General features: G+C 47.1%; 1 long non-coding RNA gene across 1 annotated transcript; it reads right to left on the bottom strand.

The window, feature by feature from the left end:
* Positions 1–48,172: 48,172 nt before the first annotated feature.
* On the bottom strand, positions 48,173–49,633 carry LOC109570994 (uncharacterized). The gene is made up of 2 exons (XR_002182568.2): positions 48,780–49,633; positions 48,173–48,519 (listed from the first exon to the last, which is right to left on the bottom strand). It is a non-coding gene; the product is annotated as an uncharacterized lncRNA (long non-coding RNA).
* Between the last annotated feature and the right edge of the window lie 22,456 nt (positions 49,634–72,089).

Raw genomic sequence — 72,089 nt, 5'->3', positions numbered from 1 at the left:
CGCAGCCACTGGAAGTCACCTCACTGAGAGAGGAGGCTGCAGGTAAGCGAGCACAGGTAAGTGACCTGCCACGGCCACACAGCCAGACAGAGCGGCTGTGTTCAGGGTGCCTGGGGTTTGTTTTCAGCAGCTTTGATAAGACGCTTGGACACAGAAATGACTGTCATGAAAAAAAGAAGTCTATCATACTCGCAGATCCCGAGAAACAGGAGGCATGGCTCGACATGCCGTGTCCCACAGGGAAGCACCAGGGACTGTCAGGAGGTGGAGGCAGCAAGGGAAAGAAGGTGAGAACTTTACTATGGTTTCTCCTGGGAGGAATGGGTGAGGCAGGGGAGTAGGCTCCAGATGGGCTAGTTGGAATAACCTCAGTGAGATCTGGGGCATGAGGGTTGTGCCCACGTTGTGTGTCCTGAGCGAGTAGGGCAGGTGGACAGTGGCTCAGAGGGTGAGAGTCCTGTCATGAAGAGGGTCGGAGACGTGACCTCTGGATTGGTTGGTCTGCATCTGAAAGGCATGCTTCCTGCCGACTTGTTCCCTATCTCCAGGAATTGGCTAAACCCAGGAGGAGCAGGTCCCAAGATGTTCAAAGCATCAGAATATGGGAAATAAGACACAGCTAATATGCAGACTCAGCCTGGGGGCTCAAACTATCCCCCCAGCTGCCCACAGTCACCGCAGGGACCAAGACCCTGGCTAAGTGGGACTCTCCACCTGTGGGAAGGATACAACAGGTCTGGTTCATCTACATAAGGAAAGAGAGGAGTTGCTCTGGTGTCACTTAGGACACTGTCTTGGCATGGGCCCGTTCATCCTCATAAGCCTGCAGACAGAAGGGTACAATGAGATACACAAAGGCCCTTAAACTGTGAAGCTGATGAGAAGGAAAATGAGTTTGTGCTGCGATGCCCAAGAATTGTTTTATTTTCTTATAAATTCTGCCCCATTTCAATTCAGAGCTTGTTGTCAAGAGCAAAGGACAGAGGAGGTGGTGTCCTTGATTAAAACAACACAAATAGTGTTTTCAAAAATGTAGCTGGCTGGTGCCCATGTTGTTTTAATTTGCTAGGACCAGATTGTCCAGCCCTCGTGGATTGGATCCCAGACAGGCTCGTTGGACTTATTCAGAGAAAAACTCTGTTTTCAGCCACAAACTGTACCCCTCACCCTGGCCAAATATGTTGCAATCCTTGCTAAAGGCCCCAACAGTTGTTGCCCGGGAGTCCCAAGCCCACCTTCTGGACGCCAACTCCAGATACTACTCACATGTCCTCCACGTGCCACTGACCCCAGAAGGAGACCACAGAGCTGGTCCCGGCTTACCCTTAGAGTAAAGCAGGTTGAGCTACCAGCATATGGTAGGTACTCCGTAATTGTTTGCTGAGTGAATGAGTGAGCAATTGGATGGGTGGGTGGATGGATGGGTGGATAAGTGATGGATGGATGGATCCATGGATGATCTGATAGATGGTTGGATGGATGGATGGCTGCATTTTCTTTAGCCATTCATCAACCGACGGCTTTGGGCTTTAGGCTCGGTTCAATTTCTACCAGGCAGGTAAAAAGAATTTTCTCTCTCTTTTCCAGTGAAATGTTTTCATACCCATATTGACTAGAACAGCTCTCTCTTTTTTAAAAAGCTACCTCCTTTATAAAAAAAAGACAGGGTTTCCCTGGTGGCTCAGTGGTAAAGAACCCACCTGCCAATGCAGGAGAGACAGGTTCGATCTCTGGTCCAGGAAGATCTCACATGCCACGGAGCAACCAAGTCCATGCACCACAAGTATCGAGCCTGTGCTCTAGAAACCGTGCTCCACTACAAGAGGAGCCGCTGCAATGAGAGAAGCCGGCGCACCACCGCAGGAGTAGCCCCCGCTCTCCACAGCTAGAGAAGAGTCCACACAGCAGTGAAGACCCAGCTCAGCCAAAAATACAAATCAATAACTATTTAAAAAAGCAAAAACAGGACTACTACTACGTGATCCCGCAGTCCCACTGCTGGGTGTAACTCCAAAGGAAATGAAATCGGAATCTTGAAGGGATATCTGAACTTCCAGGTCAATGACACATTATTCTCAATAGCCATGACGTGGAAGCAACCTAAGTGTCCACTGACAGGTGAATGTCTAAAGAAAATGTGGCATATTTACACAATGGAATATTATTAGGCCATTAAAAAAAAAAAAGAAGAAGGAGATCCTGCCATATGCAACAACGAGGACCTGGAAGACATTAGGCTCAGTGAAATTAGCCAGACCCAGAAACACGATACTGCACGGTATCGCTTATGTGTGGAATCTAAAAGAGTTGACCTTGCAGAAGCAGACAGTGGAACAGTGCTTGCCAGGGGCTGGGAGAGTACAGGAGATGGGGAGATGGTGCGGTCAAGGGCACAAAACTTTCACTGTGAAGATGGGTAAGTTCTGGGGATCTACTTAATACTGCTGACTAGTAGTACTGAACTCCATTCTTGAAATTTGGTAAGAGTGTAGATTTTAAGTGTTCTCCCCCCCCCACACACACACAAAATTGTAAGTATGGAAAATAAAGATAAAAGAATCCATCTCTGTCTCTTTCATTTTATTCTGCTCTCTTACTTCGTGCCTTAAACAAGTCTGGCAGCAGGAGAACACAGGGAGCTCATGAAGACAGTCTCTCCTTTAAAAATGACCATGATCTCACTCCTCCTCCCACCCCCGTGGAAACTGGAGCACGGCTCAAGGAGACCTGCTGTCACAGGATCCGGCTTACGGGCACAAAGGCCGGGAAATTTCAGAGCCAATCTGGGCCAGGGGAGGCCAGAGCTCGTGAGCTGGGCTGAAATGATTCTTCCAGACTGCAGAGAAGAGAGTGGCCTGCCCGCCCGCCAGCCTGCCCAGCGGCAAACAGGAAATCCCAGAATTTATATATGACCCCGTTACAAGGCAAATGTTTTGGAACAAATTGTTCTTCTTTTTAAATCCTTGTTTTCCACTAGTTCTTCTTTCTGGATTCCCCCCTCCTTTCCACCTTCCCGCTGTCCTTGTTAAACCGGGGCCACAGCGCCACCTGCTGCCCGTCGCGGGCAGAGGGCCTCCACTCGGACAGGCCCTGGGTCCTGCCCCCAGCAGCCCTGCCCTACCATGGGTGGGTGAGTGGCTCTCTGGCTCCTGTCCCAAGGGTTTGTGCTTAAGGTCACGTACCAAGCCGCAGGAGAACTGCTCCTGTGGTTCTTATGTGACCTGAAGACTCGTGGTAAGCTGTTTCCCCACCGCCCGTCCTCTGGGAGGGCTGGTGGAAAAAGCAAGTCATGTGGTATGACCGGCCAAGGCCAGGTCTCCACTCCGAGCACACCAGCTGGGCCAGCTTTGGTCAATCACGTCAACCCAAGGAGCCTAGACTTCTTCCGGGCCCAACTGCAGCTACTTCGCCAGGTGGTCTGGAAAACGTGATGTGCACGTGCCACAGAAGATTTCCCCATGGACGCTGGTCTCCTTTCTCTCTGTTTGGAGTGCTGCTCATTGGGAGGAAGAGCCGGGAGAGTCTTAGGGGCAAAGCCTGCACCTCGTGTTTCCCGACAGGAGTGAGGGCTCCACACGGGCACACTGCACCCAGGCACTCGATGAGCCTCAGCACAGGCCCCGCGTGTGAGCTGAGGACCCCGGGTGGGCTGCTTCCCCTTCTTGAGTCTCGGGTTCCTCCCCTGTATCTGGGGTGGCAGTCATGCCCACAGCACAAAGCTTGCTGAACACTGAAGTGAAGGCACATCCAGAATTTAGCAGGGAGGACTTGGAGAGTAGTAAAGTCGCCCACGACCCTAGCTGTCATCATTATTGTGAGACGAACATGGTGCCTCACACATGGTAAGAAGCATTTGGTAAATGAATGAATGAAAATCATCAGAGGACATGAGGCAGAAGTTACTTACAGTTCAGGCACCGATGTGCCATGAGATACTAAATGTCTGTGCCTGACCCTTCCCATCCAGAAACCTTCCTTTATTGAGTATAGGATCCTCCACCCAGGACCTCACTTTTTCCACCTGTTGGATGGGCATGACATCCACCCTCCCTATTTCTGAGAGGCGATCTGTCCAGGGCTATGTGTGAAACAGCTTTGAAAAGTTTTAATAGAGTGTAGGAAGGAAGGAAGGCTTTATTTTCATTTAGGGTGGTTCCATGTGCCTGGTGGCTTCACCCTCACCCTCCAAGGGTTCCTGGGGCCCCCTTGGGGTATGTGGGGTTTCTCTTGATGCAAAGTGGTAGCCATGTCCCCGAGCCCCAAATCACTGGGTGGGGTGGGGGGAGGGGGTCAGATCAATTTTATACTACAGAGCCTGGGCTAATCAGCTCTTTTGCTACTGACCCAAGTTGAATACACTCCATGAAGTGAGTTCTCCTCTAGGAAAGCCCCTCCTCTAACCCAGAGAGAGAATCATGCCCTATAATGCGTCTCCAATATGGCGACTAGTTGGGGAAGAGATTCGAGGCAGGAGATGGGTGGGTTGGGTGACATCAGGAAGCAAGGCTGGGGGCTACCGTAAGCACCATGACAGAGTCCCAGCCTAGTCTGGAGGGTCCCGGGGAGCCACAGAGTATTCGTAGCAAGGGAGGGACATGTCCAGAAAGAGAATTTAGGCAGCTGCATGAGGGATAAATTACAGCAAGGACTACACAGCTCCTTCCATGCTACGCGGCCTAGAGGAAGGATAATCGACCATCCTGGATCACCCAGGACAGAGGGAGCTCCCAGGGCATGGGGTCTTCCGGAAAACCCGAGGAGAGTCCTGGGACGAGCTGGACACGCTAATTCAGTGTAAACAGTGCCTCCTGGAGTTGTACAGTCCCAATTCTGACTCCTGCCCTCTAAGGCAGGCTTTCCCCTCACCTCCTCACCCGCTCTCAGATAACCTGTCTCTGGTCCCACTCCCTCTCAGTTCTATTCTGCTGAGCAACAGCTAGCTTATTGGATTAATACACAGGGATGGATTGCACGTTTATCCCTTCTAGGTAAGCTTTACGCATTTAAACAAAGGCTTCCTGGAGACAATGTTTAATCCAATGGAGTGACTCTAACCATAAACATTTTTAACCCAGGAGAGGTGCGGGAGACAGAGAGGTGCTAAGCGGGGAGTTGCCCACGTCGCATCCCCCACCTGGCAACCTGTCGGCGGCAATCTATTTCACCTTGCATGGAGCCAGCTGTGTCTTCCTGGCTTTCCACTCACCCTCCTGCCCTGGCAAGGGAGCCAGCAGGAGCCCAGGCTGCTTAAATATTCTGTAAATAATGCTGACTGCGGAACTTTATAGATAGACTCACAGAATCACAGCCATAGAATCACAGAATGTCAGAGGAGAAACAGATGCTAGACATCATAGAGTCCAGGGTCAGAAAATACACCGCATTCAGGCTGCCACGTCCCCCTGCCAGGCCCATGGCAGACATCACTAATCCATCATGACACCGTCTAGCTGAGCTTGTTTGTCGCCTTAGACTCCTCCGAGGCATTCCAGGAAGCAACTACCAATTATCTCGGACCTACTAATAACAGCTAAGGTTTATTGAATACACTTACTGCATTCCTTTTTCCACACCCTTCCTTACTGTTACCACTTGAGTCACTAATTGTCTGCCAAGCCCTTTATATCAGTGTTTCTCAATCACAGCACCATTGACGAGTGGGCTGGACAATTCTGTGTTGGGTGTAGCGGGGGGTGAGGGGATGGGCTGCCCCATGCATCCCTGGTCTCTACCCACCAGATATCTGTAGCGCTGCCCTCCCACCCCCCAACTCCCACCCAAGTCATAACAACCTAAACTATCTCCAGGCATTGTCAAATGTCCCCTGGGTGTGGAGGTGTGTGTGGGGGGACATGTCCCTCCTGGTTGATAACTGTTTATAGATAGGTTTTCTCTAATCTTCATAATACTCCCCTGAATTTGTATTATATGGATGAAGAAACCAAGGCCAAGAAAGGGCGCAAGACAAGTTGGTGACAAAAGCAGGATGCAGGGCCCAAATTCCCCTCCGAGGACTCTTCCTCCTCCAGCCATTCGGGAAATTCCGTTCGGGTTCATTGTCTTCGGCTGCAGATTCCCAAGGGAAGGAGTGGAACCTGCAAGGCTGAGAAAAACCAGATGCCTAATCGATGCTTCCCCACGTTTGACGAGGGCTCTGGAGGAGGACAGGGCCTGGCTTGGCGACCGTCTTGGGCTTACCTCCCCTGAAAATGGCCCTGGATTGTGGAGGCAGCTCCCCCCGGGAGGAGAGGGTGTCTGGGAGCCTGCAAAGCTTGCCAGCGGCTTGGAGGCTGTTAGAGAAGAGGGAGCAGCGATAGCGATAATACCCTCCTTCCCGCCAATGTTGACAAGGCTCTCCCCACTTCATGGGGAGCATGTGAAACCTGGCTTTGCCCCCAGAGATTTGGGATTGAAATCCTGACAGTTTGGACATATAGCCCGTGGGCAATGTTTCCCTTCTCCGGGGCTTGTGTCTGTGCCAAGAATTCCTAACAAAGGCGGAGGGGGGTGGAGATTAATTAATTGTAACCCATTTTTTAAAAAAAAGGGGGGATGCTCACGAAACTGACTGTAAGATGGTAAGAAACTGTCCATTTTTCTCCTTGGTAGTGATCAAAATGTCGTGAGTTTCTACACACATATTTTACAGACGTTCCATAAATCCTCTCGCTGTGCTTCTTCCCTATAAGTAAGGTCCCCTGGGAGGTCATTGAGTTTCCTCACTACGTGTATTCAAGAGAAAATTGGATGTAACACTTAGAGTAGGCAGCGGTCGGGGGAGGAAGGGGGAGGGCGTCTGAGGAGAGAAGGTGAACCCAAAGTTCAGTGCCAAGGACAGCGACACCCCTTGTCTTGGAAATTCCTGACGTTTCCAAACCGTCTTTGGCTACTAGTGTACAAATAATCTCTTTGTACTATCTTTTTATTTCTTTTACATATTTATTTCCAACCACAAAAGTAATACTTTTTTTTTGCACAAAATCTGAAAGAGGAGAGGAAAGTAGAAACAAAACAGGACTCCCCACCCCCACCTCCCGCAAAAAACAGACAAACAAACACAAAAACCCCCACCTGGGATCCCAAGATTTTTTGCTTTGTTCTGTTTTGTTTTGAGGATTTTCCTGGGCAGTTTGATAGCATCATTTCAGCCACAGTAGTCCCACCTTCAGTGTGTGTGACAGGCACCCAGGGAGCTTGTTAAAACTGCAGAATCCCCAAGCCTGTACTCCCAAGAGTCAGGGAGGTTGTAGGTCGGGGGTGGGTGCCACAGATCTGCGTTTTTAATAAAACCCTTGGGTGACTCTGATGCGGGCAGACATTGGACCACACTTTGAGAAATAATGAGTTTCAGGTTTTTCAGACCCTCCGCAAATCAAGAGATGTGAAAATCCAGATTTAAAACAAAAATTGGGGTGGTGGAGGGTGGGGGGAGTGAGGATTTGTTTTCTGGAAGGGCTCAGCTTAAACAGGCATTTCCCTTAGTGCTGCTAACATATGATTCCGTTCACACTCAGTGATTCAGCGACGCAGCCCGGACTTCATCCGCGCACTCTGGGCCAATACGGCAAAACGCCACCTTTTTACAGAGCAGCGGTGACACCCATCTGCTCGGATAAATTAACGTTTCCATCTCAGATAACTCATTTGGCTGGATCATCAAGGTTACATGCCAACTCAGAGAGAGAGGAGGAGATGATGTGGGGGGTGGGTGGGGGGCAGGAGAGGCGTTTTGCAATGTATAAATTGCAACACTGCCGCATTTTTATAGCCAAAGGGTGGGGGGGTGGTGAACACAGTTATAGTGTAAGCCAAACGCACCCCGTTACTGTCTCCTTTCATAATTCCTGCTGATGCCTTGGGGTAGGTCACAGCCAAAGCTGCATCAGCTGAAGATGGGTGCAGTGAGTTGGGGCTGATGTTCCCGCGCAAGACACTGTGTGGAGCACGTGTGAGTGTGAGCGTGTGCACCTGTGTATGTGTGTGTGTGTGTGTGTGAGTGTTGGGGAGACTGCATCGAGATGTGAAAACTGTTCTAGACAATGAGATCAAGAATTTTGGTGAAGGGCATGGAGTCCATAGTAAAAAGGTATTTCCTTTTTTTTAACTTTTTACTTTGAAATAAATTTAGAGTTGAAGAAAAGGCTCGAAGATAGAACAGAGATTTCCTGTACATGCTTCATCCAGCTTTCTCTAATGTTAGCATCTTACACAACTGTTGCCCAACGAGCCAAACCAGGAAACTAGCGTTGGCACATCACTTAACTAGCCTACAGGTCCTGCTCTCCATTTCACTGCTCGTTCTCTCCTCACGTCCTTTTATTCCTGCCAAACAGGTACTTTCAAGTCAGAGAGGGCTGGGTATGAACCCCAGCTTTGTCACTGGGAAACTGCCCCAAACTCTGCCGATGCTCAGAGTCCTGGCTTCTTCACCATCAAATGGGAGAGAGCCATCGCCACCTGATAGGATCCTGGTGAGGACTGCATGCAAAACTGTGTCCTGAACTTGGCACAAAAGTAGGCACTGATGTTCATTTTTCTTTTTTCCACCCTCTTTCAAAGGAGCACATTTCATCCTCAAGGACAAATGGACATTTGCATAAATTCCTGTTGGACCAGCTTGACAATCTCAGCTGCTGGTTCCGTTTTTTTTTTTTGGACTAAAAGAAAAAAAAAGACAAGAAGAGGAAATAAATTAGGAAACCATTGCAATAGCCCCAAGCCTGCACAGTGGCAATAGAGAGGTAAGGAGAGAAGAGGTTTAATAAACATTTCAAATGCAGAATAAAGAGGAGCTGATGACCATTTGGATGTGGAGAAGGGAAATGGGAGGAGCCAACGATTAGCAGATTATACTTCTGAATGACTGCTAATCCCTTTCACTGAGATGAGCAAAAGGAAGCAGCTCAAGGGAGGAGAGAGGCCAGACGCGGTAATAACCCTCACCAGCACTTGTTGAGTGCCTGATGTATGCCTGCCAGGTGCCACGCCTAGTGCTTTCCCAGACAGCACGACTGAATTTTCTAACACAACCAAAGAAAATTGTGACACAGAGAAATTAAGTCACTTGCCCACATAATTTTGGGGGAAGTATTAAAACAAAGTAACCCGCAGGCAGGACCGGCTACATAGCTTGCAGGGATCGCTGCAAAACATAGATGAGAACACCTTGTTAAAAATGCATTAAGTATTTCAGGATGGCGACAGCAGAACATTAAACCAAACGCAGGGTCAAGGCCTGGTGTGACCGCACAGGTCTCAGGCCCTGCTGCAGGAAATCTATATGAGGGCAGGCACAAGGAAAGACTTTGAGACAAGACGAGAGCTAAGAAAGGGCACGGAGGGCCACACTCACAGCAGCCAGCAAGAGAAACGCACAAGGAGTAGCCAGCAAGTAGAAGCAGAAAGAGGAAGATGCACTCAGAGCCACCGAGGATGGAGGCGCCCCTCTGTTTGCCAACTGGGACATTGCTGTGGCCTTGGAAGCCCAGTTTTCAGGAGTGGAGGAGGCAGAAGCTGACTGCATTAGTCAGTGGGCTGAATGGAAGTGTGGGAGCCACAGGGCAGCCCTGGCATTCGTATCTTAAGAAATCCTTCCCTTGCCAAGATCCGAGGGCAAGTTTGTGGCACCACAAAAGTGATTAAAAAAAAAAAATCAAACCACTGAAAGACTGCTTCTCATTTGGGTCCCCTGGGCACTGAGAAATGCCTTTCTCCTTCGGCTCCTTCTCCTCCCACTTAGCCTCACAAATGTTTGGCTGACTCCATCCTCAAGTTGTGGCCGGGAACTGGAGCTGAAATGCCTTTGAGGATTCTTGTACAGCGACCACGAGACTCTCTTTCTGGGGACTTCAGTGCTGCCAAGGCTTCAGCGTGGCCGGGCGGGGCTCGGATCCGGGAACGGGCTACTTTCCTTTGTTTGGACAGTTGCAACCAGGAGGGACAGAGTGTCATGGACTGTTTATTTATAGACATTGGCTGGACTGTGGGTCTCATTCCGAATAAAGATACTAAAAGGAAAAGAGGCAGCTCGTAGCTCCTAGATTCGGCCTCACAGAGAGAAACTTGTCTTCTGTGTCACAGCTTCCTGGTTTCAGTGTCCTCCTCCTGAATGGCCTCACTCCCCTTTTTCCTTCCTAAGCCAGAGAGTCCCCAAATGATTGGAAGCCCTGGCAAACAAGTGGCCTTCCAGGCAAGTGTGTAGATCACCGACATTGGCACTGAACACTTGGACTTGCCATGACTGGTTAATTCCTGCTTGCGTGCATGCTAAGTTGCTTCAGTCATGTCCGACTCTTTATGACCCTATGGACTCTAGCCGGCCAGGCTCCTCTGTCCATGGGATTCTCCAGGCAAGAATACTGGAGTGTGTTGCCATGCCCCACCCGGGGGATCTTCCCCACCCAGGGATCGAACCTGCATCTCTTAGGTCTCCTGCCCTGGCAGGCAGGTTCTTTACCACTAGCACCACCTGGAAGCCCCGGTTAATTCCTGAGTATAACAATAATCAGAGTTTTCAGCAAGTTGTATGTTTCTAAAGGTCACAGGAATGGTCCATACCACAGTGAAAGTTTAACTGTTTAAAAAATAGACTTCGTTTTTAGAGCAGTTTTAGGTTCACAGCAAAACTGAAAGTGAAAGTTGCTCAGTCGTGTCTGACTCTTTGCGACCCCATGGCCTATATACAGTCCAGGGATCGAACCCAGGCCTCCCACATGGCAGGCGAGTTCTTTACCAGCTGAGCCACAAGGGAAGCCCCAGCAAAATAGAGTGGAAAGTAAAGAGAGTTTCCATTTACCCCTGCCCATCAATGCATACTGCCTTCCCCCACTATCCTTATCCCCCAACAAAAGTGGGGCGTTTGTTACAACCAATGAACTGACTCACCATCATCACCCAAGCCCACAACCGACACTCTGGGTTTGGACAAATGTATAACGACATGTAGCCACCATTATAAGATCGCACAGAGTGGTTTCATTGCCCTGAAGAGTCCTCTGTGCTCCACCTCCCTCAACCATCATCCCCCAACCTTCCCCCTTCCCCAACCCAGCTGCTGGCAACTTCTCATCTGTTTCCTTTCTCCCCACTCTCCTACACATTCACCTGTAATGCCTAAAACTTCTTCTTTTACATAAATGGGACTGTGCTTTGCCTGAGTTCTTGCAATGTACTTTTTTCCCACTGGACAGTGTATCTTGGATGTCCATTCCAGTAGCAATGAGCTTAAATGTGATTTCACAATAAAACAGTAAATTTAAACTGTTCTCCTGGTGCTCTCTGCTCCAGCTGTGAGCTCTGGGCCACAGGGATAGCATCTTATCACCGGTGCCATAAATTGGGGCTTTCCTGTGTACAAGGCATGGTGCTAAGCGACCTACCCACTCCCAACACCACCAGAGAGATGATGCCATTGTCGTCTCCTCCCAGTGTTCAGGTGATGTCCCTGTAGCTCAGAGATGTGAAGGAGTGTTCTGTCCAAGGTCACGTGGCTGGCGAGTGGTGGCAGGCCACCTACTGGACTCCCTAACTTGGGTTTTCTCCTCCTTCTTGCCTGTGGTGCATTTTCAAAGCCTCAGTGGCTACCCTGGTCTTGGTACTAGATAGGTGTTCAATAGTATTTATTGAATAAATGGCTAGGAGGTGCCCAAAGACTGAAAGGAATCCCCCAAACTATACGGAAATGGCTACAGGCATCTGAGGGGCTTCCCAGGTGGTGCTAGCGGTGAATAATCTGCCTGCTAACACTGGAGATGTAAGAGACGTGGGTTTGATCCCTGGGTCGGGAAGATCCCCTGGAGGAGGGCATGGCAACCCACACCAATGTTCTTGCCTGGAGAATCCCAGGGACAGAGGAGCCCGCAAGCCTTTGGTCCATAGGGTCGCAGAGAGTCAGACGTGACTGAAACAGCTTAGCACACACACAGGCCCCTGGAGTATTTACTGCCAATACCAGTCTCCACGCTTAAATACAGTGTGTCCTTGGATTTGTATTCTGATGATACTACAAATTCCTAAGGACCTAAGCCATGTGTTTCCTACTAAGTAGCTCCAGCTCCCATCAACACAGGGTAAGCGAGCGCATCTCACCATCCTGCTGGGAAGCCCCCGGCTCCCTGGCGCTCACACTGAAACACCCAGTCCCACCAGGCGGTGTGCTGCGTTTGCGCCTCCCCCCTGCCCACAGACATCCTTTCCTCCCCGGACGTCAGCTCGAATGCCCCTCTCCAGAGGACTTCCCTCAACCCTACCCTGAAGACCATTCTCTGTCTTCTCTGAGCCAGGGTCCTCAGCCTCAACACTAGTCACATTTCAGTTCAGTTCAGTTGCTCAGTTGTGTCTGACTCTTTGCGACCCCCATGGACTGCAGCATACCAAGCTTCCCTGTCCATCACCAAGTCCTGAAGCTTGCTCAAACTCATGTCCGTCTGGACCCAGACAATGCTCTGTGGTGGGGCTATCCTGTGCGTTGCAGGATGCTCAGCAGCACCCCCGCCCCCTGCCCCACCACCACACACACAATTGTGACAACCAAAAATGTCCAGACATTGCTGACTGTCCCCTTGCAGCAAAGCCACCCTCATGGAGAACTCCTGCACCAAGTGATTAGCATGTGCACAACCATCTCTTTAAAAAGGTCAAAAGGATGAACCTATTCTAAGAGGCTGGCGTAGCTCCTCTAAAGAGGCATTTCTCTGTGTCCTTCTGGAAATGACTTACAGCAGTAACCACGGCAGCGCTCAAAGCAACCTAGGGCTGGTCTTCTGTTAAACAGAATTAGACCTTCTAAGCAAACGTCTTCTGTGAAACAGACTTTCTGGGATGTACAGGGGGAAACCGCTCAGGGATTCTCTTTGCTTCCACGGAAGGGGAAAGGAAGGAAAGGATGCTCATTCTTTATGACAGCATCTTAGAATTCCTGCCAGGACTTCTCACTCAGAAACCAGGTAGATGTGTATACCCGTGGCGGATTCAGGTTGACGTATGGCAAAACCAATACAATATTGTAAAGTAATTAACCTCCAATTAAAATAAATAATTTTTTTTAAAAAAAGAACACATAGCTTAAAAATGGCAGAGCAAAAAAAAAAAAAAAAGAAACGAGGTAGAGGCTGCTGATAGGTGCGGCTGGGCTGAAAGGCAGGGAGTGAAGGGCTGGCTTAAAACCCTTCTCAGGTCTACTCCAGAAGAAAGTTGTCTGTATATATAACTCACCTAATACCGAGGTTAGGAATACAAGCTCTGAACAAGCCTGAGAAATGCATGCTGTAAACGGTGATAGTGGAGGCAAAAGCAATACACTACATTCCTTAGGAACACCCTCCGCCTGGGGTTTCTGGCTTCGAAGGGACAATCCAAACGGTGCTCCAGACCTTGTCTTTTCCCACGGCTGTGACCTCCAAGGCAGGGCATGCCGTAAACCAACCAGGAAGCTCCCACTTGTGCCCCCTGGAAGCTCAGCTAGGGGACGGCTGCTCTAAGAAGTGCCTTCAGCGCCCAGCAGGGAAATATGATAACTGTTTTGCTTCTTGGAATGAGTTTCAGGTTCATTCATTCAAATGTTCTTCAAGTGCTGACTGGGCCCTAACCACGTTCCTGGTGGTCTATGAACTAGTGGTTAAGAGTGCCACTGTCTATGTAATCAGATAGCTCACTTAAATGCCATCTCTGCCACTTACTGTGTGATGCTGGGAAAGTTACTTAACTTCTCTGAGCCTAATTTTGCTCGTATGTAAAACAGGGATAAAAATACCTACCCCTGGGGCAGTGATGATTAAATGAGATAGTGTCTATAAAGTGCTTAGCAGAGTAGCATCAAAGAGGAAGCAGATGGTATTATTATTACTATTATCATCCAGAAAAATGTAAATAGCTTTGTAATCCCAGCGGTGGACAACAAGGCTGGTTGGTAGATGCTGCTGCTGCTACTGCTAAGTCACTTCAGTCATGTCTGACTCTGGGTGACCCCATAGACGGCAGCCCCCCAGGCTCCTCCGTCCATGGGATTTTCCAGGCAAGAGTACTGGAGGGGGTTGCCATTGTCTTCTCCGGTTGGTAGATAGAACTGCATTATTTCTGACCAGGAGAGGATACAAAATCATACAATCTTAGAGCAGAAAGGAGTATTCAAGATCATTCAGTTCAACACACTTTGCAAGCAAGGAAATAGAGCTGAAGTACACGGATGTTGGGTGAAGTGACTTGTCCAAGGTCACAGAGAAAGTTAAGGGCAGGTCTGGGCCAGACAGAGCTCAGGCTTCCTGACGCCCAGAGGCTTTTCCATGGCTTTATCTATCACCAATGCAAGGACGAAAGGGAAGTACCTCCTCCCTCAATGTAAACCAAGACCATAGTCACAGACAGATGTTCCAAAGACTTTGCTGGTGGAAAATTCAAGTTGACGTATAGTAGTTTTAAAGAATGTTTCCATAGAGATGCACAAATAATTGGAACAATAATCCCTTATATGGACAGAAAAGAACCATTCATTCAAACAGGACATGGAGAGGAGGTGGGGGTGATGTGCTTGTTCTGGAACGGTGGACAGAAAGGCCAGGCTGAGAGCTCCAGTGACCCGGGTTTAAAAACCAACATACTGGACAGTCGATCCTGCTCACAGATAATACCCAGCCTGCACGTCTTCACTGAACAAGTGTGTTTTTCTGTAAGCCAGGCCTGGCTGAGGTACTGACCACAGACTGTCAACTCCTCTCCCGAAAAACATTTCTGCCTGTATGAGTCTGCTCTTGCTGCAGTAACATATGGCCACAGACCTAGCAGCTTACAGCAACACTGGTTCATGCTCTGCATGTCTGAAGTCTAAAATCAAGGCGTCAGCAGGGCTGGCTCCTTCTGGAGGCTTCAGGGGAGTATGGGTTTCCTGGCCTGTTTCCACCTGTGGAGGCCACTGCCCGCATTCCTCAGCTTGTGGCACCTTCCTTGTGTCCTTCCCATCTCCAGGATCCATCACCACGTCTCCTACTGCTGACGCCAGCACAGGTGCAGGCGTGTGATAGCCGAGGGGCCATTGGAAAGGTACTTGACTTCTCTGGGTCCCAGTCTCCTCTTCAGAAAGGCATCAGTGGTGGGAACGCATGAAATGAGGTATATGTGAATGCTGAGCAACAGGCCTGGCCCCCAGTAAGGACTCGAGAAAGGCTGCAGTTTTTATGATAGCGGTGATTATTGTTACAGCCACCATCATCATCTGATGCTCTCATTTCCATCACACAGCTCAGGGGACACAGATGAAGAGGTGTGACATTTGCCAGGGATCTCAGGAGAGACTTCAGAACAGGACAGCCCTGAGCTGGCCCTGATCGGATGGCTGTGAAGAAATCTGGCCAACAGACAGAGGGGAGAAGAAGGGATTTTCTGGACAAAGGAAACCTCACAGTGTAAGGCACGGTTGTCTGTAAGTACACAGGGCGTTTATAGAACCAGGAACACTCAGGTGGCCAGAGTAGAGGGTCAGGAGTTGGGGTCAAGAGGCAGGCTGGATGGCAAAGGGCTCGAGAGCTAGGTCTTTGGAATCAGAGGGGCCTGGGCTCAAGCCCCACGGCTCCTCTTAAGACCTCTGTAACCTGGGGCGTCTTCTTTCTCTCTCCTCATCCTTCTTTGTAAAACGTGGGAGGCGATAGTACCCACCTTCCACGGTTGTTGCAAAGAAATGATTCAGGAGAGCTGAGAGGTCTCCTGGGAAGGGCTTTGCAGACCTGACTGAGGAGCCACTTTCTCTCCTCTTGTTTTCCCTTCGCTCTGTGCCCTCTGTCCCTTCTCCTCTGCCGACAGGAAGTCTGAGCACTGACCTTCCTAATCTCATGTTTCTGTCGCTGTCCTCCTGAACTTAAAATAATAGACTTTTCACAGGTGGAAAAGATGTTACGAGACCTTTGCTCATCTATAAAACGTGGGTAATGCTATAAAACGATGCTATCGTCGGCCTTCTATGGTTGCCCTGAGGATTCGCAGAGACTGTGCAGAAGGCGTTTGATAGCGCATCGCAGGAGGTTAATGGCGTGGGCTCCGGAGTCGGACGCACGGAGCCCAGGTTCTGGCTGTGCCAGTTACCAGCTCTGTGACTGTGGGCAAACCTCTCTCAGTCACAGCCCCCGGTCTGCAAAACGAGGATGTTCATGCCGGTGGCAGAGGTTCTTTGCAGGGGGTAACTGAGAGAATGCCTGGGATATACTCATTACCTGTTATTATGATGATGCTCTTTTCATTTACATATGAGGAAAATCGGTCTCAGAGAGGGGAAGTGCCTTGCCCAAGGTCACACAGCAACTTGGTGGCAATCCATCATACAGGAGGCAGCTTCCTGTCGGATCAGAGGTCCAGGCGAGTTCTTGGCACGAGTTCCAGTGCCTGGGACCTGAGACTATGCGGCGCACTCCCCCTTCGTGGGCTGTTGTCCTGTGTGAAGGGCAAGGTGGTCTCCCCCGCCCCCAGCCCGCTCCCCCACAGCCTACAGATCCGCCTTGGTGGCCCCTGCCTCTCAGGGCGGTGCTGCTCTGCCTGCTGAGGAATCAGATGGCACCAGCAGACGGTCTCTCCATGTTACGGGAGCCTGCATCGCTCCCATCATTTATTTTGGACAGGACACAAGATGGGATATCAAAGGAATCAGCTGCTGGTCAGAGGAAACGGCTAAGGGGCCAGACCTCCTCCCGGGGCTTCCGGGAACAGAGTAAACACCCTGTGCAAGTGGGAAGCTGGCTCTCCCATTTTAATCCGACTTTATGAATTGAAACTTAATCCATTCACAGACATTGGAGGCCAACTGGTTTCCCGGTAAAAAGCTTTTTACTAAAAAAAAAAAAAAGAAGTTATATATACTTTTAAAATAAAATAAAAAAAAACTGGATGTATTTTTATTTATAGAATTCAAGTTAAGATTGAAGAGTCTCAAGCAACAGTTGCGGGAGAATGAAAGGAAAGGGTCAAGACTGCTGGCTCCCCGAATTCCAAGGAGCCAGAGGATGACCTTCAGCTCGGGGCTATATTTTCCATTGTGCTCTACGGAATAAGTGAGCTTTTCAGACTTCTTGGGAGCAGATGCTGGTGTGAGTAATGCCTTCCTTTGCTCAAGGACAACATAAACATGTCCTGATGCCCAGTTAGTGGGCACACAACCACGATCCAGGCCAACAGGCACCACTGTCGTTAAGAGGCAATTGCCGTCGTCCGGCTTCAACAGCAAGAATGCCTGAGGAAGAAGTTCTGGGGAGGATGCCTCGTAGGGGCCAAAGACGTCAGTGTTCGCGTCTTCCGTTCTGGGTGTGGGTGACTGGGTCACGGATGGGCTGGTGCTGACATTTTCCTTGGCAGGTAGGGTGCAGTGGAAAGGACAACGACCTCAAGGTCGGCAGATCTGAAGTCATATGCCTGCCGGGGCCAAGTCTATCCTTAGTTTTCCCGTCTATAAATTGGGCATCTCCTGGAGACATACTCTAGGTTTTGTGTGTGGGTGTGTTTTAAGTAAATTTTAATTTTTAGAGTGGTTTCAGGTTCATAGCAATGTTGATCAGAAACACATGTGCAGCTCCCTCATTCTCAAAGTCCCCCAGCAGAACGGGACATTTGTTTTGTTACACTCGATGAACCTACAGGGACACATCATCATTGCTTAAAATCATAGCTTACATTCGGGTTCAGTCTTCGCATTGTGCGTTCTATAGGTTCTGACAAGAGTACAATGGCATGCATCTGCCATCGTGCGTCATACAGTGTCACTGCCCTAAAAATCCTCTTGTTGTTGTTTAGTTGCTCAATCGTGCCCAACTCTTATGCGACCCCATGGACTGTAGCCCGCCAGGCTCCTCTGTCCATGGGATTTCCCGGGCAAGAGTACTGGAGTGGGTTGCCATTTCCTACTCCAGGGGATCTTCCCCACCCAGGTATCAAACCTGCATCTCCTGTGTCTCCTGCTTGACAGGCAGATTCTTTACCACTATGCCACCTGAATCACCAAAAAACGCTCTGCACTCTGCCTATTCTTCCCTCCTCCCACCCAACTGCTGGCAACTACTTTTTTTTACTGTCTCCACAGGTCTGCCTTTCCAGAATGTCATATAGCTGGAATCATATAGTATCTAGCCTTTTCAAGATTGGTTTCTTTCACTTACTAATACGCATTTAATTTTCCTCCATGCCTTTTCACGGCTTAATAGCTCATTTCTTTTTAGTGCTAATAATAGTCTGCTGTCTGGATGGACCGCAGTTTATTTATCCATTCACCTACTGAAGGGCATCTTGGTTGCTTCCAAGTTTTGGCAATTATGAATGAAGCTGTTATGAACATCTGCATGCAGGGTTTCATGTGGATGTAAGTTTTTAACTCCCCAAGTCTGAAAACCAAACCAGCTGTGTCTCAGATGTTCAGCATCCTTTTGATAGTTTGCAGTCTAGAAGTAAGCCCAGAGGAATTTACTCTGCTGTGTCAGTCACACTGGCCACTAGAATCTGAAAAAAATGTAGCTGAGAATACCAGGGAAATGGCTGAAGTGGGGATCAGAATGTAAGAATTATCTTTATGCCCACAGGAATAACAACTCTTTGTTCAATCAGGTTTTCATAGCAAAATCAAAGGGATAGCAAGGAACCTCATCCCCCTCAACCTCAACAATCGATTACAGGCGTACCTCGTTTTATTACGCTTCGCAGATACTGCTTTTTCTTTCTTTCTTTCTTTCTTTCTTTTTTAACAAATGGAGAGTTTGTGGCAACCCTGTGTCAAGCAAGTCTAGCGGCATTTTTCCAATAGCATTTGCTCACTTCCTGTGTCTGTGTCATATTTTGGTTAATTCTCGAAATATTTCAAACTTTTTCACTATTAGTCTGTTTGTTACAGTGATCTGTGATCAATGATCCTTGATGAAGGCTCAGATGAGGGTTAGCATATTTGAGCAAAGAAGGATTTTTAACTTAAGGTCTGTACTTTGTTTTAAGACATAATGCTAGTATAGACTTAACAGACTGCAGTATAGTGTAAGGAGAAGGCGATGGCACCCCACTCCAGTACTCCTGCCTGGAAAATCCCATGGACGGAGGGGCCTGGTGGGCTGCAGTCCATGGGGTCGCTAGGAGTCGGACACGACTGAGCGACTTCACTTTCACTTTTCACTTTCGTGCATTGGAGAAGGAAATGGCAACCCACTCCAGTGTTCTTGCCTGGAGAATCCCAGGGACGGGGGAGCCTGGTGGGCTGCTGTCTATGGGGTCGCACAGACTTGGACACGACTGAAGCGACTTAGCAGCAGCAGCAGCAGCAGTATAGTGTAAACATAACTTTTATATGCGCTGGGAAACCAAAAAAGATACATGTGATTGATTCATTTTTTTTCGGTGGTCTAGAACCGACCCTGTGATATCCCCCAGGTCTTCCTGTACTATTATTTAGGATGAACAATAATAGAAGTGTCCTCCACTTCAGCCCCGTCTAGAATCCAAAACTGCTTTTGGCATACTGCTCCATTCATTTTCACAGTAACCCTGGGAGTGTTCTGTTAGGTAAAATCTGTATTATTTTTACCACTACAAAATACACAGTGCTGTTCTCTTGATGGAGACTTACTCGGGCTATGGTCTTTAAAGGAATAACTGGGAGAAAATGCTCTGGGTGGTCTGAGCTCTCGTGGACAGTCCGAGTAACTCCTAAATGTAAGCACTGCATGCACCCCCCACCCGACCCCGACCTCTGCAGCAGTGAGGAAATGTTGCTTCTGAAGGGTCAGGGCTGGGAAACAGCTTCTGATGACCTGAGTACCATGGGGCCCTGGGAAGCTCTTAGGTTCACCGTGTTTGAGTCTCCTGAAATAATATTATGTATTATTCTTGGCTCTGTAGCTCTCTTACTGGGTGAATTTAGAGGTTCGTGTAAACTCTCCACTTTCCTCACTTGTAAATGGGTTCATTGTTTTTGTCCACCTTGTGAAGGTGTTGCGCTGATAAAACAAATTGAAGGCAGACCAGTAAGGCCCCTGAATCGTTTGATGGGCTGTGTCAGAAATCCTAACTGCGCGTAGTGAAAGAGCTTACAGAGATGTTCACATTCCTGACCAGCAATCACCAACTGGGGGTGGACTCTGCAATCAGACAACTAGTGCCCAGGCTGGGGAGGACCTGGAAGAATGCAGGCCTGGGGCTAATGGATGGTCTTCTGAACTGGAAAGACCTGGGCTCAAATCCCAGCTCTGCCACTTGCTGGCTGTGTGACGTTGGGTAAGTCAACTAACCTCTCTGAGCCTCCATTTCCATGAACTGTTCCATGAACTGAGAAAATCCGGTCTCTTAGGATTGCTGTAGGGATTAAACAAAGCATCTGGCATTTAGTAGATGCTTAATAAAGGACAATGGTTATAAGAGCCTGTCATTTTTCATGAGGTCTTACGAATGTAATGCAGTGTTTCCAAAACGTGCAGCATTTTTGCCACTTACAGGAAACAAAGAGAGCGTGTCAGGTGGGCCACGGAAATTCTTAGATATGTGGAATTAAGAACAAATAAGGCACATCAGACTTGTTATTTCATGACTGTTACCACTTAGAATGGGGCTAAGGTTTTAGAAAATCAGTCATTTTTAAAATGATAATAGATAAGTGATTGTTCAGTTGGATTTGGGGTAACAAAATCTGAAGGTGGTGTATGAAAGCCTTAAGCCACAAATGGCCGCTGGAACAGCACAAAGGCCCCGTGCCAGGAGCAGGTTCTGACCTGAGGTTCACACTCCTCAGTCACATGGCCAAGGCCAGCACCTGAATCTCACTGAGCCTCAGTTCCCTCATATGTAAAATGGGAGGATAATATCTAAGAAGGTAAAAATGAGGCTAAAAAAAGAAAACTCTTGGAAAACTGCACAAGCACCATCCAGCATAAGAGGTTTATTACTTGTTATCCCTAATGTGTGCTTTGGCAGAGAAATAATCTGTGCTTAGCTGCCCGTTGATAAGACTGAAACATAGAATAAGTTCAAAGTCAAGGATGGTTTCAATCCCACCCTGCCATTAACCATCCTGCAGCTTTGAGAAAGCAGTTTAAGGCTTCTATACGTCAACCTTCTCGCCAGTAAAAAAAAAAGGGGTTAAGAAAAACAATACCATTTGCAATTCAGCTCAAAGGTTGTAAAGGCCAACAACCCAAAGGAAGGTGGGTAAAATGCCACAGGACAGGACCAGAGGTGAAATATACGATGGCTCTTCAACATGCAAACATATTCTTTAACTCACTAAGAAGATACACACTAATTAAACCCACAGTGGTATGACTTATTCCCCATTTTTAGGGGTACAGCTTTTTATCACCAAATAATCAGTTTGGTAAAGCTGTGTTAATGGTATAGGAAATAGTTTTGCCTTCATAACGATGGTGAGGAGTTAAACTGTTACCACCTCTGAAAAAAAAGTGAAAGAAAATGAAAGTTAGGTGCTCAGTTGTGTCGGACTCTGCAACCCCATGGACTGTAGCCCGCCGGGCTCCTCTGTCCATGGAGAGTCTCCAGGCAAGAACACTGTAGTGTGTTGCCTTTCCTTCTCCAGGGGATCTTCTCAACGCAGGGACTGAACACAGGTCTCCTGCATTGTAGGCAGATCCTTTACTGTTTGAGCTAACAGGGAAGCCCACCTGTATGGAGGGCAATTTATAATTTGTCAAGAGCATATAAAAGTACAGATACTTTGAGGCTGAATGCTAGGGTCCACATCCTAATCCCTGGAATATGTGTTACCTTATGTGGCAAAAAAGATTTAAGATTAAGTTAGGAATCCTGAGACTACGAATTTATTCTAGGTTATCCAGGTAGGTCTGCTATTATCCAGGGGTCCTTATGAAAGGGAGGCAGGAGATGAGGGAGGAGGAGGCAATGTGCTGACAGAGCAGAGATTAGCGGCCCTTGAGAACAGAGGAAGGGGCCACAAGCCACGGAAGACAGCCGGCCACCAGAAGCAGAAAAGGCCAGGACATGCTTTTCCTGGAGTCTGCAGAAGGAAGTTGACCTGCCAACACCTGGATTTTAGCCCGATGAAATTAATTTTGGACTTCCGACCCCCAGAGCTGCAAGAGAAGATGGTTCAGTGTTGTCCTGAGCCACTTGTTTGTGGCTAAGCAGCCACGGGACACTAACATACGTTCTGCCACTCAGCGACCCCATTTCTAGGACTTCATCCTGCAGACACACCTGAGTAGGTACAAAATAATGACAGACGGGGCTGCACGCTGATCTCCACAGGTCAGCTCTTTTGTTCACGAACAGGCTCTGACTGTGCTTTCATGCTGTCTGTAGGGCTCGGTCACGCCCAGGCACGCTTCATCCTTCCCGCTACACTGACTCTGGCAAGACGATGTCTATCTGCCAGCCCCGGGTCCGACGTTGACATTGCAGGAAGATTGCCCTTGCCACAGCAAGTTCCTAGCCCCTACTCCCAGGGTCAAGTGTTAAGGAAAAGTCCCTCATTATCTAATCCTGAGAAGCCCTAGGGTGAGCCCAAACAGAGCTCTCCTCTTTCTACAAACACAATACACAGCTCTTTGTCTTCATTGTGGAGCGAGGCTTTTTCCTGACATGGGAGAAATACTCCTGCATGATGGATTAAAATTCCTCAAAGAGGGAGAAAGAGGAAAGCAAAATAAATGTATCTGCATGACTTCGAGTACAGATCCCCTTGTTGGGCCTTGTACCATCCTCAGAGCTGGGCTGGAGCTATTTTAAAACTAATGTTGTGTGTGAGATGAAACTACTCGATTGAAAAATCTTCTGTTCAGGGATGGAGATGGGCAAGAAATCAGTGCCGGGGCTCTGCGAGAGCTTGCTATGGTTATAAACGTTCCCAGCTGCATCAGCAAAGCTGCTCCGAGTTGACCGTAAACCTTTTGCGGGGAACTCAGGAGGCAGGGCTGACAAGGCAAATTAAAAACTGGAGTCCCTTTGACTAGGAGTCCTCTCAGGCTGCTAAAAATACCCAGTGATCTGCCCCATGTGGGGGGAGGCCAGGGAACACTTTCTCCCTCCACTTCCCTGTGCCCGGTAAGAAAAGGGGCCAGTTAAGGAGGTAGGGATAGAGGGGCAGGAGAATTCATCAGATACCAGGTGAAGCAACTCTTGCCAGACCTGGTGCTGTGTGCCAGAGCTGCAGAGTGTCTCCCTAGACTATGAGCTGAGGGCAAAGCATGAACTTTAGAGCCAGAGAGATCTGGGTTCAAATCCCAGCTCTGCCATTTATACTTGTCTGTAAAGCCACAAAGCATGTGGCTTTATAAGCCTCAGTTTTCCCCTCTGCAAAGTGGAGCTAATAATCTGAACTTGTGGACTGCAAGCTTTGGGGATTATGTATGGCAAGTGCCTGGCATAGAATGGGTTCTGTACAAATAGGAGCTCCTATTATTGCTCTGCCAATCTAGTGAAGAAAGACCTTTAGAAGCAATGGGAAATCAAACAAGGAGGAAAACCGCACACAATCCCAGGTTTGTAAGGTTTGGGCAGCAAGTGTCAGAAAAATTCTCAGGAAGGAAATGTTCTTGCTAAGACCCTCACCCAATCTCTGTAGTCATAGAAATCTCTCCCCAGCTTCTGATGTCAATAAATGCTACCTTTCTTCCAGCCTGCCCAGATCTGCCAGGGGGGTGTCCTTTTGTGCAGCATCATTTCAATATTCACCTGTTTGGTGTCTGCAGCACTGAATGGCATCGTTCCTTCTCTGACACCCAGGGAACTGGAAAATGGCAGGTAGGTGATAAAAGAGTGGATTGGAGGGTTTGAGTGGACAGCAGAGAACACCCTGGGTAGAGGAGGCAGGGAGCAGGAGCATGTGAGGCATGGGTATCACTCAGAGGCCAATCAGAAAGCGGAGGCCCCTATACACCCCTGCCTCCTCTTCAGACGCTGGCCACAGGAGGAGTCCCCAGGCCACCTGCATGACTGGTTCCTGGGAAACCCCTTGGTTTGCTTATTCCCTAGAATACCTGACAGAACTCAGAACAGTTGTAAAGGACATAGATCGGATCACCAGAAGAAGAAGCACATAGGGCAAGATTGGGGGGGGCCCCAAACATGGAGCCTCTCTGCCCTCCCCGGGAACCAGGGCATCATAGGGTGTTCCATCATCAACATGAAGCCTGGCACAGCTCTGTTTTCTCCAACCAGGAAGCTCTACCAGGCTTTTTTTGTGCAGAGACTTGGGATTTCATCACACTGGCATGATTGACTGAATCATCTGGAACATACAAGGATGGGGATTCTGGGACACATAGGTGGGAGGCAGTCAAGGTACCATACATGAGATTAGTGAGAAGTCAACCCCAAAGCAAGACCAACTCTGAATGGTAGGGGCGGAAGGGAGGAGACCCCTGTCTCCACGGTGTGAATTAATGGGCAGTAAGAAAGATGTTTCTAGAACAAACCTGGAGCCCCAGGACTCCAGGATAACCCTGACTGTTCCTTTGGTCTTTTTAAGAATGGAGACACCCTGGGAGAAGAAGTCACAGGACACAAGCCTAGACTCTAACTAGAGTCCAGCGGGTTTCTGGTCCTTCCTCTGCATCTAACTTTTCTCATCCTTAACTGACTCAAACCTCCAATGCAGTAAAGCAGATTTTTGTTCATCCATGGTGTGCAGGACTGGGTTACTCTTAGGACTGTGTTTCCGTATGAGCCAAAGGCAGACCCAGGAGCCCTCAGGCTGATGGCTTTGTACCTCACTCACCAAATCCATGCACTCTCCCCATTAAAGGCTATATACAAAGGACCCGCCACAGGTCACGGACCACAGGCCAGGTAAGCCCACGAGTCCCACTTCCTGCAGGAAGGACAGGGCCTCTCCTGCCACGTCCTTCAGCCCGCCTCTCAGCCGTTTTACAACCTGTTAGCTCTTCTGTCGCAGAGGAGCTGACTCCAAACAGTCCATTTCACCACCTGGAAGCCTGTTTAGAGGAGAGGATGGAGCAGGGGGCTAGTTCAGGAGCTCACACGATGATCCAGGTTATCATTTCCTTCCAGCTACTCATTCACAAGGTATCTGGGGATAATTGAGACATACAAGGAAAGAAGATACAGAAGAATATTATGGATAACTGATCCGCTACTGAGGAGCAGGCAGATAGATCCGATAATGTCCTCAGTTTCCTCAGGGATTGCTTAATTTCAAAACCTCATCCTGTTGCTGGGTGAAGTATCTTTATCTTTGCTTAGAAAAATATGGTCAAAATATGTATAGACTAGAAACAGAAGAGATTAAGAAGAGGTGGCAAGAATATACAGAAGGACAGTACAAGAAAGGTCTTAACGACCTGGATAATCTCAACGGTGTGGTCACTCAACTAGAGCCGGACATCCTGGATGTGAAGTCAAGTGGGCCTTAGGAAGCATTACTACATACAAAGCTAGCGGAGGTGTCAGAATTCTACCTCAATGCTTTAGAAATCAGGATGCAAGTGCCCAGGCCCCCTTTATAGGCACGTGATCCAGAATCTACGCGTTGGCCGCTCCTCACGCAGCGACCCCTAGAGGCCGGGATTCGTTGGTGTAGGAGGCAGAGACCCAAGACGGCCTGCGGCTGGGAAGGTGCTGCCGAGGCTGCCAGTCCAGCTGGGACCCCGATGCTGGGGCAGAAGCAGAAAGGAAAGCTGTGCTCAGGGCACATGGAGCTCACCATGGGCAGCACAGGGATTTAAGCATCGGGCCCCTGTGCAGACATTGTTTTGGGGGCTGCTCTTGGAAGCTTGGTTTCAAATCTGGTCCTCTCCCGTAACTTTGAGAGTGACTGCATATCCTTGAAATATATATATATATATATATATATTTTTTTTTTTTTTTCTGCTTAAACCAGAGTGGATTCCGTTGTTTACCCTAAGAACTGCCTGATGACCCCTCTTCAGTCTGTTCTCCAGGTGACAGTCAAAATCAGTTTTTCAAAAGCTGAAATCCAATCATACCACTTGCCTCCTTGAGAGGCCCTGTGTGACAGGATCTCGCTCAGCTCTCTGACCTCATCCTACCCCACACTCATCCTTTTGCCAGCTCTGCTTCAGCCACGCTGGCTCTGACACAAGAAGTTCCTTCCCAGCGACTCTGCATGCCAGCGAGTCCCTCTGCCGGGCAGGTTTGCCTTTCGACCCTCCCCATGCTTGACCCTCGGATGGCAGGTCAATGTCATCACCTCCAAAAGGGCTGCCTGGACCATGCTGTGGTGGAAACCCACGTCTCCCTCGTTATTCTCTGTCTGGCCACACTGTGGATTCCTTCAGAGAATCTACCCCAATTTGTAATTATTTCACCTGTTTACTTGCTTATTGTTGTATTATTGTTTATTGTGTTGAAAGTGAAAGTGAAGTCGCTCAGTCATGTCCGACTCTTTGCAACCCCATGGACTGTAGTCTACCAGGCTTCTCTGTCCATGGGATTCTCCAGGCAAGAGTACTGGAGTGGGTTGCCATTTCCTTCTCCATTTATTGTATTACTTGTTGTTTATTGGCCACCTCTAGATGGTAGATTCTATGAGAGCAGAGATAAATTTTCTCCTTAATGCAAGGTCCCCAGACCTAGCATACTCCTTGTTCCATTTTATTGTAATAACTTGGAAGATCTTGGGTGAATGAACGAATTAGCATTTACTGAGTATCTGTGTGCGAGGACTGTCATAGAACATGCGCCTATACATGCATATTAACTTGCCGAGTCCTCATACTAACCCTATGTGATAGGTATTAGGTATTATTATTCTCCCTATTTTACAGATGAGAAAATTGAGCACAGAAAGGTTAGGTCATTTGCCCAAGGGCACACACAGCTAGTCAATGGAGAGTGGAGTCTGTACCTAGATAGACTAGCTTGGGAATCCATAGTCTCAGCTAGAGCTGCCTGAAAGGAAGGAAGGAAGAAAGGATAGAAAGAAGGAAGGAAGGAAAAGTAATGAATGAAAAGTAGACAAGTCCAATATTTCCAGAAGCAGGGCAATCTCTAGGGGTCCCTTCAAGTCCCAGGACCCTGTTATTCAGTGGGGTAGAGGCTGACCGGGCTGCTGCACATGCTAAGTGTTTGCACTCACGGAGTATGAGGGTATTTTACTAGTCCCACTGCCAGATGCTGGTAAATATTATTACATCCACATCTCACAAGGGAATTGAGGTTTCAGACTCAGAGTCACAGATCTTTTCCTGTGAGCTGACTCATAGAGTCTCCTGTGAGACTCAGAGATCCCCAGGGAGAGAAAAATTCGAGCTTCCCAAGTTAGACCCTGCTGGAGTAATTGGGCTGGTCAATAGGTCTAGACGTCAGCCAAGGAGAGCCCTCCAAAGATATCTCACGTCACACGCTGAGCACAGTCAAGTTCACACATTTAGGTAGTGACTCTCTTAGCTGCCCTCCACCCTCAACCCCAAACACATTTTGGAGTGAATTCAGAGCAAAACAAAGTTCATTTCTCATTAGTGATGGCAGAAAATACTATTTTGTCATGATTATGATGTTGTTATTTACCATTCTCTCTTCTGTTATGATGTTATGATATACCATTACAGATGATGTTATGAACAGCAGGATCTCCATATCTGGGTCTCTTCAGAGTATCTAGAATAATCACAATGGAGATACAGTAGAGACCACAGTCATATTTTCCCCAGGTCATTAAACAGTGAATGGATGAAATAGGATATGACCAGAAGATTTGTGACTTCCTTGCTCTAAAGATTAATAAAGGAGTCTGCACAAAGATACTGACTGTTTTTTCCGAGAGCTGAGATTCAAGCGATCTCTGTTTTGCTCTATTTATAGTCTCTGATATTTACATTCTCTTTATATTTTGCTGCATTTTCTGTTTGTTGATATTCTTTTTTAAATTAATCAACCAATTAATTAAATTGAAGGATTTAAAATTACAATGATTGACAATGTTGTGTCAGTTTCAAGTGTACAGCAGATTGATTCAGTTATACATATACATTTTTTTTTCAGATTCTTTTCCATTATAGGTTATTACAAGGTATTGAATATAGTTCCCTGGGCTATATAGTAGGTCCTTGTTTATCTCTTTTATATATAGTGATGTGTATTTGCTAAGTCCAAACTCCTAATTTATCCCTCCCCTGCCCCCAGTATTCTTTGTCAGTAAGGATGTTTTAGTTGTTTTTATAGTCAGAAAAATAATAATAATAAACAAACAACCAAAGGAAGGCATTTGATGAGTCAGTCTGGACATTGATCAACACAACAACCTTACTGTTCTGTAAGCTCTACGGGGTCCCGAGGCTAAAGGACTGGGTGTAGGAGGATACAGAGCTTTGCCAAAAAGAGTTAAGGGGAGACTGGGGCCAAGGCCTGGAGCCCAGAGGAAGCAGGAAGTGGAAAGAATCGATGTAGAGGGTATAGGGCTCAGGACACCAGGCTCTCCCATCTTTAGTGCTGAAAATCCCGTGTCCTGGGGAACCCTCGGTCCTGAGCACATGGTGACAATCGGTCAGCCTGACGGGCAGCAGGGCAGTGCTATAAAGAGACAGCCCACTTACAAGGCAGCTGTGACCACCTTATGACTTTGCTCTGTCACCTCCATGAACACTCAGAATCCTTTAATAAAACAGTTTGTCCAAGAGGTCTGCTCTTTCTCCATCCCCGAGAGGCCCCCTTCATTTCCTGAGAGAGGACTTTATTCTTGATTTGTTTTCACAGTGGTCTTTTTAAAGTCTCAGCTGTTCCAGGGAGAGTAAATAGGTTTTAAAATTAATTATCAATTAAAGGGAGGTTAATTGGCACTGGGCTAGCCATCTATTTTGTCAGTAACTGAGGCAGCCCACCCCTCCCCGCTCTCCAGAACCCCAAAGACCTACACAAGGGCCAATAAACCCCAGCAGCCGAGGCTGTTCATGTATGATCTGAGGACTAATGAAAATCATCCTTGGTATTTACCTCTTCCCTGTTGGAAGGTGAATTCTGTGGTCATTCTGATTTTCCTGCTCATCAGTATGTATGCCAGTCTTCCAGGTGGACTTACCAAATTAAAAAAAAAAAAAAAAGTGGCTTGCGAATATTTTATTGGCATAAAGATTTCTCAGCAGCCCCCACTGCACTTAGGGAAATTGCCATGACAGAGGAGAACAGCAATAGAGGAGTAGCACATTTGTTACCCGGCGTGTATCTTCCCCTGTGATTAACATCTGGCACATTTTCTCATATCCTGATTTCATTTAAGTTCAGTCTGATTCCTTAGCTCTTGACATGTGATCCTGTGCCTTCCTCGCTCCTGCTGGAAGGCCCGGGGTCCTTCAGGTTGGGGAGAAGGCTGTGGTTTGTGTTAACAATGATCCTTTGCTGAATTCCACAGCTCATCTGACCTCAACATTAATGAATATTTATAGGGAGCCAACAGGGAGCATTTGCAAATTTGGCTCGGACCAGACAGGTGAACACTTGCAACCAAGATGATTACCTCGCCTGGTGTAATGATGGGCACGAATATGGAAATACACCAAATTATACAAACAGGACAGGCTGACTCTTCTCTGCATTCTGTCACTGACCTCGAATGCCTTAAAATGCAGAAAATAGGACTTGAAAAAGCCATGCGTCATTTGGGTGTCCTGGGAATGTCACTTGATGATCTGAGACCCAGGGACTCTCTTGGGAGTCAGTTGGAGTGTGATAGTCAGCGGGTAGTGTTAGGCAAAAATGCAGCTGGGGCCTGCCCTGTGCCCACAGTCACGCTTTCTCCTCACTCTTTCCACTCCTCTCCTCTGTTAGTCTCAGAAAGGTTGAACCTATGATATGCTGGTGGGTGACATGGAGGCCGTCACAGGCCCTGGAGGTCAAGCATGTTCAACCTCTGGTTCAGTTCAGTTCAGTCACTCAGTTGTGTCCAACTCTTTACGGCCCCCTGAATCGCAGCACGCCTGGTTGCACCTTGCATTGTGGCTCTCAGTCACTATGTCAGGCACAGGGGGCTGGTGTTTGCCCCATTGAGCAGAGGAAGATACTGAGGCAGAGACGGTGGTTTGGGACACGGTGATTTGGGAAGGGGACTGGGGTCACTGGAGAGGTGGGAGGAAAAGCCCAGCTCATCTCTTGACTCCCTGGCTGAGGTTCTAGCTGTTGCTCCCGCGGTAAATGTGTTCACTGCTGACTTTCTCTCTCCAGGCTCCCTTCTCCGGGTCAACATCCATTTCTTTCCTTTCTCTTCCTTTTTCCTTGCATCTTTTAAACTGAAGTTTCGCATTCTCAACACTATGGACAGTTGGAGTCAGGTCATCCTTGGTCTTCAGGGGCTGTGCTGTCCCTGCAGGTTATTCAACAGCATCCCTGGTCTCTACTACCTACCAGACATCCACAGCACCCAACCACGTTGTGAAAATGAAATGTGTCAAATTCACAGAGACAGAAAGTGGAGTGGTGGTTACTGGGGCTGGAGGGTGTAGGGAAAGGGGAGTTAGTGTTTAACAGGTATGGGGTTTCAGTTTTGCAAAATGAAAACAGGTTTCTGTGAATGGTCGGCAGTCGATGGTTGCACAGAAATGTGAAAGCACTTAATGTCATTGAACTGCACACTTAAAAGTGGTTAGGATGGTAAATTTTATGTATGTAGTATCTACTGCAGCAAAAAAAAAAAACCAATAGTCAAATGACTTAAGTGGAAAAGAAACTAGAGCTGAGTTCAACAGGGAAATCCCAGGGATGTGACAGAAGCACTGGTGTTGGATATTTGAATTCTTGTCTCCGTTATGGTTTTTGTTCTCGCCCAGCACAGAGGAAGGAGAGCATGTGGACACAGCCATGCTTGTCTTTAGAGACAAGTCGTGCTGCCCCCAGGCTGGAGAGCCCCCAGTGACCAGCGAGAGTCCTGGAGAGCATTTTCTGTTTCTCACGTCCTACCGCTCTCCCCCTGCCCCCCATCCCACGTTAAAAATATTACTCATCATCTTAACCCAAGCAGCAAACAGAAATAGCAATTGCCTCCTTGTGTCTCTCTGTGTCACGTCCCTGGGATCTCTTGTTTGTAATGATTTCCTTGAGATTCTTAAGACACTATTTTAAAATCCCCTACTGGCAGAAAGGGAGATTGCACCTTTTCCATGGCAGCCTCCCGGCTCTGCTCACACCAACCCATTGATTCTCCAGATAGGAAAAACTGAGGACGATTTGTTCTGATCTGCCACTGTGAGTGACGGGGGAGAGGGGACAGCTCTGCTGTCCCGCTCTCAGTGGGCTTTCCAGAAAGAATTCTCTCCGAGGCTGTGCAGTTCAGTGGTCAGACTGGCTCTACCCAGGCTGTGTGTGGAATTTCCCAGGAATGGGGTTAATCTATGTGGTCCCGAAGATGACTACCAGAGAACTCTTAAACGAAAATGGGTGCAAGGTTAGAAAACATTGTCAGTCCAGTCTTTGAGAGGTGAAGCTGGCCCAAGTCAGTGACTAGGAGCTGCTCTAAAGCAGCCGTAAGGGGCAGCGTGGCGCGGGTTATTCAGTGTTGTGCACAGTGGGTATGGCATCATTTAGCAAGGTGGAAAGGCAGCAGGTTTTCCAGACTGCTTTAGCACTCTTAAATTAACCTGCAGAAGGAGTTATGAGTGAACTGGACAGCTGATGATTCTCAATGGGAAGACTATAAGGTGTGTTGGGAGCAGGGGTTGTCTATAGTCAACTTAAGATTTCAGGTAGAAGTGGGCCGGCCTACTACTCTCTCTTGCCAAGCCACGAAAGTCTGTCTCAAACAGAGCTGGAGAGTCTGAGTGGCAAATACTGGCGTAGCTTTTATTTTGAGCAACCTCAGGTTATTTCATCTTCCACTGTGCTCCTTGGGAAAATATTTTCCAGGAGCCAAACTGTGTCCAGGCACAAAACAAAACCTGTTCATCTCATTGGGAGTTAAATAGCAAGGGAAATGGAATTTAGCATGTTTCTGTAAATATTCATTAATTCAGCAAAGTGATCTTAGCATGGGCAAGGCGCTGTGCTCCCTAGCTCTGTGGCTATCAAGATAAGAGTGTTTTAAAATGACATATGTTTAAGCAAAGATACCTAGTGTTTAAATACCAATGAATCTCCCTCATTTTAGGACAGAGATCAGCTCGAGGCCCAGTGTGGTGAGCCGGGGACAGCCCTCTCCCTGGATGATGGAAACAGCCTTCTTGTTTGATGTTACTTCTGCTAACTACGCTTCTCAGAGTGAAGGTAAACATGAAGGCCAGGGGAGTTTCACAAATATTTGCTCTTTGGTTAATATTAATGTATATTCATGTTTACTTGAATTTTCAAGTATACCCTGAATTGGTACCAACTGGCCATAAATGAACTAGTAGCAAAATCAGTACGAGCAGCACGGAAACAGGTGCAGTTTCTTCACAACCATATCACAGCCCTTAAATGGTGTTCAGGCATTTCTTTTTTTTTCCTGTTTTTCATCTTTATCACCAATATTAAGCCCCGGTGTTGAGGAAGAAGAGACGTTCTCTCTAAGCACCCCTATGGAAGTGTCCCTTTTCACAATCTTAGTCCTGGACTGGCATCCAAGAGTTATCATTCCCATTTTACAGACTGAGGGAACAGGCACAGAAATGAAGTCATTTGCCAACGGTCAAATGATTTGAGCCCAAGTCTGTTTGGCTGCAGGCTCTCTATTATTATGCAAATCAACGAAAACATATGCTTTCCTTTACGTGGCATAGAAGTACGGAAAATAAATGAAATCGGAATTTGTTTTCCCTAGTGCATTATGAAAGGTTGTTTTTCAGATCATTAATCATCTGATAGAGAATAGGGAAGGGATGGGGAAACTGAGAACTCAAACACCCCAAACCATTGGCAGTTACAGATGAAGCATCACTGAAATCATAATGCTGATCACTGGGAAAATACAACTCGATTTGAAATGTTTGATCTACACCCAGCTTTCAGCAAGCTCACTTATAGCATAAATTAAAATAGATTAGCAACAAGGGCAGAGAAGCAGGGGGTAATATTGAGAAGAGAAGAGGCTTTGGAGTCAGAGCATCCTGGACCCCAAATCTGAGTGCCCTCTACTACTTCTAAGCTGTGAGACCTTAGGCAAACTGCTTAACCTCTCTGAGTTTCAGTGTCCTCATTTATGAGCTGAAGATAATAACACTCCAGCAGGGTTATGGTGAAGTTTAAATAGGATAAAGTATACAAAATCCCATGGATGGGGGAGCCTGGTAGGCTGCCGTCCATGGGGTTGCAAAGAGTCGGACACGACTGATCAACTTCACTTTACTTTTCACTTTCATGCACTGAAGAAGGAAATGGCAACCCACTCCAGTGTTCTTGCCTGGAGAATCCCAGGGACGGGGGAGCCTGGTGGGCTGCTGTCTCTGGGGTCGCACAGAGTCGGACATGACTGGAGTGACTTAGCAGTAGCAGCATACAAACACCCAGGCTTCCTAGGTGGCGCTAGTGGTAAAGAACCCACATGCCAACACAGGAGATGTAAGAGATGCGGGTTTGACCTCTGGGTCAGGAGGATTCCCTGGAGAAGGGCATGGCAACCCACTCCAGTATTCTTGCCTGGGGAATCCCATGGACATAGGAGCCTGGCAGGCTACAATCTAAAGGATCGCAAAGAGTAGAACACGACTGAAGTGACTTGGCACACATGCATGCATACAAAGGACCCATCCCATTGGGGATGATCAATAAATATTGATTTCTTTCTTTTCTCCATTCATTAGATTATAAAATTGTAACAAGTGTCTGAGGCAACTTCTAAGGCTAGGTTGAGGATAATATTAATAGACTGTGAAGGAATTAGGAAATAATCATACCAGGAAATTTATTTGAGGCAGAAAAAGATGCTATCCATCTTTATGATCTAAATGTGTGCATCTATGACCCGCATACATGTACTTGTCACACACATGTGGAGACGTGTCCATTTCTGAGTTGGTGCCACAAAGGTGCCAGCGCACATGGTCCTGCTTTCTGAGTCAGAGTTCGTTCAACACAGTCCTTCCCAAAGCGCGCTCCTTACAGCTCCCATCTTATAAATATCTCCTAAATGGAAAACCAAAATGAGCCTTCAGCCTCTAAGTTTGGAAGTCACAGAATTTTAATACATGTTAATGGCAAACCTATTTGACCACAGAACCCTTTTCCACTTAACCTCTATTATTCATCTTATGAAACTAGTGTCCCAATATGCTGGAAAATGCTGTTGTTAGACTAGTTGAAAACCTATTGCATTTTGACAGTATTAAAAGAGCGAAATTTCTAGTCACTTCTGACTTGACCTCTGTTCCCCCTGCTTTCTCTCTCAAAGTCATTTCTGCTTTCACATGTGCTCACTGTGGTTTATTCTGCTTAATATAACAAGAAGCAATTTATTCCCATTTCAGAACATGAGAGGTAGACTCTCATACAGGGGAGGGAAATGACACATTTCCTAAATCTACTGTCCCTCATGAGGAACAAACAGAAAGTGGTGCCTGCACCAATGTGGGCAGACACTAATTTTGGCGCTTGAAATCCCTTAAAAGTTCAACTGCCCGTATTTGACACATCAAAGAGGATTTTATTGGGCACATCAGAAGGGTGATCGTTTCAAAAGAGCCACAGAATCAAACAAGGACATAAAAGTGCGATTTATCACTTTGTCAAGGTTCGGCAAGGTCCCAGTCCACAAGCTAAGAGCCCCTAAAGCGAACAGGAGCCATCAATTCAATAATCGACAAGAGTCAGTAGAGACAATATCAATGAGCTGCAGAATACTGTCATACTTTAAACGGTTGTTGGCCAATGTCTGCCATAAAGTTGGAACTTCTTGCACGACGGGTGCATTAAAACGTTTTGAAGCTGTAATCAACAAAAGATCTATTTTAGTGTTTGTGTCAAAAGCCTTGTGGGAAGCAGAATTCTAGTTTGGCCCCCAAGATGCCCAGCTCTTGCTATATATACACCTTTCCCCAGTTCTTTAAACACCAATCTAGGTACTGCTAAGAAGGGATTCTGCAGAAGTAATTAAGGTCGTAAATCAGTTGACTTTTAGAGACAGAGATTATCCAGGTGGGTCTCACCTACTCACATGAGCTCTATAAAGCTGAATCTAAATGTCAGAGATTCAAAGAGCAAGGATTCTATATGCCATCATTGGCTTAATGATGGAGGGGGCCACATGGCAAAGACTGCGGGTCGCCTCTAGGAGTTGAGAGTGGCTCACAGCTGACAGTCAGCAAGTTCTGGAGTCACAAGAAACTGAATTCCACCACCAACAAGAACCGTTTTGGTTCAATTTTCCCCGGAGCCTCCAGATGAAAACTCAGCCCAGATGACACCTTGATTTGAGCATGGAGATACTCTGAGCAGAGAACCCAGCTCCTCCATGTTGGACCTCCAACCTACAGAACTGGGAAATGGTAACACTGCGGGTGTTATTTGAAGCCACTGAGCTTGTGGTAACTTGTTAGACAATAATAGAAAACTAAAACAAGTCTCAGTCAACTCAGGGTTAGTCTGGAGAGCATAGGGAGACGATTCTTAAGTAAGGGCAGAATGCAACTGCTATTAGGACCCTCTATTGCTTTTATTAGTCTAGTTTCTCAGCTGACAGTCAACCATCAGAATTAAAATTAAAAAACACAAGTGGTAGAAATACAAATCAAGACCACGAGAAATCACTTCATATTCAATAGGATGACTTTAGAAAAAGAAAAAGGACAATAACAAGTGTTGGTAAAGATGTGGGGAGACTGGAACCCTTACACATTGCGTGGGAATGCAAAATGGTGCAGTCACTTTGGAAGACAATCCAACAGGTCCTCAGCAGGTAAAATATAGAGTTATCATATGACCCAACAATTTTGCTCCTAACTATATACCCAAGAGAATTAAAAACGTACAGTCACACAAAAGCTTGAACATGAGTGTGCATAGTAGCGTTATTCATAATGGCCCCAGAGTAGAACCAACCCCAATTTCCATCAATGGATGAATGGGTAAATAAAATATTATATACCCATACAACAGATATATATAGCATACAACATTATGCTAAGTGAAAAAAGCCAGATACAAAAGGTCATATACTAGATCAACCCATTTATATGAAATGTCCGGAATAGGCAATTCCATTGAGACAGAAAGTAGTAGATTAGTGGTTGCCAGGGGACAGAGGAGGGAAAATGAGAGACTAACCATAAGTATGAGGCTCCTTTCTGGAAGTGATGGAAATGTTCTAGAATTAGAAAATGGTAATGACTGTATAGGGGCTTCCCTGGTGGCTCAGTGGTAAAGAATCTGCCCCGATGCAGGAGATGTGGGTTTGATCTCTGGGTCAGGAAGATCCCCTGGAGAGGGAAATGGGAACCCACTGCAGTATTCCTGCCTGGGAAACCCCATGGACAGAGGAGTCTGGTGCGTCCATGGAGTCAAAAAAGAGTCGGACACAACTTAGTGATTAAGCAACAAAAGCACAATGACTGTATAATATAGTGGATATACCAAAAAACTACTGAAAATGTACTTTAGTGAATTTATGTTATGCAAATTATATTTCCATAAAAATTTAAAGAAACAGAAGTGACAAAAAGCTCATAAATGAAGTGGGATTTTCCCCCAAATACATCAACTCTCTGTATTCTATTCCATCCCCATCTTTTTATTGTGAAAAGTTCCAAACATATAAAGTTGAAAGAATGAATTCCTGAATATCTTCCACCCACATTCAACAGCTGCCAACATCTTGTCTTATTTGCAATTTGCTTTAATGCCCTCTCACTTTCTTTCCACACATGCACACACATGGTTTTTGTTTTTCCTTAACTGGATGTGAGTTTGTCTTGCCCACACCACAAGCATAAGTATTTTGAGGGTAGATATTAATAGCACCTTTTGCATTCCCCAAGCCATCTAACAATAAACACAGGAGAACAAACACAGCGGGGTGCCTCACTCATCTCCAGAAACAGTATTCTCTAGGGCAGTAGCCTTCAAACACTGTGTAGGCAACAGAACCCTTCCTTTGATTGATATCACATTCAGATGATCTTGTTTGGATACCTAGAAAACATTTGTGAGGATTAAATGTAGCATGCTCAGTACACGGTGAGTGATCAGTAGCTGGCATTATTGGGTCACAAAGAAACCAGGTTTTACTAAAATAGTAAATGGGCAGCTTAAGCTTGAGTAACAGGTCAAAAGAGTCTTCTGAATTAGGTAAGTCAGTTAACACAGTAAAATTGATGTTCTAGGCTTATCGTCTAGTACAGAGACGACAGCTAGGGTTTGTTGACTGGTGGGGAGCGCGGGTTTGCTATGATTGATTAGGGATGTCTGCCATGACGCTGGACATTCTCTATTCTGAATGGACATGTTTTCCATGTCTGATCTAGATTTACAAATGCAGCATGAATGCAGAGTAGAGGCCTGACCAGTCAAAAAGCAATTTCAACAAAGACATCTAGGTTCTCACTAAACGTTCTTCAGCGTGCCTGACTTTTTCTTTTGGGTGTCATTTTACTGCTTACCTATGCAACCTCCCACCCACGCTGCTCTCCCACCACCCTTTCTCTGTTACCCAGATGACAGAAACCAGAGAGTGAACACACAAAAACATCATGTGGTATCGTTGCAACCAAATTCTAACACGCTGGTTACGAGTGCCTGGAAGCATGAAGAGATGAATAAGCATCATAAGGAGTGAAACTTCCCTTCCCTTCCCCCTTCAGCTTGAAATAATTCAGCATTTCTTCCTTTCCTTCTCTGGGAAGTGGCTTCCAGGTACAATTCCTCAAACAGGGCAGAGTTTTAAACATATCCACATCAGAACCTTATTCACAATCTTAAGTGAAGACTCAGTGCTCCAAGCCAGGGTGATGATAATTGTGAACTTTTTGGCATTTCATTCATGGTATTCAGCTAAGTCATCTCTTTTCAATGAAGATTTTCTTTGGAATACACTCTAGATAATAATAACCACTTGCATCTATAACATAATACTTTTCAATGAATTTTCATCAAAAATTATCTAATTGATTCTCATTTTACAGATGAAAATTCAGATGTTGAAACATCTGAAAAGCTAAGTGAACTCTCTGAAGTCACACAGGATGGTATAGCATGGTCCAGTGTCTCTCCCAAGAACATTCTTTGGGAGTAGCAGAAAGAGGCTGGCCCCCACTTACCAGCTGCATGAGAAATACTGGCAAGATAGCAAAACTCACTGAGCCTCGATTTCCTCTTCTGTAAAACTTCAAAAGTTATAGCCACCTTTTAGGCTTGATATGAGAGGTAAAGATGTATAAAGTGCCTATCCCTTTGGGGAAAGCTGAAAAGTGGCCCTCCAAAGGTATATATTTACTTGCTAAGTCCTGAAATCTGTGAATATTATGTCCTATGGCAAAAGATGTGATTAAGCTGAGGATTTTGAGGTGGGAAGGTCGTCCTGGATTAACCCGGCAGGCCCTAAACACAGTCACATGTTTCTAGAAGAGAGAGGCAGGGGGAGATTTGACACTGGCACACAGAGGAGAGAAAGCGATGTGAAGACAGAAGCAGAGATTGGAGCAATGTGGAACACAAGCCAAGGAGTGCTGGCGGCCACCAGACGCTGGAAGAGGCCAGGAATGGATTTCCCTTAGGATCTCTGGAGGGAATGTGGTCCTGCCAACACCCTCATTCTGGACACACACATACGTACTGTATGAACATGTGCAAGCGTGCCCCCACCCCCCCACACACACAATAAGGTAACTAACGATGCTGCCTGTCTAGGAGTGTCGCTGGGAGGATGGAACGGGATGATGTCTGTTCCAGGTCTGGCACAGTTCCTGGCACATCGCTCTTGTGCAGTAGCTGTGGGATATTATCTCAGTAAGGAAAAGCCATCGTCTCAAAGTAAAATTCAAACTGAAGGTAGAAATCTAGGCGAGTTTCCTGTTGCTGCTGTAGCAAATTACCACAAACTGAGCGGCTCGCAACAACCCAAGCCTATCGTCCCATCATTCTGGAGGTCGGTAGTCTGAGATGGGTCCTCAGGGCTGCCTCCCTTACGGATGCTCTGGGGAGAATCTTCTTCCTTGCCTTTTCTGGCTTCTAGAGGTCACTTGTGTTCCATGTCTCTTGGCCCCACCTCACTGCTACCTCCACTTCCGTGGTCACATTGTCTGTGACTCTGACCTTCCTGCCTCCCTCTGATGAGAACCCTTGTGATCACATTGAGCCCATCTGGATAATTCACACTAATCCCCCCATCTCCAGATTCTTACCCACATCTGCAAAGTCCCTTTCATCACATAAGGCAGCAGATTTGCAGGTTTTGGGAATTAGGTGGTGGACAATCTGAGGGGCCATTATTTTTCCTCCCACAGAAAACCTCAGTGCTCTGCTTCTCCCATTAGAAGGCAAAGAAGTCCTCTAAATGGACCTGCTGTTTTCCTTTTCTTTTTAATTGAACATAGTGGGGAAAGATGGAAATCTGCATTTCAATACAATATTTATACTCAGCAGACAAGTTTACATGTTCAGGAGCTTATTTAAATTAGGAGACTTAGAATCAAACACGCAGATCACTTACCTCATACACATAAAAACGGGATGGAAAGAGGACCCTAGATAATTTTCTTCACTTTCATTTAAAACCATGGACACCGATCACACACAGCAGCATTTGTGCAGCAGCTTGTCAGCAGCTCGTGTAATCAATGGGAACATTCATCCCAACAATATGTCTAGCCATCTACTTTCCATGACATCACTGTTTCTTTCCATAGAAAAGAACTCTGCAAACTTTCCCAAAGGAACACGTTTTGGCTCTCTCCCTACTAATTTCTCTCATCTTTTGCTTTCTTTCTTTCTATGAATCTTCTGAGCCAGACGGTCCCAGTTTCGCATGTATCTGCTGCCTCTGTGCCCCAGTGTCTGTCCCTTCCTTCCTTCCTCTCTCTGACAACGCTGCCTCTCTCTCAGCCTCTGCCTGGAAAAATCTTCTCACTAACTCGGATGTTCAAACCTGATATGCAAAGTGGAGGGAGGGTATCTAATGTTCGCGGTATTTAAGACAACCTGAGAGAGGAGAGAATCGGCCGCCTAGGGTAGTGAGGGGAATGAGGGGCACGGGAAGTCACTGCCATTGGGTATATGATTCCCATCATGAGCATTGCACACTTTGTGAATATATTAAGAAACCACTGATCTGCACACTTTTCATGGGTGAACAATATCTCAGTAGAGCTTTTTTTTTAAAAAAAAGAAAATACTGATTGATTGATTTGGCTGTGCCAGGTCTTAGGTGCAGCATGTGGGATCTTTGATCCTCATTGGGGCACGCGGAATCTTTCAGTTACAGCATGTGAACTCTTAGTTACAGCATGTGGCATCTAGTTTCCTGACCAGGGGTCAGACCCAGACCCCCTGCATTGGAAGTGCAGAGTCTTAGCCACTGGACCACCAGGAAACTCCCAATAGAGATATGAAAAAAAAAAAAGAGAGAGAGAGAGAGAGAGAGAGACAATCTAACAGGCTCAGTTAATAAGAGTAGGTCTTCTTCTCTTAGGAAAAGTGCCTGTTTTCAGTATATGCAGTAGGCTCTGTGTCCACTGGAGGAGACGGTGAGATTAATGGACTGTGACGCAGTGACAAGGTAAGAGTTATGACACCGGGAAGCAGAGGGTTTCAGGAATACAACAGGAAGCAGCAGACCTGAGCTGCATATAGCCTGTCAGTCCCATTGAAGCCAGAAATCCACCCCTAGTAAAACCATCTCTGATCCCCCAACACCATTCACAATGTCCCCTTGCCTCACTGCACCATACCCTCCACTGCCCTACTAGGTCACCAGTGGCTGGGTTCCTGGGTCTGCTCCTGGTCTCTGCCTGGCTACTCTGCCTAATCCAGTGAGGTAGGCCAGGCTAGGGCACTCATTGAAGAACATTTAAGAGGTAGCCAGGTGAAGAAAGGACAGAAGAAAGCATTCCAAGCCAAGGATGCACCTGTGCAAAGACACGGGAGTTAGAAGCACATTTAGTCAAATTCAGGAATTATAAGTAGTTTGTGTGGCCAGGCCATAGGAGGGTCCACACCATGGACAGGGGAATAGAAGAAGCCACACAATGGATGCCACGCTGAGGAGTGTGGACGTTATGCTGAGGGTTATAGGCACTCTTCAAACACCTATGAGAGATGTGACTGTTCACAGCAGCACTGTTCACAAAAGCCGTAAGGGAAAGCAACTCAGATGTCCATCAACAGGTGAATGGATAAACAAAATGTGGTGGGTCCTTGCAATGGAGTATTATCCAGCCACAAGAAGGAATAAAGCAGTGACACAGGCTACAACATGGATTAACTTTGAAGTCATTATGCTAAGTGAAAGAAGCCAGATATAATGAACAAATATTGTACCATTTCATTTGTATGAATTATCTTGACTAGGCAAATTCACAGAGACTGTAAGCACACCAGAGAACACCAGGGGCTAGTGTTGGGGCTAGGGATAGAAAGTTACTGCTTCCTGGGTATGGGATTTCCTTTAGGGGTGATGGAAAAGATTGGGAAGCAGACTATGGTGATGGCTGCACAACGTAATGAATGTAATTAGTGTCACTGAAGTGTACACCTTAAAATGGTCAAAACGGCATATTTTATGTCTGTATATTTCACCAGTTTGTTTTTTTTTTTAATTTAAGTATGAGAAACACAAACGTTCATATAGTATTATTCAGAATAGCCAAAAGGTGGAAGCAACCCAAATATCCATCAGTAGATGGGCGGACAAACAACATGTGGCATGTCTATACAATGCTAAAAAGGAATGAAGGGCTGACATCTGCTACGAATGGATGAACCTCCAAAACAGATGCCAGGTGTAAGAAGTCAGATACAGAGAGTCACATACTGTATGATTCCATTCATATGAAATGTCCAGAATAGGGAAATCCATAGAGACAGAAAGTAGATTCAATATCTGTAAGAGGCTAGGGGAAGGGGCACGGAGAGTCACTTCTTAATGGGTATGAAGTTTCCTTTGGGGGCAGTGGGAAGGATTTTGGAACTAGGTAGAGATGATGGTTGTACAACATTGTGAATGCACTGGACATAAGTGAATTATATATACTCTAAAAATTGATTAATCTTATGTTTGCAGCTCTTTGGACTATATCCCACCAGGCTCCTCTGTCCATGGGATTTTTCAGGTGTGAATTTTACCTCAATTTTTTTTTTAACATATCAGAGGAAAAGCTTCCTCATCCAGTAAAAATCCGTCCCACAATTTGAAGCATTTACATCACTGAGCAGAGCCCGAAACCTAAGGCAGGGTCTCCACTCTGAAGCAACATTTTCTTATTTCCTCAGGAACCCCTGTCAACCAGTCTAAAGAGGAGAGCCCTGGCACTTCAGCCTACAATGCAGCAGCTTCCAAACTGAAACCAAAGATAAGAGTTGAGAAAAGAAGGCAGATTCTAGGTCACTTCCAAACAGCAAGTCCTGCCTTCTCCCTTAGAACCACAAAACAGAAGTGAAAGTGAATTCACTCAGTCGTGTCCGACTCTTTGCGACCCATGGACTGTAGGCCACCAGGCTCCTCCATCCATGGCATTTTCTAGGCAAGAGCACTGGAGTGGGTTGCCATTTCCTTCTCCAGGGGATCTTCCTGTTAAAGGGTCACGATCTGATCTGCCTGGGGATGAGGGCAGCTGGGTCTATGTTTGAAAACCATTGCAGGAAATACCTGCAATTTAGAACTGTCTATAAATAGTTCTAGAGAGTGCAGGGCCACCATAGACTCCTTTTCCCAGCCCTCCTGTCCACGGATGTACTACTTTTTAAAATTCCCTTCAGATAATAATTTATTTCCACCCCTGGCTTTTGATCTTTCTTCGAAAATCACAATCTTATTCCTTCAAGTTCAATGAGTTGAGGAGGAACTCAGCAAGGGCTTCAGAAGATTCTGGGGATGAGAGTGAAGTTAACAGGGCTCCGCGCACCAGAGCACTGGCTTGGTTCCTCATGTTCCTCGAGTCCTCGAGTCTTTACAAAAAGCAGGGGCATTAATTTTTCCCTCTGCGTGAATGAGGCCACCCACGGGCCCCAGATAAGAGGCGGTGGTGAGGGAAAGCTGAGCCACGCAACTTACTCACAGCTCCAGTGGTCTCGGTACAGAGCAACTTTAAGGGTTGAGGAGAGGATTAACAAGAAAGCAGAACAAAGAGAAATTTGGATGATTTTTGTAATGTTTGCATTAAGAATTTCAACCGCCTTGTGGTACTCTACTGTAGCTCTCAACTGAGGGATTCTTGGCTATATGACATTTTTAGTTGTTAGAGCTAGGGAGGAAGGGGCTACTGGCACCTACTAGACAGAGGTCGGGAGGCTGCTCAGTACCCTGCAATGCACAGGACAGCCTCTGCAGCAAAGAATAATCCGACCCAGAATGTCAGTAGTGCCAAGGCTGAGAAACTCGGATATACCACATCTACATTAAAAGCCTGTTTTATTTTGTTTTTTTTTAACATACAGTAGTCAATAAGAAAAGGGAATTTTACACATGAATACATAAATAGGATCTCAAATGCTTACCCAGAGTATGTCCTAATAATAACATTCCTAAAATAAAAAATAACACAGGACCTTGAAATCTTCCTTATTTTCTTCATTAATCTACAAGGCTACAGGCCTAGGGATTGTTTACATATGTGCCTGAAATGCTCACATTAGGAAAAGCTTTGCCATGGAGGAAATCTAAATGGGATTCTGGGACTTTGAGCTCTATTTCCAGATAGGATGGCCTAGGTGCCACACGATGTGAGAAATTTTCTAATAGTAATGCAAAAATGCTTATAAATATAGGCAAAGAGGTGACTCACTTCTCCTGGGGTATTCAGTAAAAAATAGCCAGGAAGGCAGATTTTGAACTTGGCCCTCTAGCAATTTTTCAAGAGAATAGAATGAGGAAGAACATTTGAGACAAAGAAAGAGCTAAGACACTGCTATGTACTGAATTGTGTTCCCCCAAAGGAAATGTTAAAGTCATAATCTCCAGAACCTGAGGATGCAACCTTATTTGGAAATAGGGTCATCACAGATGTAACAATTAGATCATACTGGAGTGTGCCGACCCTTAATCCAGTATAACTGGTGTCTTTATAATAAAAAAAGAAACACAGTCACACACAGGGAGAATGTCATGTGAAGATGGAAGTGGAAATTGAGGTATGCAGTTGCAAGCCAGGGAATGCCAAGGACTGCTGAGAACTACCAGCAGCTGAAGAGGCAAGGAAGGATTCTCCCCCACAGGTGACAGAGGGAGTGTGGCCCTGCCAACTCTTTGAGTTTTAGACTGCAGCCTCCAGAATTGTGAGAAAATAAGCTTCTGTTGTTTCGAGCCACCCAGGTGGTGGTACCCTGTTACAGCAGCCCAAGGTTACTAATGCAGGCACACAAGAGTTAAATAACATAAAATTCCTTCATTTTGAACAAACAACTGGGTAATTGTTTCAATTAATGTGGTGGTGAGTAACAGAAGAGTCAATGTTGAAAAGATACCACAGTACCTGTCACATCTTTCTTGAAGGCTGTATGGAGGAGGTGTGACTGTGGAAGCTGTGAAAAAGGATGAAAGTGATAGAAGGGAGATGGTTTGATAAGCTGAGAATTATGCTAAGAAAAGCTGTAAATGCTAAGATGAGAGGCAACATGTAGAGTAGCATCAATGCCAATTCTCGACTAAACTATCAACTGGGAAATTTTTGAACCCTGGATATCAGTAGTTTCAAGGATTAAAAAAAAATATTTAAGGCTTTAACGTCAGGATTAGAATCAAAAAGGAAGAGATAATTGAAAAGAAGGAGGAAGAAGAGAGGGTAATGAACAAATGGAAACAAATAAATACAATTCCATATTTATAATACCAAAAAGCATGAAATAAAAGTTTCTTTTTAAAGTATGTACACAACCTGTACAATGGAAACTACAAAACGCTGCTGAAAGAAATTTTAAAAGACTAAAATAAATGGATTGGTATACCATGTTCATGGATGGGTAGGGTAAAATTGTTAAGATGTTGATTCTCCCCAAACAGATTTAACATGACCCCAACCAAAATTCCAGCAGAGTGTTTAATAGAAACAAGCTGATCCTAAAATTTATGTGGAAATGCAAATGACCTAGAACAGACAAAATAGGAGACATAAGAGATGCGAGTTTGATCCCTGGGTTGGGAAGATTCCCTGGAATAGGAAATGGCAACCCATTCTAGGATTCTTATCTGGGAAATCCCATGGACAGAAAAGCCTGGTGGGCTACAGTCCATGGGGTCACAAGAGTCAGACACGACTTAGCGACTAAGCAACAAACAAAAGAAGGTATACAATGACCAGTAAACACGTGGAAAAATGCTCAACACAAGTCACCAAGGAAACGCAGTTAAGAACCACAGTGAGATACCACCACGTCCATTAGAAATGGCTAATATTAACAAGATTGATAAAACCAAGTGCTGATGATCTGGAACACCTAGAAGCAGACACTGTTGGTGGGAATGTGAAAATGGCACATCTCCTTTGGATAAAAGGTCTGGCAGTTTCTTAAGAAGTAAATGTATACCTACCACACAACCCAGATACTCGTAGGTATGTATCCAAGAGAAATGAAAACATATGTCCACACAATCTCATACACAGATTATCTATAAGAACTTTTATTCATAACATCCAAATCTGGAACCAACCCAAATGCCCATCAACTAGGTGAATCTATAAACAAATTGTGAAATGCTGTTCCACAGTGAAAGGAAATAAACTACTGATATATGTAACAATGTGGCTGAATCTCATAAACCAGTAAAAAGAAGCCAAGCACGAGAGTACACACTGTTTGATTCCATTACATGAAATTATACAAATTGTAAAAATGGAGTGACAGAGAGCAGATCAGTGGTTGCCTGAGGGCAGAGGTGAAAGGGGGGACTGACTTATTCCAAAAGCTGGAAGGGATTTGGAGGGGTGGAGTGTTGGAAATATTCTATACTTTGATTGAAGTGATGGTTATCCGGTTGCAGACATTTGTCAAAACATCAACCCATACACTTAAAATGAGTGCTATTTATTGTGTGAAAATTACACCTCAATAAAGCTGACTAAAAGAATAATAAAGGTAAAGTCAAAGATCTCCTTGATACTTTGGGAGCGTAAGGAGACTTGGCTGGGTTGTGGTTTAATTCTGCTTAGTGTTACAGCAGGTGACATTATTCCGGCGTTTTGTTGACATGCAGCTAGAGACCAGGACTCTGAGTTTTTCTCCGCTGACTTATGTGTGTGTCTTTCCAGTGCTCAGTAAATGATGACAGTAAGAGGTTTGAGATCAATTCTCATCTTGTGTGCTCTGCAGCAGGGAACTCTGATTGTGATTCACAACATTCTCTCAGTGTCAGCTTCTCTTTGAAAACACAGAGAGTGAAAAATGTGTCCTTTACTTGAAAGAGGGAGGCCAGTTTGGGTAAGCACCAGCCTGAGTCAAGAGCCGCTGAGCACAGGCTCTGACTGGGAACAGTTGTGACACTCACTCTTCCCCGGCGATCTGCAAACCAGGAGCCCTGGTGGGGCCTGCTGGACTCCACATGAGGAACCTGACCTATTGGAAGGTGACAGTCTCACTGACGGATTCTCTCCCACCTCTGCTCATGACAGACTCATAGGGCCTGTCAGCACCCAAAATATGCCCACAAGTTTCAGCCCATTCTCAGGCCTGATGCTATATAAGCCTAAACCATCCTGCAGGTGGGAGGATGGCTTGTCCTACACCTTGGGTAACCAACTGCTGTGTTGACAGCAAATAACTGTGTGAGCTATTACAAGAGCAAGGGATGACCTGAGGCCCAGATGCGGACAATCCAAGAGCCAGTGTCAATCCACCTATCGTTCTGGGGTCCAAGCGGCCACCACGTGAGGGCCCCGATGACCAGGGAGAATCCAGCAGGTGTCCCAGGACCAGTTAATAAGGTCAGGCTTTAGCCCACCTGGTGCTGCTAGCAGGGAAGCACAGGATGAGGAGGCAATGTGGACCTCTGCCTCGGCCACCCAGGGATTCGGTTCACCTCCCCACATCCCACTCCACTCAATGCCTCCCATGTGTATTCTTTGATTTAGATAATTCTCATTGCCTCAAAAGCCTGCAAACTGCTAGTTTTAACACTGCTTCAAGACAAGTTATCGGTATGTGTCTCTGAGGCAGAGTATTCTGGAGCCACCAGTGTTCTCTTCTGTTTCAAGTTGTTCTTATGGCCTGTGTTTCTCTACCTAGAAAGTCAATCTCTGCCCTCATTCCACCCTGTCCCGTTCTTTGAGTTAAATGTCTCTCTCCCTACAAGACGGAAAGCCCTCTGAGGACAAGTGCTTTATCTCTCTTCTTCCTTGTTAGACAACAGAGCTGAGCTCACTGACTGGTATATAATCAATATTCAGTAGCCTAACCGCCCCCACCTCAACCATATTCCCTGCTGGGGGGCAATGTGAAGCCTTCCCTGTGCTATTTGGGGAAGCAAGACCCACAGGTTCCAGGAGCAGAGAGGAGCGCAGTCCTTAATACCAATGAACACTTGCAAATGGTCCCAGGACTCTTCCTGACATTTTAAACCCTATGCCAGATGCCATAGCTCAGTTCTGACTCAGGAACCACCTGCGACAGTGGGACCTTGGGCTCCCCTTGCTCACCCCATTCCCCAGAGGCAGCAATGGCACAACTTTAGAGTCCCAAGATTTTCACCAGACTCACCCCACCTCCGACCCCTGGGAGACCAGATGTAACTCACTTGAAATCAAAGTTTCTTTATATGTCTTTTGGCAGGGGATGGGGACGAGTGGGTGTGGGAATCCTAAAGGAGATGTTCTAATGAACTTATTTTCCTTCATTTAAGGGCAGGGAGGTTTTAAGTCATTTTAAAGATGCCTTCTCCGTTTTACTAAAGCTTTGTTTGTTTTCCCAGCAGATCTACTATGATAATTAACTAAGGTCCCTAGACTCCTCTCCCCAGGAGGCACTAGTAGTAATGCAGGAGACATTGACATTGACTTGTCAATGCAGGAGACATAAGACGTGGGTTCGATCCCTGGGTTGGGAAGATGCCCTGGAGAAGGGAATGGCAACCCACTCCAGTATTCTTGACTGGAAAATCCCAAGAACAGAGAAGCCTGGCTGGCTACAGTCCATAGGGTCACAAAGAGTCAGACAAGACTCAAGCGACTTAGCACACACAGACTCCTCATGAGAGGGACATGGTTTTATTAGGCCGTGAACCCCTTGTGGATATTCATGGCTTTTGATCCTTTTTTAAAAGATTGAAAATCGTTGGTATAGAAGAAGCAGCAGAATCTTCGTAAGCAAAAGGCTTGTGTTCAAATCCCAGCTCCACACCTTCAAAATGAAGTAACTCTGGGAAGACTATTTATGTCACGTTGGAAGTTCTGTAGAGGGCTGTTGAGGGGTCTTTCTACATGGAAGCCCTCCTGGGCTACTAGGTCAGAGAGCACTCACGTTCTTTGGGAACTCCAGCCTGATGCCCGTAGGTAGTGACATCTGCTCTCTTCACCCACGAGTGCAGGTGATTCCATCCTACAGACGAGGAAACAGGCCAAGGGAGGTTACTGAGCATCCCTGATAATGATAGAGAGGGGCTGAATCTTGCAAGCAGAAGGGAAGAGGAAAAGAAAAAAAAAAAAAACCCAAACCCAAAATCATGCTTCTTTGTTCGCCTTCTGGAACTCAGACGCCCGACTTGCCAGAGCTAGCGCTGCGTTGAGTCCTGGAATGCTTTTCGAGACGAAGATAGCCTCCCCATCCTGTCGTGTTTTTCACTCTCCCCTGACTCCCACCTGCTTGTTGCTGTCTGCTGTGTCACACCTTCTGCACACGCGGAGCTCAGAGCTGAGTCGGGCTGGGTGAAACCGGGGCTCCATCTGCCCGCATGCTTGCTGGGGGGTGTCTGAAGGTAACTTTGTGCCGGCACCCTTTGCCAGGAGGCTGAGAAGCCTTCTGCAGTGCCACCCGGCTCCCATCCACTCTCGGCAGAAGAAGTCGGTACCAAATCCAGCCCCTGGTGCCACTCAGCCAGATGGCAGGGGGAGCAAAACAAAAGTGACCTTGTTAGCAGACTGTGTCTTCCCCGGGAGAAGCTATTTTTGTTGTGGTTGTGAACTGAAGTTGTCTCGGCTGAGTTCTCCTTCCCTGCAAGGCTGTGGAATGTTAATTTGTTCCAAAGTTCAGTATTTTGATTAGAACCAGGAGTGCCAGATTTTGTCAGAAATATTTTGGAATGGGGTAGGCTCATGCGCGCTCACTCTTGCCGGCTCGCTCTCTCCCTCTCCCTCTTGGCCGCTGTACAAAGTAAATGTTGCTGCAGCAGCTGCTCTGGGGCAACAGCCCAGCACAAATCGGAGCTGAGGGGTGAACCCGCTCCTCCCTGCGTGCGGCCATGACCTCATCGCCACAGAGGCACCCGGACTGGGGACAGATGTGAGACGGTACTGTCAGGATACACCCTGGGTTCGTGTGGAAAGAGCCGAGAGCCCGACCCAGAGCCTGGAACACAGGGGTCCTCAGTAAAGAAATGTGCGCTGGAGGAAAACACGAGCTCCTCCAAGGCTCAAGGCCGGCAGAATTTCTGTAGCCAAGAGGTCACATTCAATGTTTGAATTCACATCAAAGGTTTTGGACTCCAAAAACCCTCCAGGTCTTTATCTTTGGTTCTTTTCCCCAACCATCTTCACTTCTCTCTCTCTCTCTCTTATGAGTTATGAACCCAAGTCCTGTACAAGTATATTGTGCATTGCAGAATAAACACAGATAAGATGAAAGTGCCCACCAGCCTCCAGCCCCAGTCCTAGCCCTGCAGGCCTTTTTGGACGTAATGAGGTGCAGGCCCCTCGCCACTGCCTCATGGTGATTTGATCGTATCAAACCTATTATTTGTCATCAGTCTGGTCGATGAAAATCGGCTTTTGATTTTGGATTTGATTTTTTTGTTTGTTTGTTGTATAGCATAAGAGTAGTTAAAAGCATGGACTTTGAACCCAGCTTCCCTGTGATCTGATCCTAGCCTAGTAGTAGAAGCAGCAGCAGCAGCAGCAGCTGTGTGGACAGGTTACTCAACCTGGCTGAATCCATTTCCTCGTGTGTGGGATAGGAAGGTTTCAGTGTTTAGTTCCAGGGTGGTTCGGGGTGTTGAATGGACTTACACGTGCAGAGTATTCAGATCGGGCTGGCCTGTGCAGCGCCCTGGGTTGGGGGTGGGGGCGGTTATCATCGGCACCATGATCTCCCTGGTCACACATACCCCCGGCCCCACACCGTCCCTTTCAATTTTGGGCTCGACAATTTCCCAGGTCTCCCAGGTTCCACACCACACAGAACTCTGGAGCAGGGATTTCTGGGCTTTTGTTCCAGCCTCCGTGCAAAGAGAGAACAAATACTTGGGGAGGAGCAACTTTCCTGCTTCTTCCAGCTGGGACCATGAAAGTCTCACGGGTGGAGGGATACCTCCAGAGGCACAGAGGCCACGGAGGCAGCCAGGATGAGCATCCTATAGGCCAGCTCTCCTCTCCCTCTCTAGGGCCAGCACTGACCACAAGGGCAGCTGTTGAGGAGGATTCTGAAGTACAGTAGGGATGCTGATAGAGAGCCCATGCTCTGCTGTGAACATAAGGGAGTGGTGGTGCCTGCTCTTTTCTGTTCCTGCTGCCCCCACTCACCTCCCGCCCTTTCTACCCCGCCACCAACCACCACTGGTTTGCCTGCCATCAGTGAGAGTAAGGGATAAAAGCTCTGCTGAACCCAGGATGCTCAGGCTTTGCTTCTGGGACCCTTTCTTCCTCCGCTTGATCTACAGTTTCCTGTGTATGGTCATCTCCAGCAGACAAACCTGGACGCCCTGGACGCTCCCTCATCCATACTCCGCCAAAGTGGAGGCTTGGTGGGACTCCTGAGTGGGTGTTCAGAGACACAGCAACACAGCCCCCGGCTGTGTTTAGAAGCACTAGTAAGCCTGCAGTGAAGACCCAGCTCTCTGAGATGCCTGTGTACTCCAGGCCTCGGATCGATACTTGGCGGGGAGGAGCAGGTATGCGTGCTGTATACACAGAGGCGGGCGCTGCAGTTCCAGGCTGCGGCTCCTCAGGAGCCCGGCCAGCTCCCCTCTCCCTCTCGTTTCCCTTTGCAGGGCCAGGGAACCGTGGGGGCTCTGCTGCAGGCTGACACCTGCTGCTGCACACACCTGTGCTAGATGCCTTCCATGCAGACCGATGGTCTGTCCTTCTTCCTCTCTTCCCTCCAGCAGCTCTTCCTCCCTTTTCCCCCAAGGGGGCCTTTCCAGTGGGTGTGCAAACTGCAGGCAGATGCTCAGGGTGCTTCCTGGACTGTCCAGGTACAGGGCAGCCAGCACTTTATCCTCGACACCTGGGCAGCCAGATCCCGAGCCTCCGGAGAGCTCACAGGTGGGTGAGCTCACCTGTGAGCTTTGGGAAAACCCAGTAGGAACAAAGTCCGTGCTAGTCAAGCAGATCCAACGGGCCAAGTGTCTCTACCCTGCACACCGACGCTTCTAGTCGATTTGAAGATTTCTGTCCTCTGTTGGTTCTAGGTTGATAACCAGAAGAAGAGGGGCACATATATTGGGTCACCTGGAGTCTCTTCTTTTTTCTTTTTATTATTTTTGGTTGTGCTGGGTCTCTGTTGCTGTGTGCAGCCTTACAGACCCTAGGTACATGGGCTTCAGTATTGCAGCACGTGGGCTCAGTAGTTGTGGTGCACGGGCTTAGCCGCTCCTCAGCATGTGGAATCTTCCCAGACCAGGGGTCAAACCCATGTCCCTTGCATTAAGAGGTGGATTTTTATCTACTGTACCACCAGGTATGTCCTCACCTGGAGCTTTTTCAACATTCACCCGGCCAGTCTGCACACCTCCCACTCCCAGGCAAACTGGGGAGGGGAGTTAGTTGAAAGATGTCCCTAGGGCCAAGGTAATACTAACAGACCTTCTCTACCACTACCACTTCTATCCTTGTGCATTTAAGCTCTGATTTAAAAATCAGTAATTACTGACACAATGGGGGAAAGGATGGTCTTTTCAACAAATGGTGGTGGGAAAACTGGATATCCACGAGCAAAAGAACGAAGCTAAAGAGGCATCTAAATGTGGGATGTCTCAGAGTCTTTAAATGCCAAAGTGCATGGTCAGTCTTGAAATGTGTAAAGAGGATGCAGCTAGTCCTCAAACTCATTTGACATCGGGGTCCTTCTGGATCCCCCTCTTTGAGGAGGATTTTTATAATATGTGCCAGTAGACGCTGAACCAAAAGATTTTGCTTAGAGTAAGAAGAATTCACCCTGCCTGGGATTAGAGAGAGCCAGAAGGCAGCATGCAGAGTTAAAGAGGTTCCTCCCGTCCTTCAATTCGTTCACTCAGCACACACTGTTGAACACACACTAAGAGTTGGGCCTTTTGACACGCACTGAAAATATGGAGATGGATGAGAAATGGGCCCCCTTCACCCTCACACAGTCTAGGAAAATCTGAATAACAGGGCTCCCTGCTGCCCCACCAAGCAAACGTAGGCCAAATAGAAGTTATGGGCTCAAATATTTGAACTGCACAGGGAATGGGGAAGGGGGGGCAGGCAGGGAGGTGAAATAGGAAATTATTATAAAGGCCCAGGAAACAGATGAGGAGGGCCTGGGTGGCAGAAGGAGCGTGGGATCCAAGAAACATTAGACTTGTCCTATCAACCAACAGGTGACTCTTGAAGGCTGTTTTATTCTGGGCACTGTGGGGATACAGGAAAATAAACACAAGGCATGATTCTGGGCCTGCAGGAGTTTCTGTCTAGCTGATCCACTAACTATCCATGAACTATCTTCTCAACAAGGCTTATCAACTTTGTCAGAAGCAAACACATCCCAGGACTAAAGGGACAGTGATGAAAATGGCACTCATACCCAGGTGTAGAGAACACAGAAGGGGAACAGGAAGGCTGACCAGCTCCTTTGGTGCCAGTTGTCACAGACGTGCTGCCTTTGGGAACCCAGACAACCGCTAGGTGACAGATGGAAACGCTGTACCTTTTCTCTCCCACGATAACCAGAATAACACCAGAGTAAAAGAGGAAGGAAGTAGAACAGAACGAGAACAAGGGTGGGGTGCAAGGGAACAAGCTAAATGGGACCACAAACAACAAGGCACAGTGGCAGCTGCCGAGCCGAGCTGTGCCGGAAGCTGAGACCTGGCCTCGAGTCAGGTGTGACTGCAGACATGCAGAAGGGCCAATGGCTTCTACAAGGTGCTTTGGGAGCTGTGACTCCCTAAAATGGCATTCTGCCCCCTCCCAATCACTTCCTGACCCCTAAAATAAGCGGCAACCAATAATGAGGTGAACTGCGAATGCAGGTTGAGGGGAACACGTATCTGTCAAGGAAAGAGGCCAGAGACAGAGGTGAAATTCAAAGTTGATGTTCTATTAGTTTCTTCTTGCAATTTGTGAGTCTTAGTGTCACAAACCCAGACTTAGTGTTCCTTTGGAGCGTTCTGGGCTGTGTAATGGCGATATGTGCTCGCTCCTGTGGGGGTTAGGGGGAAGAGGATGCTGGAGAGACTGTCTCTTTTCATCTCTAAGCACTCGGAGGCCTCCTGCAGGCAGCTTTGGAAACCCAGTCCTGTGGAAGGTAACCTAGGTTAGGACGCTAACAAGGGCTGCTACCACACGGGAGATGAGAGGGTGAGAATGCGAAGGCAGCGGAGGGAAGGAGGTGGGGAGAGGGGATTACTGGTCTCTCCAGAATGAGAAACAGAAAAGGAAAGGAACTTGTCTGGTACAGGTTTGAGTCCCAAGTGACTTTCACGCTGGGGAAAAATCCCCCAAATGCTAAACCAACCCTGACTCTGTTTCCCACTTGTGCAGTTAGGATGTCACCAGGCTCCTTAGCAGACATACTCGTTTTCTTTAGACTCCAGCATGGCTCAGGCCTGAAGGGCAGTACTGGGTAGAGAAATGTATCTCTGGTACTCAGTATTCTGAATATGACTCAGGAATGCTTTAACAGAGCCTGCCTCCGGTCCCCAACCCCACTCAACCCCCGTTGCAGGATCTTGGGTTTTCGAGTTATTCCTGTTTTACTGACAAGCAAGCTGAAGGGAAAAGGGAAATGTCCCCTGACAATTAGCCTACAGCTGACAACTTAAACACCAAAGATTCCAACCCCTGCATCTCCTTCTGGGCTGTGGTGGGGGGTTGTCAAACTACAACAGGCCAAACCTGGTCCAAGGCTCGCAAGTTAAGAACGGTTTTTACATTTCTTAATGGTTGGTTGTGGGGGGAGGGGGTGAGGGGTGGGGATAAATGCAAAAGAAGAATATTTTGTGAAAAGTGAAAATTATATAAAATTAAAAATTTTTATCCGTAAAAAGTTTTATTGACCAACAACCATGCCAACTCATGATGTAGCGTCTACAGCTGCTTTTGTGCCTTAACCGCAGAGCGGAGCAGTTGCAACAGAGACCGTATGGCCCAAAGAGCTGAAAATATTTACTCCCAGGCCCTTAATAGAAAAAGTGCGTTCCCTGGGGGCCAGCGGTATTGGCTGCTGGGCGTTGAGACCCTCGCCGGGAACTGACCTCAGAGCTACTCACCGGAGATTCCCCACTGCCCCCATGGCAGCCACTCATCCGGCAGATGCAGAGGCCCTGCTCCCTGGCCTCCATGGGGTCTACTTCTCCAAGGAGCCCTGTGGGAGTGCCTGACACTTCTGCTGCATCTGCTTGGTCCTGCCCTCACTGCTTTACAGATACTGTTCCCCAGAGCACACTCCCGGGAATCTACACACAATCTCTATCTCAGAATCTGTTTCCTGAAGGCCCGATCCAGGTTGGGGGAGCATAATGAAATTTGAGGCAAAATATTGTCTTTTCTTCTCCACTAATCACGGACCAGCAGCTGTGTCTCAGTTTCTTTTTAACATAATTTGATGCCTGATCAATTTCAAACCAGTTCTCATTCTGGCGATTAGATTTAATAGAGAGAATTTGAGGATAGGGAGCATAATGGTTTTCTATTCTTTTTTTTTTTTTAATATTTATTTATTTATTTGGCCACACCAGGTCTTAGCCGCAGCACACAGGGTCTTCAGTCCTCATTTCAGATGCGGGATCTTTAGTTGTGGCATGTTAACTCGTAGTTGCAGCATGTGGGATCTAGTTCCCTGACCAGAGATCAGACCTGAGTCACTTGCACTGGGAGCGTGAAGTCTTAGCCACTGGACCACCAGGGAAGTCCCCATGGGAGCATCACTGGTTTTTCTGGTCAGCTCTTCCTATTGATATCTTCAGAAGTCATCCAGACTCCCCTGCTTAAAATGTATCGATTTCCCACGGCCCTGGGGCAAAGGTCACAATAACACTCATGTCCCATATGGTCCTGTCTTGTCTCTAGCTTCACTCTACCCCTGCGTCCCCTTGTTCTCTGCACTACACATCTCTGACACTCTCCAAGGGTTAGTTCCCCTACCACAGGGCCTTTGCGTGTGCTGTCTCCATTACCCGGCTCACTGAATTAAGTCCTGTTTATTCTCTGGATCTCAGTTTAGTTGTCTCTTCCTCAGGGCAGCTTTTCCTGGGCTGATTTCTCCATTAGAGATAGCCATGGACCCACAATACCTTAGGGGCCCAGGAGCAAAATGTTTAACTTCTTTTAAAATCAGAAGAACAATAGCAACTATATAATGATGAATCTAGCCTGGGTTTATACTAACTCCATTGTAAAATGTAATTTTTAAAAAGAATGGGGTCCCCCAAAGCCTGATTAATGCAACCCGGGCCTTTTCTGACCTCCTCAACCTCCCAGCACCACTAATGGGTCAGGTGACCCCATTAAATGCCTACAAGGTGCCCTGAACTCTTCTATCAGAGCACTTACCTTGATTGTTATCTTGCACCTGTCACTTAAACTGCAAGCTTGACGAGGGCAGGGGCCACATCAGACACACTCCGACAGCATCGTGTCTGACACGGCACCTGGCTCATCAGGTAAGCTCAAGAGATACATGCTGCAGGTGTGAGGGTGGGAAGGCGACACACCGGCATGACTCAGCCTACTTTTTAAGCAAGAAACGCACTCGATCTGCTTTCCACCACCCACCCCACTGGCGGGTTGAGGGGAGGGGACAGGACGGAAAACCCAGAGGAAAGACTCACAATGGACTTAGGAGAATGGACCTTGCCAAACTTTTCCCCTTGGGGAGGGGGGGCAGGGACGACAGAGATGGAGTATAAACAAACATTTCCTTGTCTGGTAGGTCATTTTGTAATTATGTGCAGGTCAAGCACTTTAGACTCCCGGAAGTCAGACAATATCTGCTTCCAGAGGCCATTAATGCTCAAGGGCCCCCCAGAGTGAAGGGTGACTTTCATTACCAGGTCTTGTCCTATTCGGGCAGGAAGCGTGCTAAGTGACAGTCCAGGGTGAAACAACGGAGCCAGGAAAAAGCAATAGGAAGGGGCACTGACCTCAGAGTTCAGAGAAGAGGAGGGGGAACAAAGCAAATGTGCTATGAATTCAGGGAATCGGCCAAGCCAGCTTGAAGCCCTGAGCAAGGTGCTCTGGGGGAAAGTGGTGAGACTTGGCAAGGGGACTGGAGAGTGGTGCTGGCCCCCCGGGACCATCTTCACCGCCACTGGGGCTCTCCACTGATGGGAAATGCGTGGAGCCGGCTGGAGGACAACAGGAGCCTGTTAAGAGAAAGCAGATGCGGCTGCTGCCAGGTGTGGGACCTGGTTCCTGCCACGTGGCTGCCCCTTCATTCATGTCCATTCAGCATCAATGGCAGGGACCATCCAGTTCACCCTCACTGGTGGTTACATCGACGGGGTTGGAGAGTGAAGAAGATAAAGGGGAAGCTTGACTGGCAGCCAAAAGGAAAACATAACCACACACACCCACCCACACACAACCCCCAACTGGTAGCAAACAGGATGGACTGGTGGCCGCGAGCCAAGATCCTCTGGGTTCACACTTGACACTGGCTTGGTGGCACAGCCGCCGGGCTTCCCTTTGCTGGAACAAGGCGGGTTAGGGGAAGAGGCACCGGCATTCTTAAAATTCTCCTGTCCTCGCAGACCTAAAATTAACAAGACTGTTTACACTGCTGGATGTGGATTCGGAACACAATATTAGTAAACAATATAATAAGGATCCAGTGATCCAATGGTCTGAACTGCAGTTGTCTTTGCCTGTGGCAACCAATTGTCAATGTATTTAATAGGCTGTAATTGTCACTAATTATGTCGCTGTCCTTTGTATTCAGGGATGACTGATACCGTCCCTGTATGTGGCAAAGAGCATCAAAGAAGGAATCATGTAATCTTTTTCTTCAAATGGCTTTTAGAGATACCATTCACATACCATACAATTCAATTTTTGTTTTCTTATATATTCACAGGGTTGTGCAACCATTACCACAATCTAATTTTAGAACATTTTTGTCTCCTCTAAAAGAAACTCCATACCAATAGCGGTGAATCCGAGTTCCCCTTTCCTCCACCCTCTAGAAACCACTAATCTCCTTTCTGTTTCTATGGTTCAGCTTATTCTATGTATTCCATATAAATAGAACCCTACAGTGTGATCTTGGGGGCCTGGCTTTCACTGTGCATCATATTTTCAAGGTTTGTCTACTTTGGGGCATCTCCCTGTATCACATCATCCATTTTCATTGCCAAATATTATTCCATTGTATGGATATGTTGCATTTTGTTTCTTGATTCACTGGCTGATGGCCATCTGGGCTATTTTCCATCTTTGGGCTATTACAGCTAATGCTGCTGTGAACACTGGCACGCTCAACCAGGTAACATCGAAAATGGCAGCTGCACTGATTATCGCACAACTTCAAACCCTGAGTACCTTTCTTCTAACCTCACACATTGTATGAAAACACCCTATGCTTTCCAATTTATCTTTTCCTAAAAGGCAGTATTGTGTAAAGGGATCATGGCAGACTATGGGTTGGAATAGTGGAGTCTGTGAAGAAACAACACCTGAATGATTTGGAAAGGCAAAATTGCTTAGCTAGGCAATGCTTCTTATGTAACAACTGTGTGATGTGCATGAATTTGCACATCGGTACACTTATGAGACAGGCTATAGGTAGAAGCTGCAAACCTGGGGCCCAGAGGCCAAATTCATCCCCATGGACATGTTGTGTTGGGACAGCATATTAAAACTGTTGTATCTGACATTTTAAAAATATGATAAAAATCTTGATTTCTGTTCTCTCTTGAAAGTGCAGAAGCTCTAGCCTCACAAGGACTTGCCCTTTTGGATGGGGTCACCTTATCACAGTTGCCAAGACTCCACGGCTCCCCTTTTTCCCTGGTTTTGAGGCTAGGCTTGGCTGTCACTGATCATTTACACGCACTATTGTTTCTATGATGACAAGAGAACCCTCTCTCTGTAGCCAGGCCTCCGCCAAATGTGAGAAAATCTAGGTGAGCAAGCTTCAAGACAAATGGAGAAAGCATATTCCTTTGTGGAGAAGAAGATCACTCCTTTGTGATTTAAGGAGCACAATCGTCTGCAGGTGGCTGCGTCATGCTGCACGCGTCACTCCTGTCTGAGGCCTGTCTGTCCTCCACAGGTCTTAGCGTCTGCAACCCCAGGCCTGCAGTCTTCTCGTGTGTGTCTGTGGCATCTCTCCTATCTGAGCGCATCTCCTGGTTCTTTGAGGACCATCCCTCTAGTTTCTTTTTGTATCCATCACCCCTGGTTCCCTGAAGCACCTCCTATGGGACTATCAATCAAAGATGCTTTGATACATTAACATGACAGGCTATCAAATCCAATAAAATATTTGAAGATGGTAAGTGCATTTATTGAGCACTTGCTGTATGCCTGGCTCTGTTCTAAGCTCCTTAGGCACTCAGGTCCTCACCTGCCCCATGACAAACAAGGCAGGTGAGTCGTCCAGAGCCACCTAGTAAATGGAAGCTGGATTTGAAGTTTCGTGGTCAGATTCTGGAACCCAACCTCTTGACTACTAGTCCAGATGGCTGCTCTAGATTGACTTTTCTTGGATGTAAGGTCTCTTTTATAACCAACTGAGAGAAACTGAAGCATAAAGTGGTCCAAGTCTCACTCAGGATCAAATTAAGCCTGAGAGCCCAGGACTTTCTTCCATGTGGACTGGAAGTGAGTTCCTTGTAGGTACCTGATTCTGCTTCACACAGACTTCCCACTCCAAGCCCACCTTTACTTTCTAAATGTCAGAGGTTTGGGGATAGTAATAGACAACATTTTTTGGGGGTACAAGAATATATTCAGGAAAATACTCAGAAGCTGCCTTTTCTCATTTAGAGTTAAAAAATAAAAAAGTCACGTCCCACATGGAGATGAATTATAATTTTTTACAACTTCATTTGATTACAGGCTGAGACACGTGAATAGCAGCAAAGAGGTGGCTGAGCGTTTCAACTTTTCACCTGCAGAGCTCACTGGGGTTCAACAAGTGCAATCACACCCATTTCTCCCTTTACTCTAGAGACCTCTTGTAATAGCTCCTGGGGTGGAGTATCCTATCTTCACAGATGAGGACAGTGTGACTCAGAGATGTGAAGGGATGCACTGAGTCCCAAAATCACATGCACCAAATCAGCAGCAGCTCGGGGGTCAGAATCAGTTGACACCATACAACGCGACAATGACCAAGCTTGTGCCAGGGCCTGCAAGCAGGGCTGGGAACATACGGAGACAGGTAAGAGGCAGCTCTCTCCCTATGATGATAGAGTCTCTGTGTTCGGCTCAGATACATACCCCAGAGAAGCCCCTGTTTCTCCAGGTGCCAGAGGGCTGGCCACTCTGGGTTTCAGCAGCCCCTGGGGACTGAAGCCCCAGCCTGCTGTGGCCCTGGCCCCCCACTGCAAATTCTTCACCCAGCCTCTTGCTGGTGGTCCCCCCCAATTTGGTGAAGCCTGGGCATCAAGGAGTCCAAACAGGTTCCCCTCAAAGCCAAACATGAGCTGGACCCCTATATCACTCCTTACATCAAAATAAATTCCAAATGGACTACCATTCAATTTAAAAATTAAAGCCATAAAAAGGCTAAGGAGAAAAAAAATGGTCATTAAAAATATATATAGTCATAGAGAGGAAAAGGCAAACACAAAACCCAAAAGCCATAAAGAAAAGATTAATATATTTAGCTACATAAAAATTAAAATCTCCATAGTAAAAAAAATTACAAATGCAAACAATAAACTAGAAAAATATTTGTAACACATTTCTTTAGTATTCAAAGAGCTCTTAAATATCTCTAATTTTTTTTTTAAAGACAAAGTCAAAGCACAAACTGTGCAAAGGGCATGGAAAACCAGTTCATAACAGAATTATAAATGGCCAAATAAACACATGAAAAAATGTACTCATAATGCACGTGCGTTACAATGAGCCAATTTTTCAGTGGGAAGATTGTCAAAGATTAAACAGGTTGATAATGCTCAGGGAAGGTGAGGATGGGGGGCTGGTACTTTCATACACTCTGGGAGAGGGGAAACCGGTGCAGATATTTGGAGCACAATTTAGCATCATCTACTGGAAGGTAAAGTGTGCATACCTGGTGACTAGCAAGCCCACGTTGGTCATCTATTCTACAGATACATTTGCTCCTGCACTGCCAGGTATACATACAAGGATGCTTCAGCAGAAGCACAGTTAGAGGTGAACATCAGACACAATGGAAACATCTATTGATAGGTGAAGGATGAAGTAACTGAAGTATCCAGCCTTGCAAAAGAATTAAGTCTGTATGTGCTGATCTGGAAATATCTCCAAGGTATGCTGATATCCTCAAAAAAGCATTAGACCCAAACATCTTCAGGCTGGCCCTGACTACCAGTGGCATCTCCTCCCCAGTCATATTTCAATTCCAGCCCTACAGTCAGGGCTAATTTACTAGCCGAATGACCCTGGGTGAGTCACTCAATCTCTCTGTGCCCCAGTTTCCTCCTGGTAAATGGGGATTGTAAACACTTGCCCCTGTCATGGGATTCGGTGGGATAATACAGGAAGCACTTAGAAGAATTTGGGGCACTTGGTAAGCACTATCTAAATATTGGAATTTTTTAAATTACCATGAAACAAAGGAGTATGAGGTAGAACAGTGTAGATAGCACTTGTTATAGCTTTTGTACTTACAGGGAAAATAGATAGAACACGTGCAAAGCATGAGCCTGTATTTGCACAAATACAAGATAATGGTGACATTGGAGAAGAATAGAGAGGCTGGGAACAGCAGTGGGAGAGGGACTTTTCCCAGTAAAATCCTTTTGAATGTTGAACCATGTACATGTATTAGCTGGGCAGAAATGGACAAAATTTAAAAAAGAAAGTTATACATACATACAGATCCTTATACATGAATAGAAAATTTCAGGAAAGCTATACAAGAAACTGGTAACTGTTTACATCTGGGGAATGAGATGAACTGGAAGGCAACTTTTACTTTTGTTTCTCTTTTATGCCACATTGTTGCATTTTAAAAATTTCACATGTGAGCTTTATGTGAGCTTTATAACAAAAAAGGCATACCCAAGCCAAAAAAGATGAATAGAAAATGGCTCCCTTCCTACATCACTTATGAGATTCGTCCTCCCTAGTGGTCTAGTTCTTTCAGCTGAGGGGCTAGTTATCCCTGAGGATGGGCAAGAAGCTGGGTGGGCAGGACTTGAATCTGACGGTGGTCAAAGTTCCAGGCAAGGTCCGGCCCGGTTATTTCTCCATCCATCTCCCATTGGTAATGGAATCAATATCCACTTAAAAACCTGTGCTGGCTTTCCCCTGCCTACAAAAAGTCCAAACTCCATAACACACCATGAAAAGTCCTTTGCAATCTGTCCCCCTACACCTCTCCAGCTCCATCTTCTGCATTCGAATCATACCAAGTAGGGCAGCGCTGGGGGACAGCCTGTGGGGTGGGGTGGGAGGGACAGACAGGGCTGGGGAGAAATCTTAGTTCTCCACCTGGTCAGCCTTGACCTCGGCTGAGCAATGCAGTCTCCGCCAGCATCACCTGAAAAACAGGGATAATACCACCTACTCCTTGCAAGATATTGGAGGATTAAACAAGAAAATAGTTAAGCTCACCCTTCTGTCTCCTGATCTCCTCCCTCATCTTCTGCCTGGTGAACTTCTCATGAAACCTTTCCTGAGTCCCTTTCCAACTTCCCTTAATATCATGGTGATACCTGCCGGTTCGTATTATAATTAGGTTATGTATCACTTAGTTCAGATTTGGGCAGAGTAGGTGCTCAGTAAATATTTTCTGAACCAATACATCTGATCATTTACCTTCAGTGAACTCCGGGCACCACCTTTACCACATTCATCTAGAGAAGGGGAGTAACTGAGAAAAGGAAAACAGGCTTCCAATTCAAGGAAGCAGACAAGGGCTGCAGTCAACTCCCCATGGTTGGTCTTTTGTCTCAAAGAAAGTTGCAGAGAACTTTGCCATGGATTTCTTAATGCTTTGCTATTTCTCACTTCCCAAGACTTTCCTTTAATGCTTACCTGTTTGCATACAATGCAACCCCTGGGCACCATAACCCTGACTTCGCTTTCAAATGAAATGTTTTTGACAAATGGAGAAGCAACCCAACCATTCCACTTTCCAATTACAGATGCACTAGGGCCCCACACCTGAGAAATATCAGCCTCATTCTCTTCCTGTCTGTGACCCCAGAAAATGTCAGAACAGATGTTTCTAAATTGTGTACAAAAATAAACAAAGCCACAATGAAGGGCTCCCTGGCTGGCCCCCACATGACCAGCAGTGGGGCCTGGAGTGTGGTTCAACGGCTGTGGTGGAAACAGGTGAAAGGAAAGGAGAGTTCCTCATGGCAACAATGCTTTGGTGAGAGGAGGGTCCTAGCCCCTTGAGCTGGGGGGCAGGAGCTCCCTGATGCCTGCCTGAGGGGGGTCAAGGACAGGGGAGGCAGGGGAGGCTTGGCAGGATTTGGATCTTTGCATGACTCTGGGATCTGAGTCCCTGCTGTCAAATCATTAAGCACTTTGTAGCAGAGATTCTATGGCTGGTGAAAGGAATGAGAGACTGGGGGAATGGAGGAAGGAGAGGGCAGATGAGGACAAGGAAGTCACATTTATCCGTTTGCCTAGTGCCACGCTGCAGACTTTCATATATATGATCTCATTTCATCCCCATGTCCTGTCTGGGAGATGGGCATTCCCATTCTGCAGATAAGGAAACCCAGTCCAGAGAGGGAAGTGTAGTCAAAAGCACAGTCAGAATTCTACCCAGCACCATGGGTAGCCCTTGTTACCCTACCCCAGCACGCTCTGCAAGAAGGCAGCACTCGTCCTGTGGGTGCCTGCGACCTTTAGTTGGTGGAAGCCAGTGACTCCCGATCTCTTCTCTACCCAGGTAGCCCCGGCTTTCCTTCAGGCAAAAGGAAAGCTGTTCCTAGAAAAACCACGTCCTAGGGTAGGGGACAGAGAAGGCAATGGCACCCCACTCCAGTACTTCTGCCTGGAAAATCCCATGGACGGAGGAGCCTGGTAGGCTGCAGTCCATGGGGTCGCTGAGGGTCGGACACGACTGAGCGACTTCACTTTCACTTTTCACTTTCATGCATTGGAGAAGGAAATGGCAACCCTCTCCAGTGTTCTTGCCTGGAGAATCCCAGGGACGGGGGAGCCTGGTGGGCTGCTGTCTCTGGGGCCACACAGAGTCGGACACGACTGAAGTGACTTAGCAGCAGTAGGGTAGGGGAAGAGGTGATACTGCCCCCTAGTGTTCGACGGACCACACGCACCTCCGCATCTCTTAACGGCAGCTCTTTCCCTTTAAGACTGCCCCAGATATCCATTTTAATCAGATTTTGACTTAATAATAAGTCAAAGCACAGGAGAAGCTCTCCTGTCATTCACCCTGTCGCTCATCCAGAATTGTGCGGGTGGCCCTGGCCCAGCAGTGATAATGCACATAAAGAGGTCACGTGTGGAGGGGCCCAGGGAAGTCCTTAACCGCCCTGGGCATTTGGAGTTAGTGGAATTAGATTCCAGGGCTCTCTTTCCTTTAAAAGGCACATCCATCAACTTGAGTACACCAGAGGCTCTGATTCCAAGCACATCTTTGCTGAAACACAGAGTTCCAAGCAGGTAAACACTGCCCCTAACCCATCTTTAAAGACAGGGTGACTCACCCACAAAAGCCTAGCCAGGCGGGCATTCCATATTTGCTTGGGGTGGGGGGTGAGGGAGGGTGGAGGAAGGAGAGTCCTCTGATGGGGAAAAACCAACGTTTATGTATAATTGGTGCAAGATGTCATTTTTTGGATCAGATGAAAGATTTTCTGGTCTTTATCCTGTTAAAGAGACTTTCTAGAAATTTCTCTTTATAGAGTAAGTGCTCAGTAATCAGAAAAGAATCCAATTCCAGATAAGCCCGTGTTTTAAAACAGAATCTCAGGCAGCCCCTCTCCTCCAACAAGGGATTTTCAGAACACTCACATTGGCTCTGCAAGTTCCTGGAAACTTCCCTGACCCTTGCTTGCCTCGGTTTCTCCTACTGTAAAATGGAGCCGTGCTAGCTGCCATTTGTGAAGAGTTTCAAGGAGACTGAAGGGTCATAAAGAAGGTTTCAAGTATCCTGGACTTGAAATTCTCATTACAAAAGCTTATTTCACCTTCAAAGCACTACAGCATTAACTAGATCTGCCTAATTACACTGCAGAGAAATGCCTTGAGTTTATTTTGCCTGAATGTGACAGAAATTGGGGTGGTCATCTGTCAAAAATGTTCCCGTGCCCACGAGATAGATATATAAACTTTCAGTCTTATCTGATTATCAATGAAGGTTCTGTGTGGGATTTTTTTTTTTAAGGTCTAAATCTGGGTGCATGATAAGAGAACAGTTCCTTTTTGCAATATGCCAGCTGTCAAGGGTTTCTAGGCAAGATATTATTTCTGATAAATAGATATGGACAATAGATAATGTCTATATTAATCTCACTAAAACGTGGTCCTCTCCTGCAGCTCACCCAGGACGGGGACAACGGTGTGTAAAGAGGCAGATGCCAGACAAGAGACTTTTTTCTTGTGACAGTTTGAGCTCCCCTGCCACAATTAACTTTTTCTCCCCCTCCCTCTCCTCCTTCATCTCATGCAATGTGGTTCAGTAAAAGGGGGTCTGTATTTTCCTCCTGCTGATGGAAGTTGATTAGCAGTCAGGTGGAGTGATGCTCAGGGGACAACACAGCGGATTAATTAAATCACTTCTACTGGCTAAGTGGTGACACTTTGATTTATAGCAGAGCTCACTCAACCAGACAGCAGCTTTTCTTGCATGCCGAAGGAGAGGAGGGCCACACTGGCCACTGGTTGGAGGCCGAGGGCTTGGCAAACTTTAAAGACAAGCATCCTAGTCATTAAAGCAGAGGCCCCCCGCTGGGCTCTTCTCTCCAGGGCAGGGGGACCTGCAGGCTCAGGAGAGGAGCTGGAAAGAATGGAGCCGCAGAGGCAGGTCAGCAGTCTAACAAAAAGCCAGGAGATCTGTTTCAGAACATGAAGAGCTCCATCACACCCCTGCAGAAAGGCAGGCTTGAAACAGCTTAGCATGCTTTTTTCCAGGTTCGTCTCTACCGGAAGGGTTCGTTAGCATCGCACCTTGGTTTGCTCTAAAGACCCAGCCCTATGATGGTCCTGTCAAACTGATTCAGGACTGTTTGTGACTATTTTCCATCATAGCACAGGGTCTTCTCAATGAGGAGCCCTCAGGCCAAACTGGACACAATAGCGGTGCTCCTGGTGCTATGTTTTATGTTACGAGCTGGATACATCTTACGGCTAATCTTATTTCATTCTTTGCTTGGGCTGCTAGGAAGCTTAGAGCTGACCCTGCAGCGCAAACCACAGGCCCTTGCAGATGCCCCTGTGTGTGAATGCCTTATGGGATGCCTTTACCCAGAACACTTCTGTTTATCTTAAAACGTTTGGGGTGAAAGCTGCCTCCAACTCCCTTAGGAACAAGATCATATAAGATAATAGTCAAAACCCCTAGACTTCACCCATATTAAGCACACTCTAGTTCTTTGATGACCTATGTTGAAGAAGTGTGCGTATTAAGACACAAATTCCTGGGACCTACTGCAGACCTTCTGAACCTTCTGAGTAGGTCAAGACAGGGCCCAGGAAGCTCCTAAACAATCCTGGAATGTTTGAGAACTATAGTTTTATCTTTTTAAATTTTTATTTATTATTTATGTACTTGGCTGCACTGGGTCTTAGTTGTGCATGAGAACTCTCAGTTGTGGCAAGTGGGATCTAGATCCCTGAACAGGGATCAAACCCAAGCCCCCTGCATCGGAAGCTCAGAGTTGCAGCCACTGAATCACCAAGGCAGTGCCAAGAACTATAGTGCTAAGCCCCAAAACCAAATCTCAGCACCACCAATTAATTGTGGGTCATGTCAAGCAAGACCTTTCATTTCTCCAGGCTTCCTTTCCTCAACTATAAAATGGCATTGGTGAGAATTAAATTAGATTTCTGTAGGTAGGCACACACCTCACATGGATGACTGGAAACCATAATATTCAATAAATAGTGGGCAACCCAAGTGGCCATCAACTGATGAATGGATAAGCAAATGGAGTATATACAAAGATGCAATATTAGTTGTTAAAAGAAAGTTCTGACACCTGCCACAACATGCGTGAATCTTGAGAACATTATGCTAAGTGAAAGAAATCAGACGCTAAGAAATAAATATTGTATGATTCCACTCATACGAGATTCTTAGAGGAGTCAAAGCCATAGAGATAGGAAGTAGAACAGTGTTGCCAAGGGCTGGGGAGTAGGGGTGGGATTAGGGTTTAACAGGTACAGTGTCAGTTGGGGAAAATGAAAGAGTTTAGGAGTTTGGGATGGAGGTGATGGCTGTAAAATGATGTGAATGTACTTCATGCCACTGAACTGTGCACTGAGAAATGGTTAAAACGGTAAACTCTATATTAGGTATATTTTATCACAATAAAAGAGGAAATAAACAATAGATATAGTTACCTCTCCTACCACCAACAAACCAAATGTATTTTGGACACCCTCCTCCCATTTCCCACCTTGCTCCCTCAGATCCTCTACAATCAATTTAGCAACAAAGCATCTGGTTGCGGTGTGGGAGGAAGGAGAACAGATGAGCAATGGGAAAGAAATGACAGTATCTAGCCCTCTCATTGTTTTTTCTTTAACCCAGGGATCCCAAAAGTCCCCAAGATGCCACGGAACGCTTATCCCAACTGTGAAGAGGCTGATGCGACATCAAATATTAAAGGGTATAGGAACCAGCATAGCTTTCCATATAAATGAAGCTACTAACATATATGAAGATTGCTTTTAAAATTCAAACGTAATTATTTTTTAAAAGGCATCCTGTGAGCACTGTCTCTCTCCCAACACTGACACTTCTGGGCCCCTGTCATGCTCCAGTGAGGCGCCTGTTGGCAGCCAGCCCAAAGCACTTTGTAACATGCCCTCCAGATCCTAAGTGAAAACTGATCAAAGAATTGGCACCGGCAAAGACAAGACTGAAATCAGCTCTCAAAGGGGTGGGGCTGGGCTATTGTCCCTCTTTGTGGGAACAGCTGCTTAACGGGGAATTGGAGCAGTGTGATTATAATATGCAGACGGGCCGCTCTGTTAACAGAAGCCGGCTTAAAGTACTCTGGGGGCCTCCACCTTGCGTGTTGGCAAAGGGCTCTGCGAGGATGCTGTGTCAAATCTTTTTTGAAAATGTCTCCTTGACATGGAGGGTGAGTGAGGGCGCCTGCGAATCTCATTACAGCCCCAGGCCTCCCCTCTGCTGTCCCCCTGCTCCCTTTTCTTGGCTGCTGCCGAGTTGGGGGAAGCTGCACAGGGGGGTCATCCTGCCCCCTGCTTTAATCAGGACAGAGGCAGTTCAGGAAAGGAGAGCTTTGGTTACCTGGGTGGGCCTGGGAGCCCAGCTCCCAAACCCTGTGAGGGATCTGCAGGTTCTCCCGGGTGGGGAGGGGAGGAAGATGGAGTGAGTTTCACCCAAGTTCTTCTGAATGATAATATGTCACGGAGAAATTCATCTTCATCGTGCTCGGCGCCATCTCTCGACACTGGGAACCTCAAGGAGCCCCGTGGACACACGTGACCTCTGGTTTCACAGACCCAGAGCAGGGCTGGGGGTGGGGGGGAAGCGATCCTTGGGGAGGGGAGGGGTGGGGAGGGGAGAGGAACAAGCCCTGAGGCCTTAGGCTCTTCCCTGTTCCTCATCTGACACAATCCTCCCCATGCTGACATCCCCTTCAGGAGAGGAGGAAACTGCATTAGGAAGGTTAAAGCTATTTTACCGAGGTCTCCTAGGAGAAAGTGCTGGGGCTACCACACAGCTCCTGGTCGGTTTCCCTCCAAGGCCTTTTGTCTGCGGGTTGGTTTTGTTTTTAATTGCATCCCGCCCTAAGGAAACGGATGCATTTCTTTTTCTAGGGGGAAAAGTTGGCTGCTCCCAAAATCCTGTCTGCCCCAGTTTGGAAGGATCTCACTGTGTCCTCTGCCTGTTGGCAGCTAAAAGGCCCCCTGGCCTCCATCTCTGCAGAGACAGAGGAGGATATGTGGAGGGAGAGGGGGAGCCAGGAAGAGTTTTTAAATGAATATATGCATGTATCTCTCCTGCTAATCACTGGAATGCATTTTCAGGAGAGGTAAGCACAGGGATTAGCTGTAGGACTCCCATTAATGTTAACTTTATTTCAGTAATGAGGTGCCGAGGCATGGAACAATCACGGTGGCTAACACGGCGTAATCACAGTGATGAGATACGCGTGCTGGGAAGAGGGGAGAGGGGGCGAGAGTCAGGAGGGGGGAAGTAGTTCGCTAGTGGGGACGATGACACTGCAGAGGCAGCGGGAGCCACACTCAAGAGGCGAAGGGAGGAGGCCGGTGAACCCTGTCGATGGGCTGAGCTGGATAAAGGAAGGCCCTGGCAGGTAGGAAATAGTAATAGCAGCTCCCCAGTGAGGTCTTAAGTAGGCCAGGCCAGGTGAGGAGCCCTGCTCTTTTCATGGCATCCTCATGAGGAAACGGATACCTGGGTATTATTACCCCCATTGTAGAGATTGGCAAACTGAGTTTTTAAAGTGAAGACATTTGCCAAAGCCGTGCAGTCAGTGGAAGAGTCTCAGTTTGAAGTCGTATTTCTCCTAATTAGCTACACTTTACAGTATGCCCCCATCGCTGTGTATATAAGGTGGGAGAAATACCCTGCAGACACCAGACGCTAAAAGAGCAGTACCAGGAGGGGGAAGTGGCTTTGCACGTGGGCCCCGCCTCCACGACACTGGTTTGCAGCTGTATTCGTAGGGCTCACCATGCCCGACCACAGTCGTCACCTGGAAGTCTCGGTGATGCTGAGAGAGGTGATGGAGAAAAGGAGAATTGCCCTCATTAGCCAAGTTCCAGGTACCACCTGCAGCCAGGAAAGAAAGCCTCCAGACACCCACGAACAGAAGCTAGAATATGCGCTGGCTCCCCAGACCACACAAATCCTTCAGTTTGAGAATGTCTACCGGCCAGAGACCAGTCACTCTCAACAGAGCCTGGTGGCCTTCAAGGATGGTCTGCAGGCTCATCTGGGCGCCTGTGAAAAATGCCACTTACCCCCGGAAGTGCTTAATCTGCTGGTAGAGGGGCTCTGGAGCCACCCTTCCACCAGATGCCTGGCTTAGGTTTCCTGAGATTTCTCTGTGCTTTAAAGAGCTTGCAGGTGGCCAAGGCACAGCATTTTAGTGTCCATGACCAGTTAAGGCACACTCTGCAGGCCAGCCCTGCCCCAATCCATGACCCCATCCCCTCACAGGTTACTTAGAAGCATGAAGTTCGTGACACTCAACACAATTACAGAGTACCTACCATGTCCCAAGCTCCGTTCTATGCCCTTGGAATACAGCGGGGTACAAACCTAAGTCCCTTTTCTAAAGCTTGCATTCCACTGAAGAAGACAAACAGATCGGACGGCCTGTCAGAGAGTGCCACGAAGAAAAATAAAACTTGCAGGAGAGCAGTGATTCTCAACCAGGGCGACGCTGCCTCTCCGGGGACAGTGGGCCATGTCTGGAAATATTGTTGGGCATCACAGTTGGGTGTGGGGAGGTGCCACTGTCGGGTGGGGAGGGGTGAGGGACGCTGCCCAACATCTTACAATGCCCACGGCAGCTCCCACTACAGAAATCGTCTGGCCCCAAATGGCACCAGTGCTGAGGCTGAGGCCCCTGTATCAGAGAACACGGACGTCTGGTCTTCAGGGTAGGGGTGAGGGAAGGCCTCTGGAGAGATTCAACCAGACATCCAGGGGCAGGAAGGATGTCTCTGGGCAGACGGGAGGAGTCCACAGAGCACACCGCCTGGTGATTTCAAGGGTACGTGCTAGGGGGCCTGGGGCTTCCCAGCAGGATGGTGAGATGCTCTTGCTTTCCTTTCCTGAGGGTTCCTCTGTAGGGAGCAAACAGGAGTGGGAGAACCAGCTGGGAGGCTGCTGGCCTCTTCTAGACTAGAAATGGAGGGGCTTGAATGAGAGCAGGCGAGGCAGGGTGGCAGGAAGTGGTCTGCTGCAGAACATGCCTTCGAGGTAGAACCTTTGGGACTTGTTCGTGGATTAGAGGAGGATATGGCACAGAGGACTCAAGAGCGATGCTTGGAGCCCCCTCTCCACTAGGTCGCTGGTACAAGTGCGTCCCTGAACAACATGACTCCCTGCCCCACCCCTCCCCTTAACCTGGTGGTTCTCGGGAACGTGAGGCTGGATCTGGGACATCGTGGGACACTGGGACACACTGGGACATTGTTGCCACTGGGAAGGAGGGCTGCTACTGGCACCTACTGGGTAGAGGCCAGAGATGCTGCCCAAAGCCCTACAGTGCACAGAGCAGCCTCCCCGCTCCCACCTCAAAGACTCGTCTGGCCCCAGATGCCAATGGTGGTGAGGGTAAGGAATTCCTCCCCGGCCCCGGGCTGGGCGCCTCCTCTCACATGGCGCCCGGCCCTGCCAATTTAGCGGGACTTTGTCAGAGCCTGGAGATTCCCAATCAATGCCCGTCGGTGGCTAAGGTCCATATTAACTACATCTCACTTGCTTCTGACGGTGACACAGATCAGATGCTGCTGCGGTCACCACCGCCACCACATGAAACGAGACTGTTGGAGAGCAAACTCATTACCCAGCTGTTAAGAGCGACAGAGCATACACGCGTCTCTCCCAGACCGGGGGACCTGGGAGCCGGCCCTGGTGCATGATTGAGTGGCTGCCCGCCTCCTCCTCTCTGTGACCTTGACGTGCCGGGGCAGGGCCTCAGACGCACAAGCTAAAAATCCAAAAGGCAACACAGGCAAGCGACAAATGGATGGGTTAATGTGTTTCATGTCTCCCTTGCCACCAGACTTTCATTGGAAAAAAAAAAACAAAACACAACAAACCTCCATTCTGGGGGCTTAATATCCCAGCTGCTAGGAATCAGATTCAGCAGAAGGAAGAAAGTGTGACATCAATGTAGAGATCTGTTTGTATTCAGTTGCGTTTGCTTAAAAACCGGTTTGGGGTCCGCAGGTTATTCTTGCTGGCTGGGACCTCGAGCAACAAGCGCTCACGCTTCCAGGTGGTATCTTTAAGGAAAGCTAATTAGAATTCTTGGCACTTGGAGCACGAAACATTTTACAATTTTCTTCAAAGCAATTTGCCAACATTAGCTAATTAAAACACCCAGCCTTCCGTTGAGGGACAATGGGAAGAAAGTAGAATCTTCATTTCTCAGCATCTGCCGGAGGGTAAAAGCTCCCAATTTCTGTTGCTTCCACTTGGTGGAGGTTTTTCTCTAAAGGTGGCCTTTTGTGGTTGTTAGCGACCTTTTTGTGATCACTGAACAGACTCTGGCTTTTCTAGCACTTTGTCTCTAAAATAAGGGACAACACTAAGAAGGGAGGGAGTTTGAACAATTAAGATCGGCCTGCTAAACCAGAGCAGTACACTACAGCCTGCAGGCTGAATACGGCTCCCCCCCCCACCCCCAACTGTCCCTTCACATGCCTTGACCAAGATCTACCTGGGAGGGTCAAACTGCC

Source organism: Bos indicus, chromosome 17 (assembly GCF_029378745.1).
Source record: "Bos indicus isolate NIAB-ARS_2022 breed Sahiwal x Tharparkar chromosome 17, NIAB-ARS_B.indTharparkar_mat_pri_1.0, whole genome shotgun sequence".
Lineage (NCBI taxonomy): Eukaryota > Metazoa > Chordata > Mammalia > Artiodactyla > Bovidae > Bos > Bos indicus.
This window is presented reverse-complemented; position numbering and strand designations above follow the sequence as displayed.